General features: G+C 41.2%; 2 protein-coding genes across 2 annotated transcripts in view; both read left to right on the top strand.

The window, feature by feature from the left end:
- Positions 1 to 459, top strand: part of TYRP1 (tyrosinase related protein 1) — a 13,098-nt gene extending 12,639 nt beyond the window's left edge. The window contains exon 7 of the mRNA XM_065406498.1: positions 254 to 459. Coding sequence (XP_065262570.1) covers positions 254 to 459 — 206 coding nt within the window. The remainder of the gene's footprint in view (positions 1 to 253) is intronic.
- Positions 460 to 33,217: 32,758 nt separating this feature from the next.
- On the top strand, positions 33,218 to 60,449 carry LURAP1L (leucine rich adaptor protein 1 like). The gene is made up of 2 exons (XM_065405956.1): positions 33,218 to 33,451; positions 60,072 to 60,449. The coding sequence occupies exons 1-2, from the start codon at positions 33,218 to 33,220 to the stop codon at positions 60,447 to 60,449; spliced, it is 612 nt and encodes a 203-aa protein (XP_065262028.1).
- Positions 60,450 to 72,089: the final 11,640 nt, after the last annotated feature.

Raw genomic sequence — 72,089 nt, 5'->3', positions numbered from 1 at the left:
GTGTGGAATTCCAGTAAGGTCAGTTGGTTCTGCATGGGCTCATGGGTCTGCCTATATAAATCAGATTGCAAAAAAAATGTCTTTGTAGCTCGGGCCCATCTTAAGTCTGAAATGAAAGACACTGAAGTGGACCTAACCTTAAGCATTTTGTTAAATAATGATGGAGATTGAGATTTGATCTAATTTTCAGCTGTATCTCGTGAGGCTTAACTTTTTTTTCTCTCTCTTTGTCTTCCTGCTTCCTTTCCACTAGGCCGGGCTCTGCAGGTCACAGAGATCATAACTATTGCAATAGTGACTGCATTGATTCTGGTTGCAATTATTTTTGCTGGTGCTACATGTATTGTGCACGCTAGGAAAAACAAGGATGAATTGCATCAGCCTCTTCTCACTGACCAGTATGAGCGGTATTCAGATGATTATGATAGCATACCAACCCCAAGCCAGTCTGTGGTTTGAAGAGATGGGTTTTTTTTACCTGCATCTAACAGAATCTGTTTCTTCTGCTGTATTTTATAAATGCCAATAACGGATCTGCCCTAAAATAAAGCACAAAAAGTGTCAATTGTATTGATATATTTGCTTCAACTCCAATCTCCTCTTTCATCACACTGCAGGACCAGTATATCACCTCTGAAATACCAAGTGCTTATCTTGATAGACCCTCACTAATTTCCCAACCCTCACCTTATAGCCTCCCTTATCCATATTCCTGAATAAGTGCAGTGATTTTCTAAATTGTCCAGTACCAGTAACTGGGAGTAACAACTTGCCTTTCCTGTATTCTGTGTAGAAGCCTTTTCATAGGTGTACCTGAATGAATGTAGGACCTGATTCTGCCATTCTTAGTCATATTGAATACTAACTTACTCCACAAGTCAACCCCCCTTAGCTGACTGGAGTAAGGCAGTGTGGTCCAATGGATATGGCCCTGAACTAGGACTTAGGAGACCTGAGATCTCTTTCCAGCTCTACCACTGACATGTTGAGTAACCTTAGGCATGATATTTCGCTTCTTTGTGGTTCATTTTCTCCACTATAAAATGGAGATAACGATTCTTCCTGTGTAAAGTGCTTTGAGTTCTATGAATAAAAAGAAATCATAGCTTGGTATTACACTGGTCTACAATTTTTGAGAAGTCGTCTGCTTCAGAGATAAAATGTGCTATTTATTATGTATTTTGATGTGCTGAATTCAAATATGACAATTAAAACAACTGATTGGCTACTGTTTCTAAGATATTTAAGTTTTTGCATTTTATGTCTATGTATATTGTGTAGATAGTAGAGTTTTAATCATAAATTGTAAACCTAGGTCTTTTCATGTGTTTATGGTTGCTTTACATGATAATATTTCACCTGTCCTGTTTATGTAACACTTTAAAAAGCAGCCAAAGGGTTATATAAATAAAATTTATTATGAAACAAAAGGCAAAAAACTATTCTGCACATAGTTTAGTCCTATTCAGTGTCTACTCGGCGCTTCTTGGCTTGTCTCTTGTATTCATTAAATGGAGCATCTCTTGTCACTGTCCAGCAATAGTCTGCAAGCATTGATGGGCTCCATTTGCCCTGATAGCGTTTCTCCATTGTTGCAATGTCCTGGTGAAATCGCTCGCCGTGCTCATCGCTCACTGCTCCGCAGTTCGGTGGAAAAAAATCTAGATGAGAGTGCAAAAAATGTATCTTTAGTGACATGTTGCAACCAAGGCTTTTGTATGCCTTGAGGAGGTTTTCCACCAACAACCTGTAGTTGTCTGCCTTGTTGTTTCCGAGAAAATTTATTGCCACTAACTGGAAGGCTTTCCATGCCGCCTTTTCCTTGCCACGCAGTGCATGGTCAAATGCATCATCTCGAAGAAGTTCACGAATCTGAGGACCAACAAAGACACCTTCCTTTATCTTAGCTTCACTTAACCTTGGAAATTTTCCACGGAGGTACTTGAAAGCTGCTTGTGTTTTGTCAATGGCCTTGACAAAGTTCTTCATCAGACCCAGCTTGATGTGTAAGGGTGGTAACAAAATTTTCCTTGATTCAACAAGTGGTGGATGCTGAACACTTTTCCTCCCAGGCTCCAATGACTGTCGGAGTGGCCAATCTTTCTTGATGTAGTGGGAATCCCTTGCACGACTCTCCCATTCGCAGAGAAAACAGCAGTACTTTGTGTATCCAGTCTGCAGACCAAGCAAGAGAGCAACAACCTTCAAATCGCCACAAAGCTGCCACTGATGTTGGTCATAGTTTATGCACCTCAAAAGTTGTTTCATGTTGTCATAGGTTTCCTTCATATGGACTGCATGACCAACTGGAATTGATGGCAAAACATTGCCATTATGCAGTAAAACAGCTTTAAGGCTCGTCTTCGATGAATCAATGAACAGTCTCCACTCATCTGGATCGTGAACGATGTTGAGGGCTGCCATCACACCATCGATGTTGTTGCAGGCTACAAGATCACCTTCCATGAAGAAGAATGGGACAAGATCCTTTTGACGGTCACGGAACATGGAAACCCTAACATCACCTGCCAGGAGATTCCACGGCTGTAGTCTGGAGCCCAACAGCTCTGCCTTACTCTTGGGTAGTTCCAAATCCCTGACAGGGTCATTCAGTTCACCTTGTGTTATGAGGTGTGGTTCAGAGGAGGAGGATGGGAGAAAATAGGGGTCCTGTGACATTGATGGTTCAGGACCAGTAGTTTCATCCTCTTCCTCTTCCTCGTCTGACTCAAGTGAGAATGATTCTGGTGCATCAGGAACCGGCAGACCTTCTCCGTGGGGTACTGGGCGTATAGCTGATGGAATGTTTGGATAATGCACAGTCCACTTTTTCTTCTTTGACACACCTTTCCCAACTGGAGGCACCATGCAGAAGTAACAATTGCTGGTATGATCTGTTGGCTCTCTCCAAATCATTGGCACTGCAAAAGGCATAGATTTCCTTTTCCTGTTCAACCACTGGCGAAGATTTGTTGCACAAGTCTTGCAGCATATGTGTGGGGCCCACCTCTTGTCCTGATCTCCAATTTTGCAGCCAAAATAAAGGTGATAGGCTTTCTTAACCATAGTGGTTATACTGCGCTTTTGTAATGCAAAAGTCACTTCACCACAAACATAGCAGAAGTTATCTGCACTGTTCACACAAGTACGAGGCATCTCTGCTCACTTTGGCTAAACAGAAATGTGTCCCTTTGCAAAATCAAACACTGACAAATAAGAGAGCACGACACTGTATGATTTCTAGAGCTGATATAGGGCAATTTGTTCAGCAGAGTGATGTAAGCTTCGTTATGATTGCATCATCCATGACTTCTAGGAATAACATGATGCAATTCATATCAGGTATGACGCAATACCAGCTTCAGATTGCATCATTCATTGTTTTGCCTAAAAAGCAAGTACTGTCCAAACCCAGTCATAGATTTATTCATAGATCCAGTCAAAGATGTATTTTAGTCATTTCTGGTTTAAATTGAGATCCCTTCCCATTATAACTCACTTATCCTCCGCCATTCCCAAGTCAAGGGTCGTATATACTGACCCAATAGCATATCATGAAAACTAGAGCCAATCAACAATTTTAAGCATCATTTTCGTTCTCAGTGAGCCAGAATTAGTAAAGTTTGACTACATTTATTTCAGAAGCATTTTGGCTGTAGAGCAGTGGTATTAGGAGGAGGAGTAAGGGTAGCAGAATCAGGTCTTAAAAATAGAATTGCTTTAGTCATTAAGGGAGAGATTTTCAAACGCAGGAGAGCTTAGGTGCCTAACTCCCATTTGTGCCTTTGAAACTCTCCCTTTAACTTTAGGCATTAAAATCATATCTGTTATCTTAATGGCTAATTCTTACATATGCTAATGGATTTTAACATTTGAATTCTCGCCTGCTAAATTTATGGAAGGGATGAAAATCAATTTTGGTGAACAGTGGTTTGAGTTAACTTACATCTCTGGAGTGCCTAGATAATTACATCATTCTCTGAGCTTTAATTAGAGCTGGTCAAAAAATTTCCAACAATTTTTTTTCATTTGAAATGTACTTTTATTAAAATCAGTGGGAAAATGGCTATTTTTTTTTTTACTACTTTTATGATTGTTCCAAAGTGACACTTTGAAAGAAAATATTTTCATTCGAACTCAAATGTTTAGCTTCAGGCTGCCAATTTGAAACTAAATGTTTCTTTTCAAGCTGACACTTTGACTTAAAATCATATTAAAATGTCAATTCAAAACAAAAATTTGGGACTCATATGTACAGTTCATTTTGACATTTCTTTTTGAAAATGTTGGAAGGAATCAGTGGGAAAATGGCCAGAAAATCCCCTCTACTGTGCAGGATGGAGGAGAGTAAAGTAGCAGAACTCCACCTAACATGAATCTCAGCCTGTGAAGACTTCCCTGCAGAGCTTGAGATATCCAGCCTGTTGTGGGTCATGCTGGGTGCCCCCTCCATAGGCTGCAAACCACTGGCCTCATGGGACGAGGCCTCTGACCTACCTAAGTGACAGATCAAAGAGTAATTTTTTACCTTCTGTGGGTTTGTCCAAGGAAGGTTGGGAGATTCCCTAGCTCCTAATTCATTACATTATATTATGATGTATATAATCTTAGGAAGAAAAAATTAAAAAAGGATGTGAGAAAGGTTTTGACTTTGAGCCCTGCATGTTTATTACAGCTAGTTAAAGATCACATAGGAACAGAACCTGGGGTCCTGATCCTTTGGGACCTTTGAAAATCAGGAGAGTTTCCATTGACTTCGGTGGTTATTCCTGTTGAGCTAGGGAACTGCACATATACATAGCTGCAATATGGTGAATGAGATGCCCCTAATATAAGGGACAGAACTGGTTATAGGATTCCCAACTATAGTTTTTATTCCTTGGTGCCATTTTCTAGCTATTATCATTAATGAAACATTCACTGGTCCTTGATTCTGAATGGTTAATAATCAATAGGCATCATATGGTTATGTTGTGTTATAGAAACTTTACTTAGTAAAGAATTATTCTTTCTTCATCTGAATTAGTTCATTCCTCTTTACTGTATACATAATAATGGAAATATCAATCTTATTTTCTGTGGAGTAAACAAGCAGCATCTGAATGAAACACATCATCCTCCAGTCTTACTGCTCCATGTACCAATCATACTATTGCTGTAACTCCTGTTATAACATTGATTTTTGTAAGTCTTGATTTTTTCGTTGCATTTAATTGATGAAGCTTATCCTTATTTTAAAACAATTTAAAAGCAGAATGAAGTTCTAGGGATGAAATATATCACTCTCTGTTCTGATCGTAGTATCAGGCATTGCATGGGAAAACGTCATAGAATAAAAAGCTTTAATGTCAACTGTTTAGTTTGAGTTGAACCAACAAAAATAGAAATTACATTTTATTTTCTAAAGGCATATGCAGGGAGAAAATGTTTGTTTATATTACAATAGCACCCAAGGCTTCCAGAGAGAATGCTGACTCCATTATTCAAGGGGCTGTACAAGCATATAAGCAGATATGATTGCCACAGAGAGTTTGCAGTATAATTAAAGACAAGGCACAGAAGAGAGTGCAACAAATTGAAAAGAAAGGAAGATAACAATAAGATCATATGATTAATGACTAGTGGGCTTTATGAGCCTATAGTCGAGATGCTTATTTCAAATGGAGCACAAAACTCTAACAGCCTTCACTAAATATTTTTCTTTATTATACAAAAATCCCCTCCTCTGCCAAAACACACACGGAGCAGTCATATTTTTTGTTCAGAAAAGAAATCAATTGTATAATTTGAGTGAACAGAAAGCAGAGAAGTATCATCTTTCAAATAATTTAATCCCCATTTCATTTTGCTCCTGAACTGACCTCTTTGACAATCAGGTCGATACACATATCAACAGTTAGGTATTGGGTATCTCAGATAACTGTTCTTTCAATCATTTTCAGATTTAAGCTGCCATTACATAATTAAGGTCCTTAAATATATATATTTAACTTATTACCACAAGATGGCATTTTTGAGCACATTTCAGCTTGTTTTCTTCTAACACAATGAATCATTGAAGATGTTCAAGTGGTGTGCAGTTTATTTCCTCTTTAATTATCTACTGAAGTTTTTTCAACTTTCAAATAGAGGGAATATAATTTTTCATTCTGAGACGAGGAAAAGGGCTTTCTAATTTGCATTGCTGGATTTCCAAGTCCTGTTGTTCAGTGATTCTTTTTTCTTTCTGGGGGCACTGTTTGTATGATAAATTGTTTGTTCTGGTTCATCTGTTCTTTCTTTATTAAAAACTAGAATTCCTTAAACCAGTAATAAATATTTTAAAAATGTGTAGTAAATATTCCTTTTAGTCCCTGTTTCATCTGTAATCACCAGTCCACCAATGTAAAGACAATTAATTTAATAGGGATAGCAAAAATAAAATCTTAAACTTGGTTTTAAATAAAGTAAATAGTAAGAGGCAGTAAATTAGTGTAATGCTTTATTTTTATCCCAGCATCTAAGAGTCAGAAGGAGATGTTCTGATATTAGAGATTTATGATCTGAAGTTTTCTTATTAATGTTATAGCTTCTAATACTTCCACTTAGCAGCATCAGAAGATAAATCAGCAGCTATAGTAGCAACTGCAGCATCTTCTGGGTAAAATATTGCTCCTTCTATATATTAAGAATTAAGATGCTCGACATTACAGACAATAGGATGAAGTGGCTGGATATCCAAGACATTCTATTTAATTCTATCAGAAACTGGGGAACCAGGTCTTGAATTTGGGCTCTTGCTGAGGTTTGATATGGTGGTTTGGTTTGAGCTTCCAAATGCCTGAAGACAGCCAGGTGTACAGCAACCCCAGGGACTGTTCTAAATTAAACAGCCTGGGAGGCTCCCTGGAGAGCCACCCAGCCACACACAATAGTTGGAACACTGTATGTTCTGGACATACCTCTTTCTGCTCCCAGCCTACCCTGTTCTGCCCTTTACATTGGGATGTCTGAGGGATATATCTATACCATTGAGGAATCATTCTTGTGCCAAAAGTAAGAATAAAACCAAGGAAAGGAATAAAGAAAGCCCAAAACATTATACAAACCATAACTGTACAGTGGATATTTGTTAACTGAAACATCAGGAGATGTTGCTGCAGGCTAAAATTACAAAAAGAAATTCAGAAAACAGACTTAACCATGTTTGATTCATTCATATTTTCTGAATAAAGATTTTTATTCACATATCCTATCATCAATCCAATGAGTGTTACAGAGCTATCGCTTTAATTCGTTCTACAAATATTTCCTTTCATCGGGATTATTTGCTTTCTTAGCTTTATTCATTTACATTTTCATGGACATTAAGATGTCCTTCTGGAAGAAAATGTTAATGACTGAGAACCACTATGGAAAAATAGAGGAAATCAGTAGGCATAAATGTTCACTGTGGCTTTTACTCTCTAGATGTCAGTGCAATAGTAGAAGGTATAAAGCCCATGTCATATCAGTTATGAAAGTTGAGGTTGAATTAAAATGAATGTAAAGGAGTGAAGTCACTTATGAATATATGTAAAGATAGGTCCAAAATTTGTTCTCAGTTACACCACTGGCTATATGGAATGACTACAAGGAAGTCCGGTTTCTATGGGCTGAGCTGTGCTTTCCTGGCTACATTCTGCATCCCAGAGCATCTGTGGAGCACAGATACTACTTAAGAAGGCACAGCATGTGGTCCTTTCTGAGGCTAGTAAGCTCTGCTAGCCAGTGATGAGAGGAGATAGGACCATGGTACAACTTCTTCCTAGACCCTTTTGGACAGGCTAGCAGGTGTGAGGGCATAACCACAAGCTGTCTTTGGAGGAGTGCAATGGCTTTTATGGAGTCTTGGTGGCTACAGCCCTCTATAGGGGATAAGAAGAGAAGACACCTTTAAATATGCATGTACCAGCTGGCCACAATCTTGTCTGATAAGGGAACACAAACAATGCCATGTAACTGATCTGACCACCAAAAGCAAGCAACACTGCTTGGTTTTAAAATACATGTGACCAGTCTATACACTGAAAACTCTGAGAAAGATATTAGCCAAATAAATTTGAATAATAAATAAATTCTGAGAAATAAGGATATGCTTACAGACCCTCTACTATCAGGAAAAGGAGATAAAATCATTAAGTTAATTATTGCTAGTTCTTCAATCAGGCAAAATTCATCCCTATGCAGAAGGAAAGCACAAAGTCTTATCTCCACTTGAGTACTCAAAAGATAATTTGAAAAGGCCTTACATTATTGATTGTATGGGCTTCATGCATGCCTTCTGCACAGGTGTGAATTTCACCTACACTTTGTGGAAAGTTTTTATAAAACCTTTTTTCTGACAAAAATGGTTTTTCATCATAACAAAGGTTTTTCCATGAAAATTTTCATTTGACAGAATGTTTCTAGTTTGCATTAAAAAAAATTAAAACTTTTGCTAGTGGAAGTTAGAAAAGGAAAAGGGGGAAGGAAAGCAAAAATGAGAAAGATGGAAACCCCCAAATTGATTTTTTTTCTTTTGCAGAAAATTTGTCAAATACCAGATGTGACCCAGCTCTTACATGGCCCTTACCCTCTCCCATGTTTTGCTGGCTCTCTGATTCAAACTACCCATTCCTCAATATCTCTACATTATTTGTCTTGTTTCTTTTAGGAGGTAGTCTCTCATAAAAGATCTTCTCTCCAAAATATTCATACCATGGCAATCCCGCTTTAATTGTCTGAGCCCTACACATTCAATGTCTTGACAGCATCCCCACCTGCAGATAAAGAATGTTGCTGTTTTTCTGAAAGGTTTTCAAACATATACTAAATGTTCACACACAGAGGGAAGATTTAATGACCTCTTCCCTCCCTTTTCTAAAATCTCAGGGAAAAGCTATGAAAACGAGAGGGCAAGGTGATGTGGGTACTCTTTGATCCATAACTGTTGAAGAAAGTCCAGAGAACTCAAGATGACACTCACATCATTCTAAGTCTGCATCTGCTTTTGGGTCTTCATTCTGTAAGGGACTGAGCTCTCATGAGAGGGTCTGAGTGCCCTTAACTCCTAATGATATCAATGGGGTTTGAGGGCACTCAACACCATGAAGACTCAAATCCTTTATTTATTCTGATGCCTGTTCAGATAGGTGTCATAACCCCAACTGCCACAGGATGGCAGTATTTCAAAGCATTACTCCTATATCTGAACAAGCACCCAATACACAAGGATTCTACTATTTTACAACACTTTTTGTGTGTATTTATTTTATGTACTTATTGCATTTTGTAAATGACAGTGTTTGAAACCCCCTTTTAGGCTTACAATTTTTGTTTTCTGCAGCCATATTTTCCTGACTGTCAGGGGATTTAATCACGGGAACAGATTTGGCAAACAATGACGTTTTGTCCCTCCCCACCCCTTTCAATTACTTGTGCACCAACACTAAGAGGTTTGTTTTCTCAGCTAACTTGTGTTGCCTCCACAGAAGCAGAGCACAAATACTTCAGGTCCTACATAAAGATATGTTATTGCTTTGTTGCTGTTTTAATTTCCCAGGTACAGATAGCATGGCCAAGAAAACAAGAGAGAGGATATTATCAATCACCAAATAACAGGAGTTTTTAAGGAGGTATAATCTGAACCTAAACTTTTTGACCGCATCCCCTTTCTTGAGAACCCCAGAGAAGTCCCTCTATGGGTTCATTGTAGGGATACATTTTGGGAGAGTGGGACTAGGGATGGGAGAGGGAGGAGCTACTGTACAGAGAATCTTTCCCTCCACAGATGCAGATATTTGAATGAGTCTCTATGCTTAAATTAATACATTTTCAATCCACATTCAATCTGCTTCTGAACCTGCACCTCTTTTAGAGAGGAAGATTTTGTACTTCTAAGATGACCATATTTTCCAATACAGTGTCACTTTCTTAAGAGCCACAAAATAGTCATAGAACAGACAAGGGTGCATGTTTTTTAAAAAAGTCACTACTGCCAGCTTCTGACTCAACAGAGTCACTCTGAGTGGAGGATTTTTCCAATAATTTAGTGTTCTGAATGTACGTATCATGAAACACTACATATAGTTATGTTCATCTTGAGCAAAAGAACAGCTTTGATCGAGTCTACACTCATTCCATGCTTCTCTTCACTCCAAACATGGTTCATCACACTGAATATATTCATTCCACTGCAGCCACAGCACTATTTGTTCTTGGTGAATACAGAGCAAATTCTATTCAGTGTAGCAATACATTTCAAACAAACTGTGATAAGATGTATACCCCCTCCTGGCTCTAACAGGGTAAATGTGGGCTTCTCCCTGAGAATCCAATAACCGTTGCACCTGGAGGGTGATCCAGGCCTAATTAAAGATTAAGCTCAGGTGGAGATGAATTAGATGGTGCTATAAAGGCAGGAAGTGTGGCACAGAGAGTGCTTTAGGGAGACTTTAGTAGTTACTCTCTTAGTAGTAGGGCGTGAAGGAACTGGTAGGAGTTAATCTAGAGAGAGTTATGATGACTGAACATCCTAAAGCAGGCACCAGGGAGAAGCTCTGAGTAGTGTTGCTTATTACAGGAATCTGGAAAAATGTGGGGGGAGGTCTGAAAAAAGGCTGTAGTTGGAAGAAGTCTAGGGAGTCGGCAGCCAGGAGTCTGAGGGAGCAGACCAGGCTGCTGGTTACTGTATCCCTGGACTGGAGTGGAACCTGGTACAATGAGAGGGCTGGAGTTCCACTACTAGCTGTTGAGGAAGGTGGTGTGAGGCTTCTCAGAAGTGGACAAGGATAACTGAAAGCCCTGAGTAAAGGAGTGCAAGGACCGTAGAACCCAGAGTTGATGGCCAAAGGCTGAATGTAAGAATAGGGATTTTTGGTTGCAATTCTTACCCCGGAAGAGGTAAAATAAAATATGACCTGGCTGGAGGGCTGACAAGCATGAGGAGGCAATGCACCACAGGACAAGAGTAACTGTGAGCTGGGGGTGCTAGAGCAAAAGAGCCTGCTATGCCATACTCAGCTATAAGGGTGTGTGCTAGTCCAACCTTCCACAGAACCATTTGTAGTTACTACAAAAAAAAAGTTTTGAATAATGACATGAAAAACAGATTTTTTTTTTCTGGGTGTTTTGAAGGAAATTCACAGGACACTAAGACATCTGAAAACAGGATTGTACTGGTCAAAAGGGGTATATACTGGATAATGGATTACACATGTGCCTGAAGTATGTAACACATTATCATAGAAGTGTAGGACTGGAAGGGACCTTAAGAGGTCATTAGTCCAGTCTCCTGCACTCAAAGCAGGACTTAAGTAATGACTAGACCATTCCTGACAGGTGTTTGTCTAACCAGTTCTTAAAAACCACCAGTGACTGAGATTCCACAACTTCCCTAGGCAATCTGTTCCCATGCTTAACTCCCCTGACAGCTAGGAAGCTTTTCCTAATATCCAACCTAAACCTCCCTTGCTGCAATTTAAGCCCATTGCTTCTTGTCCTATCCTCAGAGGTTCAGGAAAACAATTTACAAATGCAGAAGTAATATCTCTATTCCTACTTGATATTCCCCTATATGTATCCAGTGATAGCATTAGCCCTTTTGGCCACAGCATTACACTGGGGAATTCATGTTCAGCTGTTTATCCACCATGACCACCAGTCTTCTTGAGAATCTGTCCCCCAGGATAAAGTCTCCCGTCCTGTAACTATGGTCTACATTTTCCCCCCAAGGTATATATAAATTTACATTTAGCAGTATTAAAACCAAGTATTTTTTGCTTGAATCCATCTTACTGAATGATCCAGATCACTCTGTATCAGTGACCTGTCCTCTTCATTATTTACCACTACCCCAATCTTTGTCATCTGTGAACTTTATCAGTAGTGATTTTGTTTTATTTCAGCTCATTGATAAAAATGTTCAATAACAGAGCCAGAATCAAACCCTGCAGGACCCCACTAGAGTTATGTTTCAGTGACTATTCCCAATCTATAATTACATTTTGAGACCTGTCAGTTAGCCAGCTAATTTTTAATCCATTTAAAGTGTGCCATGTTAATTTTGTATACTTTTAATTAAACTGTTGAGTGGAACCAAGTCAAAGGCCTTCCCGAAGTCAAAATGTATTAATCAACACTATTGCCTTTATCAATCAAATTTGTAATCTCAACAAAAAGATCCTTTGACAGGCTCTAGTTTCCATAAACACATGTTGATAGGTATCAATTACATTATTCTCCTTTAATTCTTTATTAATCAAGTCACGTATCAGCCGTTCCATTATTTTTGCTCAGGATCAATGTCAGGCTGACAGGCCTAACATTAGCTGGGTCATGTGCCCTTTTTTCAATATAGGTATAACATTAGCTTTTTTACCTGGGGTCAGGGTTTGCATCGGCAGAAGGCCCCAGGCTACAATTTGTGATGACATTTGCAGAGGGCCTTGGGCAAAGATTAGGCTTGAGGTTAGGGTTGGGACCACCCAGGGAGGCCTGAGGCTAGGGTTTGGTCCTAATCCTAACACTATCCCTCACAAGCTACAGCCCTAAATGTAGCCTGTGACCGATAGACATTAGTTTCATGGGAGGTGTCATAACAGTGACAGTGTTTTCATTATTTGTGTTTACAGAGTAATAATCTTCAGAATTAGATCCACATTTAGGATCAAATGAACATCCTTTATTAATGAGCATATTTCTATTGACTTCTATGGGCTCTGGATTGTGCCCTTATTTTATTTATCCATACTAACCTAACTTACTGCTTTGTAAAATGTTGTGCAACTAGGCTAAAAACACACATTACCTCAGCCAAATTCAAATGCTGTACTTGCCTTAATTAGTCAGAAAACCTATCGGAATGCCTACTGATTCTCCTGCACCCTGGCTTATACATTTGTTAGTGAGCATACATTTGTTTTTGGTGGTGTAGTTTGGTTTTTTTTAAAGGATGATCCATTGTCTTGTTCCATCTGTAATATTTTCCAATTAAAATCCATTTTAATGGTCTGAAGGATGTAGAGATATTTAGAATGTGAAGGTATTTCCGCTCTTCTCAGCACTAAAAATAATTATGCTGGGGAGGGAAGGCATTTCTGGCAATAATTAAACATTTTCTTTTTGTATTCCTTTCAAAAATCTCAAAGCTGTCTGTAATAAATGAGCCTTCCACACCTGGCAGTTCTGATAACACAGTTCACCTTCCATAATGAATAGGAACAGCCTTCAACACCACTCTCACAGTACCACAAGATAGATGTCAACACTTTACATCAGTAAAGAGGTATACACACATCCCACCTCAATTGTGACATGGTTAGGCCGGTCTGTGCAATTCTGCTACTGTAGTGAGTAAACATTCTACTTTGTACCCTTTGTTTAATGAACAAAAGCTATTGAAGATTTAGTTGGTGGGCAAGGGGAAAGGGGTGAGAGGTTGCAAGGCACCACTTTCTGTAAGAGCTAGTCAAACCTTTCAACAGCAGGACAAAAAGCAGAGCAAAGTCATGACCTCTACACATACAGACACTTCCCTTTCCTCCCCCAGGCAGCAGAAATGGAGGTCCCTAGAAAGATGCACTATATCCTCTCAAGAGTTGTAGCAGTGAATGTGCGCTCCCTGTTCAGGAGAGCCCAGAAGTCTTGTGCTTTGAATTTTGGAGATCCTGCTGGAGTCGTTAGTCTGTCCTACACTCAGTGCAGGCCAGTGCAATGATGCCCACCTGCAGCTTTGTCTTTCATACAAATTTATTCACAGCACTCTCTTCAGGGCTGGTTTAAGAGCTAGTAGCCTATGCTAGGTGTGAGCATTGCTTTCCCATTTTTGAAGAAAAAAAAACTCTTTTCCTGCTAGCAAATTGAAAATCCTTGGCTGTGCTGTACATATAACATGCTGTCCTTAATGTAAGGGAAACCTGTAACACAAATCTTTGAATGAAATCCTGCTTCTCAAAAGACTATTGCAATGTACTGGTCATTGCTCATATGTGTATTTCTGCCCTTGACTGGACAGAGCACCAGACCTGCTCTAGTGTATGTAGTTATGTTGCTCTCTGGTGGCTGAATTCAGTGGAGTTAACCAAGGATGAACCTGACCCACTGTTATAAAGAAAAAATATATAGCAGCTCCCTTCATTCATTTGCATTTATAATGCAAGTGAATAAAATACGGAGGTTATTTTTAGATTTAGGAAGACATTTGAAAGAGGATGTACAACAACCTTCTGAAGTGTCATAAGCTCTGCTGTTAGTTAATATGAAAGGATTCTTTAAGCTTTGCCCTGTGGAATTATGGTGTGTAAGGAGATAAATGCTACTCTTTTTCAGGTCAGATCTTCTAGCTGTTTCTTGCCTGTGCAGTTGTGTTCAAGTTCCTGAAATTAAATCTAAAAGGAACAAAAATAACGGTATAAATTATTTCCCCATTAAAACCTATAACAAGAATATGATTGGCTCAGCACACAAACATGCAGCTTTTGGAAAGTCTAAACACCTCTGCATTATTAAGGGACCAAGTAACAGTGCATTTTGCAACATGGGTGCTTTGTCATGGATGGTAGGGGCCAAAGCCCCCCCACCAGGCTGCAGCACGGCAGAGGAGATACTGTAGTTTGTCTTTTGTGGTCTCTGTGTCCCACCCATCACTACCCCCACATCTCTCTATCGCCACCAGGTGGTTCCATGAAATCATTGATCCCATTTGCCATGCCATTCCCCTCTGCTAGCTCATACCTCCCACCCCACTGCCAAAGCTTGGCCTGTGGCACCTGGTCCAGAGACCCCGTGTACAACTTCTCTGAACCCTGACCTTCCATGCAAAGAGGAGTCATGATGGTTCCGCTATACTCAGAACTTTCCATGGGCCTTGCATAGGCCAGAGGACTTGGCCCTCAATACCTACTACATGTAAAGGGAACCAACAACTAACTCTGGGATATCTTTTTGAGATAACTACAAATGACATGCCTTGATGATAACTACAAATAGCAACGTACCCAAACTGGGTTTTATTTTGAAATCTAAAACAGATTGATCCTAATATTCTTCAGTGTTGATGACTACAAGCACTTTGATGTATTGTGGAGCCAGGGCTATCTTTCAGCAGAATGTGTCCTCTTCCTTTGCATTTTTTTGAATGTGATACTATCATGAAATAAATACCACACCCACACTGCTGGGATAGCAAAAAACTGAGAATGTGCAGTTTGATCCCTGTGCTGTAACTGTAACTAAACGTATACCCTTTCACGTTACTCACTTTCATGTGATGCAAAAGTTTCAGGAATGCTGAATACCTTTTATGGTGCCAGTGAGTAGTGAATCATCACAACTGGTTTACAAAGCCAGAAAGTCTCCTCTGTCCAGCCAAGCTTAACCAGAAGAAACTTGAATGACTTTAAAAGTAAGTCATGTGTTCATTATGAATCAGTGCAATAAATGGAATCATACACTACTCTGGATTGGCATCGCTGTATGTGCTATTATTGTGGCCATTCTATGCATTAATTATCTCACTTCCCATGCCTTCTCTCTTCATCTCTTACTCCAGAGTGAATTTAACTAGTTTGCTACCCACTCCTAAGTACACATACTGCATTCCCAGAGAAAGCCCTAGCAAAGCATTTCTATCCAGCCCTTAAACGAAGGCTAAAGGCATAAAGCACTAGATTCACAAAGGAACTTAGACATGGCAATACTCAGTGTCACCATGACAATATTTTAGGTGCCTAGAAAATCACTGGGATTCACAAAACCTGATTTCAGCACCTGGGCTCCCTACCCATTGAATGAGGAGAGGTAGGCACCTAAGAGATGGATTCACAAAAGACAGCACATTAGGTGCTCCTCACCTAAAATGGCCAATGGCAGATGCCAAGCCAAGGGATGTGTGCTAAGCCTCACTCCTCCCATGGAGATAGGACTCCCTGTCTTGTGTGTATGGCATCTTCAGAGCAACATTCTAGAGATGCAGTTGTAGGTCCATAAGCCATTTCCAGGCCTCCTCTGTGATGTTGTGGATATCATCCAGTTTACCTTTGAATTCATACTTGGGGCACTGAGTTATGATGTTTGATGGTTTGGATGTTCTCACCACAGTTGCACAAAGGGGATTCTTTGATTTTCCACTTGTGCGTCAAGTAGCTACATCTTCCATGGTTTTTTCGGATGCGGTTCAATGCGGTCCAAGGTCTGTGTGGAAGGTTGAAACCGGGAGAGTGGCTTGTTGGATCAGAAAGAATGTGCTTGTTTGGAACAGTAGATGAGATCCAGACACTTTGCCATTCCCTGGCCAGATCCAGAGACATGGGGTGGTCATGTGTGGTCCATAGTGGGTTTTCTCAATTTCAGGCATTGTTGGGGTATGTTATCCATGCCATGGGGTATGTTACCTGCCAGATGGGAAGTTCTGGTTAATTCTTGGCACACTTAAGTTCTCATACTGTGGCTATATCTTAATGGATAGCTGAAGGTTCGATATTTACTAATACAGAAAGACACTTTAGAGGTATTAATTTTAAAGTTCCCATGATGATTCGCATGGTCTGATTCAGCTGCCTACCCACGAGCTGGATATGGGAGCTTCTTGTCCACATCGGGGCACAGTACTCTGCAACTGAGTACAGCAGGGCCAAGGCGGATGGTCATAGCACCAGGGCAGTTGATCCCCAACTTCTTCCCACTAACTCTTGAACAATGTTGATGTGAGTCTTCACTGTAGAGGCTTGAGGTGGTCATGAAAGGTCAATGTGAGGTCAAGAATGACACCCAGGTATGTTGGCCTTGGGTCATCAAGCACAGTTTCACCACAAAACTCGACAATGCTTTGCGCAATTCTATTGTCAAGGTGGAAAATAGAGACAACCAATTTGCTTCTCAGGCCCAGTTCACTCATTGCTAAGAATTTAATCCTCTCTTCCCTTACTTAATTCAAAGGCTATACCATAATTCTGTCTTGCCTTAAAGCAGTTTCCATCTCTAACTGGATGAGTGTCTAAGTCTGGGATGAAGGGAGGTGCTTCCCTCTGTGTGGGATTCTCAGCTGAAATCCCTGTCTTGGGATTAGGTGCCTATGCTGTTTTAGCAAGAAGCTGGGGGGGGGGGGGGGGAGGCAGGGTGATCCTCAAAATTTTAGCCTTGTAGTTAAGCTACTCACCTGGAATGTGAAAGACCATGGTTCAGGTCCCCAGTCCAGATCACGGGGGAGAAGGGATTCAAACTAGGATTTGCCACTTCCAGGTGTGTGCCCTAAGCATGAAGCTACAGTCATTCTCATTCTCTCTCTCTGGCCCAATGATTCTTTTCATTATTCATGCACAGTAGAATACACTCAACAGGAGAGATTGAGGGAGCCCCATAGCCCAGTTAGAGCACCCTCCAGAGCCACCCTCCAGGTGGCAGATCACTGTTCAAATCCCTCCTCCCTGTCAGATGGAGATGGGACTTGATCCAGGGATCTCCCACAGCCCAGGTGCATACCCTAACTACTAATGCTATAATTTGTGAGGGAAGCTGTCCTCCTCCCCCCAACCACCCACCCCAGCTCTTTTGTAGAAACTTGCCTATAGGGGCTTGATCTGGTAGGTGTCTGGATGACTGGTATATGGCTGTAGTGCACATGCACGGAGGCAGAAAAATAGGAGCCTAAAGAACTTTTACTGCATAATTTAGGGCACCGAATGACCTTAGGCAACTATAGAGTTTGACAGTGGTTGAGTGGGGATTTTGTGAATCCCAGTGGGGTCTGAGTCTGGGATTTAGGTGCCTACAGTAACAGTTAGGTGAATAAATTCTCTTATGAATCTAGCCCACTGTGCATATCCTTGAACTTCTGTAACCCAATAGGCCAGATTGTTTCTGGCCACTACATGTGGTTCCTATGGTCTCAGTCTCCTCCACTCTAGCCAGAGAAGCTGGCTAGCCATTGGTGGGAGCACACTCTCTAGCCTCCAAAAGTGTAGTGCCGTGGACATAGTCCCAGGACTCTGCACGCTGAGAAGCTCTGGAAGTTTTGTCCACAATGTGAGCTGGTGCCTAACTGGCACAATTTGGCCACAGAAATACATAAGCTTATTAACGATAAAACACCACAGGGGGTTTTATTTGCATAAATATATATATTGCGTATATAAACTGCTTCCAAACATGAGGAACGAGTCAACCAGATGGCCTGGAAATTTCTAAGAGCAGGCCTGGGATCTGGACTAATATTGGGTCATACAAGAGTAATCCATGCTCCAAAGGTGTAATATAATTGGGCTCACAAGAAAGCCAGGAGGAGTATCAGTCATAGCATTAAAACACCCTTTTGGCCCACTTAGCACATTCCGATGACAGCATCCTCAGCCAAAACTGTGCAGCTCATCATCCAGTTACAGACGGAAACTGCTTCATGGCAAGATAGAATGATGGAGCAGCCACTAAATTAAGTAAGAGAAGAAAGCATTAAATTCCTAGGGATGGGTGAACTGGGCTTGATGAAATAAGAACCAACCCAAGTCTTCCCCACAAACTTGTGGGAAAAAATCTTTCATTGGAGTTTGGAAAACGTATGTTAGCTTTTTCTGTTCCTTGTTGTTTTTCATTTTTTCATACTGCTGCACTTTTATATTTCAGCCACTTTTGGAAGCAGATATAACAGAACAACATCAGTATTTGCAGCCTAATCAAAAGTAGGAAGTCTTACATGGCAATTTGTTCTCATGCGATCTAATTTTGCAGAACCTATGGAACAAATTCATTCCTGGCATAACTATACTGCAATTGATGGCATTGAGACTGGAGGTGAATTTGACTCAGTAGATTTGGAGAGCTTGAATATGCATGTGAAGTTTTGGGTGCTTATCCAGACTAGGAAGGAGCAAACAGAGGTAGTGTTTGGGATATGTTAGACTTATGAGTTATAGTATATCAGCTGCCATGTACAATACATACACTTAGCATGCAATTCTGTTGCTTAACATCAACATTATGGACCTATATATAATGCACATTTTACTAGCTACAATTCATTGACGCTTAATCAATCAGGGATTGGTCCTGCTTTGAGCAGGAAGTTGGACTAGATGACCTCCTGAGGTCCCTTCCAACCCTAATATTCTATGATTCTATGATTTTTTTAGTGTAGTTATGATTTTGCTTCTCTATTTAATACCTATATTTTTGCACAGGTTAAAGTAAGCAGGTTCTTTGTTCAAATGCTGGTGACTAGAAGGCAGTTCCCTTTTTGTTATGGTACACTATAGTCTGTAGTATATCAACAAGTTATTCCCGACTTACAAAAACAACCTTACAAGAAGACTATAGCCTAATAGTTACGAAACTCAGATGTGCAGCACTTTGGAATTTTTTAATTAAGCTCATCAGTCGATCTTAGTTCTCATTAATTTATACCAGAAGTACGGCCAAGCCATGAAATTTAGATATAGATCTGGGCTCCCTTAGACTTCAAAGACTTTGAAGCCAATGTTGTGGTTCAGATCCATTATCTAAAGATGGGCTTGAACTGTGGAGTCTGGGGTCCGGATCAGAACTTGCCCATTGTTAAGGAGTTTGAATGTAGTGTTCTGTTGTTGGCATTTTTGTTATTTAGCCTTAAGCTCAGGTTGTGGCTTTTCAGCTTCCTTCTGTTCTGTGGCTTTATTATTGTTGGAGCTGGAATCAACGCCTATTATTAAAGTTGCCTGACACTTCCCATTATAAAATACTGTTTTCAGTTGCTTATAACTTTGTGATACTTTAATCCTTTGGACTGATATTTTCAAGATCAGGTGTCTGCCTCAGGTTGAACTTTTCTGGAAAATTTCAGCTAAAATGGTTCAGCCATTTCCAGGAGAGGCTAGAAGAAAATACATTGTTTTGCGCATGTTAAAAAAAAAAAAAGTTGGAGACCTTTTCTTTGAAATTTTCTAGTGCTCCTATGCTTTGGAGGAGGGACTCAAAATTTGGCAAGGGGTGGCTTTTGTGCTAGGGATGTGCCTTTTGCTGTCCCCATGAAAATCTGCCCAAGTTTGGCCAAGTTCTAAGCCTTTGAAAAAGTGTAGCTCATATTTTTAATAGAACTTCTTTGATTTTTAGTAACTAAAATCTCCAAAGATTCTGTCTTCACTGAGCATGCTCAAGCCTCTCCCACTGGAGACTAGACAGCGCATGCACCATTCCATAGGGCAACTGAGCATACTCCATCCTCTCACAGCTCCAACCAGTGATTGGACTGTACATGTGCCATCCCTACAGAACAACTGAGCATGCTCCAGCCGAGAGCTACTGGGACAAAGCCAGACTTTTTCCTTAATGGCTCCTCCCAGTTGCTCTGTGCCAGGGCTGGGCACTGGAACTGAGAACAGGGAGTCTGCATTTCCTGTGCTCTTAATGATCTCCTGCTGGCACTGAGATAGCATGGAGGATTTGGGGGTTGGGGAGGGGAGGAAGAGAGGAAATTGGGACTGGCTCAGTAAGGAGACAGAGACAAGGAGCTACTGGGCAGGGAAGGATTTAACTAGTTGGAAAATAAGACTGGGAGCTGGTGAGCGAAATGCGGGAAGGATTAGTAACCAGGCAGCTGGGGGAGAAAAAAAAACATTGAGATCAGATCAGGAGCTGGGGAAAGGGAGGAGAATGTGAACTGGCTGGGCAAAGAGACTGGGACAAGAAGCCAGGGAGGGAGTTGGTGGAGACTGAAATTGGATGAGGAACCTGGAGAGGAAGATTAGGACTGGGAGCCAGTGGAAGAGAGAGACAGTTTGGATGAGGAGACCTGGGATGAGAAGCGTGAGGAGTGGAGACTGGAATGAGGTACACAACGAAAAAGGGACTGGGATAAGGAGCCAAGGTTGGGGAAAAGGCAGGACTGGGATGTGGATAGGTTGAAAGAGATGGGGCAGATGGGATCAAACTTGGGTGGAAACAAATAATATCTGATCATGAAATTAGACTGTATCATAATATATGTGCACAGGACGGTCAAATTAAGGTTATACAAAGTATGTTAATTTTGGAGTTTCCTAATTTTGAGTGCTTGACTTTACAACCTTAATAATGTTCTTTTAAGAGGTTTTTGTGTGTGTAATATGATCAGAACATATGTCTCCTACAAAAATAAACCATATGCAGTAGTAAGACTTACAGGACTAAATTCTGCACTTATACTTCATGCAAACCCAGTGACTACAATTAAAGAGTAATAGGCAAAAGGAGAAAAGATATGTTTTGAGTTAAGATTTGAAATGAGATGGAGAGTCAGTGATACAGTATAGGGTTTTTATTGTTCTTGTTATACAGTGTTACCATTTGTTAGTTAACTGTACAGCTCGAAAGATTCATTCTCTTGCAACCTGTGTTCTGGGCTATCACAAACATGGTCAGCCCAGATCCTTCTTAGCCAAATACATATACTGTAAATATTTCTGCCATGTGAATGACAGGGCACCACTCCCACACAGCATCACACAACAAAGATGCTGCCTAGTGATAATGCATTGTTTTGCAGGCCACAAGCCACCGGTGCAATGTTTTTGAAATCTGATTTAGGGCCTGTTTATATATGGAAGTTACTCCAGAATAAGGCAGGGTATGAATTTAAAGTGTAATAGCTATTGCAGAATAACTTTGTGTGGACCCTTTTATTCTGGAATAAAAATGCCTTTTTCTGGTTTAGTGTAATCCACTTCCATAGAATAAAGCTCTCTTAATACTGTATAAGAGTGTCCCTCCATGGAGGTATTCTGGAATAGCTATTCCTGAATAACTTCGTGCATCGAGAACCCTTACACTATGTTGCATGTGGCTTCACAGAGACTAAACTACAGCATCACTACAAGAGAAAGGGGAAATAAGCATGCACCACCTCAAGAGGCGATAACAATAAAGAATTCAGGGCAAGTCCACACAATTGTTACTTTATTGTTGCTTTCTTTGTTCTCTTTCCCCTACCTCATAAAAGTGTGATGTGGTTCACAGAGGAAACTGGACAATGGAGATACAGAACAGAGATCTTTGCTATGCTGCCAATATGCAGGCTTTCATCTGCCATTACAGTAATAGATCTCTCCTCTGATCTAGGGACATGCCATCATTTAATTACTTTCCAACTGATTCTTTCTCAGTAGTCTCTTCCCCCCCGCATGTTTGTGACTGGGATAGTCAGTCCCTTTATGGGTAGTACAGCCTAGGGGTCAGCCCACCCCTGTCCCATAGTGTGGCCCTTTAAGATTTTGTGTATAGGTTGGATAATGAAAGTACCCAGGGAAATAGGAGATACTGGTAGAGAGGAAGTGGTCCTAGGAATAAGTAGTGTTGGAAGGGTTGAGGGGGGTTACTCTTTCTTTAAGGATCTGGAACCAGAAGCCTTTCAGAATGGTGGGGCAGTGCTCCCTACTCTCCCAGCTAATTGGGATAAGGTTTGGGAAGCAGACCAGCATCTATACTTCCTCTGTCCTCATAGTAAGGGATATACTAGCAGGAGAAGATCTGCCTGCTGAACTTTCCACACCTAAAAGTGAGAGGGCTGGTTTTGGGGAAAGGCCCAGCTGGAAGAGAGGCTGGCTGAGGGCCTGTAGTTGGCCTGAATTAGAACCCAGTTCTAAGAGGACTGGGTGAGAGGAAGCTCCTCAGTAGCCATCTGAGAAGAAGCCACACTAGGAAACCAAACTACAGAGTAGGAGTGGTGGGTCTGCAGCCCTGTGAGAGATGGTGAGTGTGCCCTGTTTCAATGTTGTTAAGAGACGTCTCGGCATGTTCATTGATGATCACTGCAATAAAAAACTTCTTATAGAGAATAAGCAGTGGTGCTTCCATTTCCTGCTTTGCATACCATACTACCTGACTTGCCATACAATTTTATATTGAAAGCAATAGTTGTACTGTACATGCTGGAGAAGAAGCGGTCTTGGCACCTGAGTAGGGTGCATTTGGGGCTTTTGATACCAAGGAAAGTGTGGGTTTTGGCTCTTAGAAGGTGGTTGAGCCTTCTGGCAATGTGAAGGGGAAATATCTCCTACAACTATCTCCATTATGGGAAGGGATGAGGTGACTTAATATCTTTTAGGGGTATGCTCTTCTCTTCCCCTAGTAAATTTTGACAGCAATCAGCTGCTTCACTGCCTCCACCCCATATCCGCCATATTATGCTGCCCCTATCGATAAGAACTTTAGATGGATGTCTTTACTAATGTGATAATTAGAGAAACAGTTAATGTTAAAATGTATTCAAATAAGTTTGAATAAACATCCAATTAAGATAAAGATGTATTTAACCCTCTTTAGAGCTATTGTTTCTAGATGATTACACTTTGTTAGGTTACACTTTGACAATAACTTTCCATGTATGGCCTATCATGAGGGCTGCAATATTAAATGAAAGCTTACATTTTGATCCATACTTGAACCTATGGCAGGGCTTCTTGCAGCTGCTTCAAGGGAAGGTGCTACTGGCCACTGTCAGATGGGATACGAGACTACATTGATCACTGTCCCAATCCGATATGTCAATTCCTATGTTCTTAATTCCACAGCAAGGGGTGTTTTTTGTTTTTTGTTTTTTCTAAGAAGCTCCTTAGCCATGGAACCGAGGAATCCACTGGCCTAGAGTACTACTACCCCCACTTCTGCAGGGAGAAAAGCTGTCAGGAAGGTATTACTGTGACTCACTTTGTCATTAGGCAATCAGTGTAAGAAGTGGGATTACAAACCAGGGTTTCCTAGCTCCTAGGGCTGTGCTCAGACCTCGCTGAAATATGCTGACAACAGCCTTTTTAAACCTCCATAGCTTTATTTCAAAAGCAAGTTTATTCACAGAAGGCAAAGGTACAAGTCCTCAATAAAGTGCAGCTAGATTGCTAGCTGAAAAACAGTTTAAAACAGTTGAGTTTACAAGGGGATGACCCATAGGATCCCAAACTGTGTAGCTCTCCCTCCCTTCCCCCCGCCCACTCACGCTTTAATAAAAAAAGTCATTTTGGCTTCATCCTCTACTCCTACTCCTTAGTGTCAGGCTCAGATTTTGGGGCACTACCATGCCTCACCATTATTTTTATTGTTATGGTGAGGCCCCAGCCAAGATTAGGGCACCAGTGCGTTAGACGCTATACAAGCAGTGAAAGACAGTTCCCACTCTCAAGCGCTTGCAATCTAAATAGACAAAAGAATTGATATTCTTCCCATTTTACAGATGAGGAACTGAGGCACAGGGGGTTAAGTAATTTGCCCGAGGCCATGCAAAGAGTCTGTGGCAGAGCCAGAAATTGAACCTAGGTTTTCTGAAGCCCCATTCAATACCTTAACCACAAGACCATTGTTGCTCCCTTACTTTCCCATTATACTTTTTAGACTAGTTCATCTTATTTCTTCCCTTCCTGTTCCACTTCAGGAGGAATGTCCGCAGGCATCTCTCCAGTTTCAGCCTGACATTTGTGTGGTGCCCAGTGCAAATTGCCTTTGTATGGATTTTCTTCTAGTGATGTAGAAAAACTAGCACACTAGAAATGTTGCATGCGGTGGCGCCATTGGGAGAACAATGCTGAGTAAAATTCAGATCGGTGGGGTGCGTATGGACACTAAAAACAGTGATGATGCTTGACTCTTCATCCCACAGCCAGTCCTCATGAGGAGTGAATAATATGGGGTCTCCTTGGGAGCCAAAGCATGAGTGGCATGACAAAATTATGTATTTTAAATAGGAAGGGAGAGGGGAGGAATGTGAGAGAAGCAGTGGCCTCACAGGGAGGGGGAATCAGGATGAAAGCCTCCTTGTGGGAGGGGAGGAGGACTGAAGAAGTTGAACTTCCCCAGGTAAATCTCACCCTTCCTCTGAGAACCCGTTAGACCAGCAATGGATGAACACGATTAATAGTTATCCTGTTAGCAGCTGCTGCTCCCTTATCACCTAACCTCCCCCAGGACTCCCTGGATTTTTATACTGAAAGTGCTAGATCCCAGCCTCAGGCCTGCTCTACACTTAAAAACTGTTGCTGGCACAGCTATGTCAGTGAGCAGTGTGAAAAAAAGCATAGCCTAACTGACATTAGGGTGACCAGATGTCCGAATTTTATAGAGACAGTCCCGATTTTGGGGTCTTTTTCTTATATAGGCTCCTATTACACCCCACCCCCCCCATCCCCTGTCCCAATTTTTCACACTTGCTGTCCGGTCACCCTAACTGACATAGTTGTGCTGCAAACGCTTTGACTGTATAAATGTGTGTACAGTAAAGTCCTTTTGCCAATATAGCCTTGTTATGGGGGAACTGGTATAAGTAATACCAGCAAAAGAACTCTTGTCAATATAAGCTGTACCTCCACTGAGAAGGTTTGCTAATATAGCTGCACTGGCAACCCCTTGTGAGTCTAGGCCAGGCCTCAGTCTATACAGCATCATTGACTGATGCACGGTGTCCTAGGAGACTCGTACACACTTCTTCATAATCTTCCAGGTGTTTATATTAAAGTTCATCCGCAGGTTCTTTTATTCAGTGTATTTCCATTGCAAATACTGGTTGTGTCCTTTTATTACAGAGGTAGGACCAAAGCCCAGTTTACATGAGCAGTGTCCCTGATTTTTGGGTTAGGCTATAAGTACTGAATAAACCAGAAGAGCAGGCAGCAGCAACAGGGGCAGCTGCATAGCAGCAGTGGTTGGGTATCTGGAAAAAAAGACTAACATATAAGGCAGAGTACTGCAGTCCTTACTTACAGTGAGTAATATTTATTCATATGTGTAATCTCCCTGAAGTCAGAGGGACTACTGGTGTGAGTTAGTATTATTCACTGGGAGTACTTTGCACCACTGGGCCTCTTCTATATAAGTGTAGATTTTGATTGTTGTAAAATATTGCCAGCACCTACTGTCTGCCATTCCCACCTTCTCCCTTCACAAACTAACCTAACAAAACAAAACTCTGTTTGAATATGTTCCTCTTTTGTTCTCTCCATCTAGCCTGTGGCAGTGAGCTAGGGAAATGATGCGATCAAGCACTTTCAGAAAGCACTTCTGATGCCATGTGTCAGAAGTGACAGAAATACGATACTCTCTCTGCCGACGCATGCTTCACAGTGTACAGGGCTGTGGGCATGGAAAAATACAGTGGACCAGTATTTCAACTGCTATGATGACAGCAGTTATGCTTGAGTGCATTTCATGACTGAGTTGTGCAAAACTTCGCAGTTCTCTTTACTGTATGGATGAAAGAGAGCCTACTGTCTGGTGAATTGTCTCTTTCTGTCCCTAATATGAGTGTCTCTGACCCAAAATAGAGAACAACAGAGAACAGAATAACAAAAACCCCTTGGGCAAGCAGGAATCTTGTCATATCAAAGAGCTTGAGAGAGTAATATGATTGTCTCGATCATGTGATTGCTAATGGCTTGATTCTACCCAACCCACCTTACTCAGGTTCAGTAGTCTCTTATTCCTAGAGTATCTTCATTCATTTAATGGGGCTGTGCAAGTTAGACACTATGAAACATGAGTAAGGGTGATAATCTGGCCCCAAGAATTAGCTGCCCAAGTAGCCTCCATAATTTAAGCTGCCTCTCCCGTCTCTGGTCATTACTGGTAGCTGGTTTGGGTAAACAGCTAATGTTGCCATCCTCTGCCAGAAGCTTTAATGGGAGTATTTATCAGTGAGGTGTCTACCTGAATATAGGGCTCTTTTCTGCTCCACCCTGTTTTACTGTACCTGAAACTTCTTAAATATTCCCACAATGTTTAAAGAGAAGATTAAAGGCCCAGTCCTGCTGCCTTTACTGTCATTGGCAGACCCTTTTACTTTAAAGATATTACTTGTGTTAGGATTATTGCCTTAAATAGGAATTGCAGGATCTGTCAGGACCTAGGTTACTGAAACTTCAGATGTTTCAAGTTATTCATCACTCAGTCTCCATGTGTCTATCCCTACTCACTGAGTACAAACAATGTGAGTATATTTCTCCTCATTCAGTGTCTCTAACTTGTATTTCAAGAAGAGTACACTTATGTAATCAGGAATAGCTTCGTCATAAAAAAAAACAAAAACCAAAGCTATTCTGTTACATCATGAAACTTAATCCTTACAAAACACAGAGTGCCTTCCCGAAAGTCAACAAACCTTTTTTTAAATCCCTACTCATACACAATTCAGGATGATGTAATGCCGGGTTAAATAGCAACTAAAATCTTTCTTTTAAGGAATCTTTGACCCCAATGCCATAGGAATCCATCTGGAACTGAAAACCAGATTAAGGCAATAGAAAGACTTCTGAGGACTTGTATACCTGCTGGCACTATATCAGGATATTCTTCCAGCCCCATTAGTACAGACAAGAACCAATGAAGATTTAATTTAAATAGGAACACTTGGCTCAATATGATTAAGCATTCAAAATGCACACTGAAGGCCAAATCTTGCAGTCTTTAGGGCCTGATCCAAAGCTCAATGAAGTCAGACAGTCTTTATATTGACTTCAGTTGGCTTTGGACCAGTCCCTTAGTCATCATTATACGGAGAAAACTCCCATTGACCTCAATAGGAGTATTGCCTCACTGGACTAAGGCAGGGCCTGATCTTACAAACCCTCTTTGCATGGAACTCTACCTGACTTCAACAAGAGAGCACAAATCCTCCTGTGTAGCAATCAAGTCCTACATGTGTAAGGGTCCAATCTTGCAAACATTCCCACTTGGAGTAACATATTGAGTAGTAAATGAGATTACTCACTAGGTCCTACCTGTCGCCAGTAGGAAGTGTTTGCAAGTTCAGCCTCCAAGATTGTTTTAGATTTTTTTTTAATTATTGGATTTCACTGGTGATAGCAACTTAGAATAACTGGAATTCTCTTACTGCTATTAACATTTCGATAGTATGGTATGTTATTTATTATACAAATTAAAGTCATTTGCAGAAAATTTCATTTCATTGCTATTGTGCTATATTGGGGGTGGGGTGGGGTTCTTTTTGCCATTCATTTGCTGTAATCCTATTTCAATCCCCTCTTACTTAACAACCCTCTTCTGTGCAAAGTCTGCTGGGAGTGTGTGAATAATCAGAACAAAACTTATCTGTGCTCCACTGTCAGTAATTGTCCTCCTCTTAGTCTAATGACTTGTACCCATACATCTCCTGCAAGATTAGCTTGAGCAATCATTTAAGAGCCAAAGTTGAAGATAACCCCCTTAATTTGTTGCTAGTTCTCTTAAGGGATGAAGACTTGTGAGTTTGCTAAATTATGTGCCTTGAAACATTTTAAATCACTTTGACAATGTGATCTGTGAAAATCCAGGTCTCAATTATATAAAGGGACTAGCAGCCTCATGATGTCTTTGTTTACAACTATGCTATCCTCTGTGACAAAGCCAATATCATGTTCCAGATCTGGGTAGGTTGCTAGGGCACCAAGGAAAACCATGGAGTAGAACAGCTTATTATAATAACTCCAGTACACTTAAAATAATTAGAGAAGGGATCATATGTTAGAGTGGTTGGTTCTGTTCATGGTGGCCTAGTGGTACCGCTTTGTATGGTAATGCAGGGAAACTTCCTGCTCCCAGCCACTCACTCCTCAGACCCAGTACAGACAGAAGCCCAGAAATGATGCTCATGCAGTGCTCAGCCCTGCAAGGTGTTGAGCATTCCTGTGAGGTACTGAGTGCCCTCAAATCCCACTTTCTTCAATAGGAGTTGAAATGACTCTGCACTTTGCAGGATTGTTGTCTGAGACTTTGGGGTGGGGACAGTGCTATGTGTCATTCAACAACAATCCCTTTGCCAAACAAGGAGTGGCACTGACAGGCTCTGAAAAAAGTCTTGTTAGTTCTACCTGTAGCAAGAAAAATGGTGACTGCAAAGTGAGGCCCCAGGGGCCTGATCCTAAGCCCATTGAAGCTAATGGGAGTCTCTTCAGTTAGTTCACTGGGTTTGGGATTAGGCCTCAAGTGTGGATGGTTCAAAGCCAGGGGAGCAGAAGAGGGTGGACAAAATGGACCAATCCAGTAGTCTCTGAAAATAGCATAGAGGAACCTCTCATGGGAAAAATATAACACAGATACTTTTTTAAATGTAGTAAAAATGCATCCCTAGCCTGCATGTATTATTGTTCCTTATTTAAGGAATAATCTATTTTCTTGTGAGGCTTTTTTCTTTTACCAGATCAGATTGTCATACAGATTTGGGAGAACATCCATTTTACAATAATGGGCCTAATTCTGTTATTACTTGCATCAGAGTAGTTGAGGAGTAACTCCATTGACTTCTGTGAAGTTATTCTGATCTCCCACAGGTTTTACATCAGTGTAAGGGCATTATAATTTGAAAAAGTCCCCCACATTTCCTTAATCGTGTTAATGTATATATGAATGACACTTTAGATTATTAAAACTGAAAATCTTTAATAACTAATTTACTTTTATTTATGTGCTTTGTTTACTTTCTGCATTTCACTCAGTTTGGACAATGAAAAGAGATGGTTTCACTTTTATCAATTGGCAGCAGTGTTTGAAAGGCAAACTTGTACAGGAATGTTTATTTGTTTCTGTCTTTCCTAAACTGCTTAATTTGGAATTGACAAAAGTTTGTGAATATTTATATTGATCCTAGGTTTGTTTAAAAACTTACTACTTTGGAACCTAAATATGGAGGCAAATTTAAAGCAAACCAACTGTCAATTTTTAAGATTTGATTTTTCTTGTATTATCTGAGAACAGGTTGAATGTGATGCTGAAGCATGATATCCTTTGCAGTGTCATGTGTGAAGACATCATAACGAAACTACTTTCTGTGGGCCAAATTCAAATCTCAAATACAAAGATATTATACCAGCAATGCTAAACTTAAAGTCGTGTCACACTCTTATTAAAGACTACTTGCTGAAATGGATAATTTCCAGAAAATATCCTCCAGGCTGACACTTACTATAGAGCAGATCAGTTATCCAAAATTGTGGAGGATAATTAATATAGACTGGTCAGTAACTTTAAATTTATTTTTATAGTCCCATAAAACTAAAACTGATTTTTTTTGTTCTTGTTGATAACTCGCAGGCTACTAACCTTGGTAACTTGTTTAAATTTAGAAATGTCTTCTCTGCATACCCAAAGACTTCTGCATGGGAGCTATCTACACATTTGTGGCAGACATGAGAGATACTGCCATTAAAAATCATTTCCAAACCCAAAGGATTTCAAGGCTAAACAATTATTAGATACATAATATGGAGTCTACATTCAAATTAATGTACACAACTCCTATTAGTGTCCAGGAGATTTATGCATTGTTAGACACCAAACGGAGAATAAACCACTTAAAAACAAAATGGAATATTATTTAAAGTCCTTTACATTTTATTGCATACATATTTGTATGGTAAAATATCCAAATAGTTTTCCATTATGAATGATAATGGCTTTGAATTTTCAGATCAATAGTGTGTGCACCCACCTTATATTAAGTATCAGGGGGTAGCCGTGTTAGTCTGTATCTACAAAAACAACAAGGAGTCTGGTGGCACCTTAAAGACTAACAGATTTATTTGGGCATAAGCTTTCGTGGGTAAAAACCTCACTTCTTCAGATGCATAGAGTGAAAGTTACAGATGCAGGCATTATATACTGACACATGGAGAGCAGGGAGTTACTTGGCAAGTGGAGAACCAGTGTTGACAGGGCCAATTCAATCAGGGTGGATGTAGTCCACTCCTAAGAATAGATGAGGAGGTGTCAATTCCAGGAGAGGAAAAGCTGCTTCTGTAATGAGCCAGCCACTCCCAGTCCCTATTCAAGACCAGATTAATGGTGTTAAATTTGCAAATGAATTTTAGTTCTGCTGTTTCTCTTTGAAGTCTGTTTCTGAAGTTTTTTTGTTCAATGATAGTGACTTTGAAATCTGTAATAGAATGACCAGGGAGACTGAAGTGTTCACTTACTGGCTTATGTATGTTACCATTCCTGATGTCTGATTTGTGTCCATTTATTCTTTTGCAGAGGGACTGTCCGGTTTGGCCAATGTACATGGCAGAGGGGCATTGCTGGCACATGATGGCATATATAACATTAGTGGATGTGCAGGTGAATGAGCCCTTGATGGTGTGGCTGATGTGGTTGGGTCCTCTGATGGTGTCGCCAGAGTAGATATGGGGACAGAGTAGGCAACGAGGTTTGCTACAGGGATTGGTTCCTGGGTTGGTGTTTCTGTGGTGTGGTGTGTAGTTGCTGGTGAGTATTTGCTTCAGGTTGGGGGGTTGTCTGTAAGCGAGGACTGGCCTGCCTCCCAAGGTCTGTGAGAGTGAGGGATCATTTTCCAGGATAGGTTGTAGATCATGGATAATGCGCTGGAGAGGTTTTAGCTGGGGGCTGAATGTGATGGCCAGTGGTGTTCTGTAATTGTCCTTGTTGGGCCTGTCCTGTAGTAGGTGATTTCTGGGTACCTGTCTTGCTCTGTCAATCTGTTTCCTCACTTCCCCAGGTGGCTATTGTAGTTTTATGAATGCTTGATAAAGATCTTGTAGGTGTTTGTCTCTGTCTGAGGGGTTGGAGCAAATTCGGTTGTATCTTAGTAACATACATAAGCCAGTAAGTGAACACTTCAATCTCCCTGGTCATGAATAGGGACTGGGAGTGGCTGGCTCATTACAGAAGCAGCTTTTCCTCTCCTGGAATTGACACCTCCTCATCTATTCTTGGGAGTGGACTACATCCACCCTGATTGAATTGGCCCTGTCAACACTGGTTCTCCACTTGCGAAGTAACTCCCTGCTCTCCATGTGTCAGTATATAATGCCTGCATCTGTAACTTTCACTCTATGCATCTGAAGAAGTGAGGTTTTTACCCACGAAAGCTTATGCCCAAATAAATCTGTTAGTCTTTAAGGTGCCACCAGTCACCTTATATTAATTTCATCTAGATTGCATTTCCCTAGCTTGTTTGTTGGAGTGTTGTGGATCTGTGTCCAAAAGCCTTTCTAAATCAAGGTACATGTGTGCTGCTATACCTAGCAGCAAAGAGCAAAGTGGCATTGCCACTCTTGCTGAGGCCCAAATTTGACTGACCTTTTTCTTTTGTTCAAAGTTCATGTGATTGTCAACTTTTGAATGCTTCTGTTTTTTTTCTTTAAAAGCAATTCAGTTCCTGTAATCCTGCAAATATGAGCAGCTGTATGATTTAAAAAATCCTAGTGTATATAAACATGAATAACTATATATCACGTTTATATACACATACACCTGCACACATCAATAACAGATTTCAGTTTCCAGTGAATTTTTATGAACAATGGAGAGTTCTTTAATGTCCCTTTACTTTGAACTTCCTTGCTTTCATTAGCTCCTGTCAGAACCTTAAGGACTTTGTCCTCTGAATATAATATGTGCTAAGTATTTCAACAGCGGAGACATGAAATGAATGCACAAAAATCTAGTTTGTGCCCCCTTCACTATTTTAGTCTAAAAGCGACAGCATGAATGCATCATTAAGTGACTGGGCTGGGCAATCAGAGTGAGTCTCTTCTCTGTGCATTACGGTACAAGGGTTGGCCCTCATCTGGTCCACCTGCCACTGGGGTTTAAAGTTTCAGCCCATCGGGAAATACAATGACTTGGATCAAACTGCCTGGAGGGAAAGCCTGATTATATCAGGGAAGTGGATAAACAGTAGCTATATTGGGAGACCACGGAGAGACATCTCCGTAGGCGCGCCCATGACAGGCTGTAAGCTGCTCAGCGTGTCTCCTAGAAGCCCAGGACACTAAGGAAGCAGCAGACACATGACTACATGGGGGGAGAAAAAACAGGCAGCCTAGGAGTCTGCTGCATCTGGTCTTGACTCCTTCCAGAAGGACAGATCCTATGCAGTGAACAGCCCGGCGCAATTCACCAGCTAACGCCACAAAAGCAGCAAGCATAAGGAGGAAGGGAGCAGCCTCTCTGCTGGGCAAATCGTTTTGTTTTTTTTTTTTTTTGCTTCCGAAACAATTTCTTGCTTTGCGGCTGGTGACAGCGTGCGCGTCCGGGGAAAAGGGGAGGGAGAGAGACAGAAGTGGTTCGCAAATCAAACAATGCTGCAGGCGACCAGCTACTCCTCATGTCTCCTGCGGGTCACCTGTCTGGCTTGTCCGCCCCTCGCGGTGCTGCTGCGGTGGATCACAGAGACGCTGCTGGCATGGAGAGGTTGGTGAGCCCGGGCCACTGCGGCTAGTGCTGGCTCGTCCGCTGCGCCTTGCACCACCCTCAGTCCGGAAAGCCTCGCTGCGGACCAGCCATGGAAGAGGGTCCCCTGCCAGACCTGCGAGACATCGAGCTGAAGCTGGGGCGCAAAGTGCCCGAGAGCCTGGCGCGCTCCCTGCGCGGGGAGGAGCCCGCTGCCCGGGACCGGAGCGGCGGAGGGGGCAGCGGCTTCTGCCCTGCTTCAGCCCCTGGGGCCTCCCGGCTCAGCAGCAGCGCCAGTGCCCTGGCGAGACTGGAGACCAAACTTCACCTCCTCAAGCAGGAGATGGTGAGTCTGGCACCGCGCCCGGGGGTGCGCGCCGCACACAGCGGGAGGGGGAGCGGACGGCTGGAGCCCTCTTCACCCTGCTGCTGCAGCTCAGCGCTCCGCGTCTCTCTGCCCCGTGCGAGCGGCTGGCAAACTAACCCGCGCTGCCCACCCTGGACTTTGCTCGGCCACCATTCCCTTTTCGGCAGCCCTCTGCCAGTGCCTGCGAGAGTGCGCAGTGTGCGAGGGGGCCACTCAATGTCTCCTTCCTCACCCACACACCTCTGCTGCCAAGCGGGGAGAGAGATCCGTGTGGAATCGCTGTATTGCACACGGATGGGTGGCGCTGTGAGTGGATTATGGACGGCGCTAAATAATGCGTGTTCCCTTGGTGGCCCCTGACATACTTTACAGTTAAGACTTAACTAACTGACAACTCATATCCCTGTCCTGTTGCCCCTTCAATTCTCGTAAACAAATACAATCTGGTATGATTTACTCCACATACTTTGCTGAACCTCCCCACCCCCCAACAGTATTTCCTGGTAGGGAGAAGTGCTGCTGATCTCTAGGCCCCTGTGCAATTAATTTCCATCACTGCCCACCCACACAAAACCAATTCTGGAAACAACCCTGTTCTGGCTAGGGCAAAGGAGAGCACTAAATACATTCCCCACTTCCTTTCTAGAAAGGGAGCCTCTAATATCTTTCCATTGGAATCTTTAGCAAGGTCTAGCCACTCCCTTTACACACTTCATTGCTGGTTTCCTAATTCTATGTGAATATGGCCCCTTATGGAACCATAGTGATAGACTCAAGGTGCTCAGTCTATTTAGCTTAACAAAAAAAGGTTAAGGGTTGACTTGATTACAGTCTATAAGTACCTATATGCAGAACAGATATTTAATAATGGGTTCTTCAGTCTAGCACAGACCAGTATAACCCAATCCAATGGCTGGAAGTTGAAACTAGTGGCAATAAGGCATACATTTTTAAAGGTGGGAGTTAATCATTGGAACAATGCAGCAAGTGATGTGGGTTCTCCATCACTGATGATTCTTGACTCAAGATAAGATTTTTTTCTCCTCAAAGATCTGCTCTAGGAATTATTTTGGGAAAGTTCTATGGCCTGTGCTGTACAGATCAGACTAGATGATCACAGTGGTCCCATCTGGCTTTAGAATCTAGGAAAAGATCATATATAACAAAAGTTGCTATAATCCATGCACAGTCAAAGCAACTCCTACCTCCATGCTGTGATCACAATTGCATAATGTCACCAAAGTGGCAGTGAGCAGGTTGCTCACCTGCTAAAGAGGCTTTCCAACTGCATGACTTTCAGGATATATGTACCTCATATTGTTAGCTGGCAGAATGAAGAAAACTGACAGCCAGTGGTATTTAGGTAGATTTTACTCCTCCGAGTGATAACTTCTGATGTCTAGGATATGATAGCATATTGTTAAACATTTAAGATAATGCCCTGGATTCTATGTATTGTAAATCTATACAAATACTCCATTTTAATATGACGTATACTTTTCTAAAAGGATGTGAAGTCTTTAATCCTAAAAATTGTCCTGCCATCAGTCATTCAGTTTATAAGACTAAACTTCCGAGATCTGTTTATTTCTAAATTGAGTATACTGGAATCTCTGTATGCTTCCATAAAAAACACCATTTATAATTTGGCAGAGTGGCTGTTTGTCTGTGGTCTGCCATTGGACCATGCAATATTCATATTTTAACTCAACTCTTATTCAAATGGTCCAGCTATATTATGCTAGGTGTTGTGTACTGGGTTAAGTCTGTTTTTCATTAGAAGACCAACTCTGTTAAGCGAGTGATTTTTTTTTTTTTAAGTAAAAATGCAGGTTTCACTTAAAATAGGCTGTCCCACCATGACATTCACCTAGTGAGCAGCATGCATTATCGCTAGTAGCCAGATTCTGATCTCTGTTACATCAATGTAAGTGCAGAGTAACTCAGAAGTTTGTAGACAGCCAGTATTAAGGGAACGTGGCTTTACCGGCATATGAAAATACAGGTCTGTCGCATCTTACGCGCATTTAACATGCGCGATTTCAGCTTTACGCAGTTGGCAAAAACAACTCAATGTAATTTTGACTATATGCGGTTTTCGCTTTACGTGCTAACCGCAGAACGGAACCCCCACGTAAGATGAGACTCGCCTGTAGTACCAATAAATTTTGTAGTAACTCTCTATAGCACTTCTCATAGAGTTTTTAATGTAAACTCTGTAGTAGCCGATAGTGTGGTGTGATATGAAGGCTTTGCAGGCTCTCATTTGGGATGAGCTGCATAAATAACTTGGGGCTCTGCTACTCATGAGCAAGACTACGTTTCAGTCATGCATATTTTTAGTCATGGGCAGTAAACAAAAATTCATGGTCCTGTGACCAGTCCATGACTTGTACTATACACCCCTGACTAAATCTTGGGGGGGGGGGCGTGGGTGCCGCATGTGCTCGGGGGGGGGGTGCTATGGCCGGGGGGTGCTGTGGATGAAGCAGCCCGTGACCCCTGCTGGTGCTGGGGGGACAGGGAGAGGGTCAGTGGTGAGCAGCCCAGGACCCCTCCTGGTGCTGGGGGGGCGTGGCGGGGCTGGCAGGCTCCCTACCTGGCTCCTCGCGGCTCCCCCCAGGCAGAGGCGTGGCCAGATGGCTCTGCGCGCTGTCTCCGCCCCAAATGCTAGCTCTGCAGCTTCCGTTGACCATGAACCATGGCCAATGGGAGCTGCGGGGGCAGTGCCTATGGGTGGAGGCAGTACGTGGAGCTAGGAGTTGAGGGATGTTGCTGCTTCTGGGGAACCCCCTGAGGCAAGCACCGCCCAGAGCCCTCACCCCCTACTGGACCCCAACTCCCAGCCCTGAGCATCCTCCCACACCAAAACTTCTGCTGCTGCTGAGGGAGAGGGGCATGGTGGCCCAAGACTGTCCCAGCAGTGGGCAGTGCAGCTGGCCCAAGGGATGCCCAAGATGCTCAGGCGGCCCCTGGGCCAGCCACACTGGCCACTACAGAAATCACGAAGGTGATGGAAAGTCACGGAATCCATGACTTCCGTGACCTCCATGACAAACTTGCAGCCTTACACTTACTCATGGGTAACATCACAGTCTCAAACTTACGCTGATACTACTTTTATAATACACCACATTGTATGCTTTTTGTATGTAGTACACACGGATGGGGGTGGGATGGAAGGAAGAATCTGGTTTGGGGAGGAAAAAACAAGGCTGAATTTTCAACTAAGATGTCTATTTTGTAGCCTGACAACCTACATTTTAAGAATGGCCATTTCATATCTAGAGCTATCACTCTTGTTTTCATACCGGATTGAATATAGTTTATACAAAGTATTTGCCTAAACCAGTCTTGATACTTACTGTAATGATACTCTATGAAGGTAATGGTGTCAGATTTGTTATGTGGCACTTAAAGATGCAAACCAAAGTTTCAGTCTAGCACAGCACAGTTATGGAGTGATGCATGTGCTGTGTTAGAGCAAGATAAAGTGATGAGTAGGTTACAGAGAACAGAGGAAACTAATTTGGCATTAGTGAGTGCTGGTGCATGGCTATGAAAATACTCCTGCCTAGTAGCATGAATAGGGCCAGATGGGGGGGTGAGATACAATGTGACCATCCCCTTCCCCTCCTCCCCTGTCATACAGGGATGCTGGAACAGTTTGTATAGTGGGGGTGCTGAGAGCCATTGAACCAAACTGTAAATCCTGTAAATAATGGAAACCACTTCAAACCGGGGGGTGCAGCAGGAACCCCTAGTTCCAGCACCTATTCTGTCACAAACACACACAGGGTTCTCCTTCTCTAACCCCTCTGCTTGTCCACTGACCCCCATCCAATCCCCTCCCCTGCTCTCTCTCTTGTGCCTGCTCTTATTCCCTCTAATTCTTCTGCTTCACCTCTCACTCTCCTGACTCTTTCCCCTCACAATACAAACATGCTTTAATCTCTCCCTTTAAAAAAAAAAAAAAAAAAAAGATTGACCCCTCTGGCCTCTTCTGTTACTGCCCATCACCCCTCCATCTCTACATTCATTGAATATGCTGTCTGCAATCATTGTCAGGAGTTCCTCTCCTCCAGTTCCATCCTGGACTCTCTCCAATCCAGGGCCATAGCATCCACTGAAGCCACTCTCACCAAAGTCTGTAATGACTGTTTCCTAGCCAAAGTCAGAACCATGTCAGCTGCCTTTGACACAATTGACCATGCTCCTCTTCTTGAAATTTTGGCCTCCCTTGCCTTCCATGACTGTCCTCTCTTTGTTCTTCTCCAACCTCTCTAATCATGCTTTCAGTGTTGTGGCATACTGGCATGTAATGGCCCATTTACGTCCCTGTATAATGTCTCCTTGGAGGCTCTCTGTAGTTTTGTATAAAGCATATTGAACACTAAGATTATTCTTATAAGGTAACATAAAAAGAGAACTTTCCTTGTTACGTTGCTGGTTCAAAACCATCCCAAGTCAGTACTAAACAAAGTTATTACAATCGCTGATCAGTGGCTTCTGGTGATCTCAGTCCCCTTCTTAGTGAACCAGTGTAATCTTTGCAAATTGACTATTGTTGACACTCTAGGAAAAGTGGCCAAGGATTGGTTAAGGCCATGGGCAAAGAGTTGTTTTCTCACACACTAGAGGTAGCCTGTGCTGATCAGAGTTGAGGCACATTGGTGAGAGTGTGAGGAAGCTTGCATTACTGATGTCCATGAGTCACCTGCTCTGTTAATTGGAGGGCTTTGATCTCCAGGACTGTGAAGACTTTTCCCTCTACATCATTTACTAAAAGAAAATATTGTTTAGGGAACATCCATCACCACAGTAGTAATCCATGTACTCTATACACAAATGATCTAGGGGGTAAATGAAAGGATCTGTGTTCAGGAGATCAAAATGAAGGGCAGAGCCAGGCACTAAATACTAACTTGGCACCTTTTAACTCTTGATTATTCAGCCGCCTTTCCCTTCAAATATAGCCTCAATAGCAGTATACTGCAGGAAATCATAGCCTGGATTCATTCCCAGGCCCTAACTGCTATTGTAAACAATTATAAAATATTGTTATCCTCAAAAGCCTTGTTTCTCTTCTCACAGTAATCACACCTAATTAACCAGGGAAAACATTCTCTTAAAACACGTGAGAGGAGTAAAAATAAGCAAAGAGATTCTTAGTGGAAGCAAGAATCAACTTTCTTGTATCTTAGAAGCAAAACAGAAAAAAAAAAAAATTAGGCCAGACAGGATGAGGAGTATTTTGCCTTGGCTGTGTCTGCAGCATTTATCAGTAAAAGAATGGCATCCTTTTTAATTTTTCAAGGGAACACTACAGAGGCAGTAAGCCCAGCCTTTTTTGGATAAGACAAGGCAGACTAGTAGTGTTGGGAGTGTATATTGCACTTAACAGTGGTCTCTTGTGTCTTATTTAAGGATGACATTTATAATCTTAGCCCAGCCAACCCTGGATGTCCAAGATGCAGTGCGTTTTGGAAGGAAGGGATAAAGAAGTGGAGAGAATTTTGTGGTTGCCCAGTAAACTATTTGAGTTGTAGACAGTACAGACAGGGGGAGGGGGCACATTCAGAAGTGGTGTGTAAGACCTTACAGGAGTTAGATGCATAACCTATGTACACGCGTGCCCAGCTACTTAGTGGGTTCCAGACCACTGGTAGTGTATACAGACCACAGTTTGAGATTCTCTCTTCTAGTTTATTCTTTTTTAAATTATGAGGTTAATTGCAATGGTGGAAGACCTAGATAAAGTTTCAAAGTCAAAATGAAGCAGAGCTGTTAGTCTTGCCACCTGCTGGAATTCAGTAGGCGAATATATTCATTTTCATAACCTAGCCCTTCCTGCTCCTGGAGTTCCATCTCCTTTCCTTCTCCTGTTTTCTCTCAGGTTGAGAAGCTAAGATAAGATAAAGAAGGTTGGGGGCGGGGCTGCTTTAACTTTCCTGTTACCTCTTTGTATTAGTTGCTTAACTTTTCCCATCTAGTATATTAATTACACCAACTTTAGTGTCCCTTATTGTCATACTAAGTGGGACAAAATTAGGGTCTGTCTAATGAGTAAAAAAGTGGTACTTTTTAAAATTGAGCTAACATGAGTTGAAACACCCCAATCACCTAATTATAGACACAGTCTAGCCCCTTTACAATGGTGTTTGCTAATTAGAACTTTCATTGTCTTCAGTGGAGATATGGCCCAGCATGTGTACACAGCATCACTAAGCTAAGAGCTGATTTTCTATTAAATTGGTTATTAGAATTTTTTGGTTAAAATTTGACTGTAGGTAAAATAGCCAACTGAAGCAGTCTCAGGTCTGGGTCGAGCAACCTCAATGAGTTGTTGTTAATTATTTGTATGCAGTGTTATTGTAGCCATGTTGGTCCCAGGATATTAGAGAGACAAGATGAGGTAATATGTTTTTTATTGGACCAACTTTTGTTGCTGAGAGAGAGAAGCTTTTGAGCTTACACAGAACTTTTCTTCAGGTCTACAGTGTTGTAGCTGTGCTGGTCGGAAAATATTAGTCTTGAGACAAGGGGGGGTGAGGCAGTATCTTTTATTAGACCAACTTCTGTAGGTGAGAGAGACAAGCTTCCGGTTCTGAAGAATAGCTCTATATAAGCTCAAAAGCTTGTCTGTCACCAACTGAAGTCGGTCCAATAAAAAAATACTACCTCACTCACCTTGTCTTAGTAATTATTTGTATTACAGGGAGATGGAACAGAGGTGAAGTAACTTGCCCGAGGTCACCCAGTAGGTCACTGACAGAGCCAGGAATGGAATCATAGGCCTCTTGATTCCCAGACCAGCACCTTATTGCTAGCCCATACTGTCTCCATTGTGTCTGGGTCTTCTTTGCCAGCAGGAATGTAGCTGTGATGAGGAGCTTGTAGTCTTGAGGTGGAAAGTATGTAGGTTCAGGGAACAAGTATAGAGATCCTCACATCTGACAAGGATGCACAGAACACTCCACAGGGAAAACATTATTTCATATATACCAGGGTTTCTCAAACAGGGGTCGCTGCTTGTGTAGGGAAAGTCCCTGGCAGGCCGGGCCGGTTTGTTTACCTGCCCCGTCCGCAGGTCCGGCCAATCGCGGCTCCCACTGGCCGCAGTTCGCTGCTCCGGCCAATGGGGGCTGCTGGAAGCGGTGCGGGCTGAGGGACTTACTGGCTGCCGCTTCCAGCAGCTCCCATTGGCCTGGAGCAGCGATCCGTGGCCAGTGGGAGCCGCGATCGGCCAGACCTGCGGACGGGGCAGGTAAACAAACTGGCCCGGCCTGCCAGGGGCTTTCCCTTCACAAGCGGCGACCCCTGTTTGAGAAACCCTGATATATACATACCCTATTTGTTGTACCACATAGTCAAGTTCCTCACCCCTACCCCTTATAAGACTACTGCTGCCTCCAAAACTCTGTTAAAGAACAATAAGAACAAGCATTCCTGAAATCCACTTGCATACCCAAACCTCTCTTCCTGCTTCCAGCCCTTAGACCAGCTGTTCTCAGAACCACTGCCTTAGCCAATAGCATCACTGTGAAAAATTTGAGGTAGATATGCTTCTAGATACTGATATTGAAATGAGTACATCAAGCACTTCACCATGCTTTGAATTCTGGTTGTACTCCCAAAGAAAGTAGCTTCAGAACTGGATTGGAGGTTCCCACAGCGTTTAATGTTTCAAACAATTTACATAGATCAAGACATGTGACTTTCTTCCATGATAATTATTGTCTGTTATATGTAATTATACTGTGTGGAGGAAGTATTTTGGCATCAGAGCTGTTTTAATCCCTCATTGCTATCAGTCCCATGGTCATTCAAAGGAATGTTATACTGTGCACAAAATGTATTATCCTCCGATCTCTAAAGCTTGTGCATGAATCCCAAAGGCTTTTATCAAATCCCAAATGAGGTCACAAAATAAATAGACTTTCAATTTATTGAGGAAATTTGCCTACAGCATAGATGCAGAATTTGGTCAGGATGGATATGACTGACACAGCTGGGCTAAAAATGCAACTATCCTGAAACTCAAAATATATAATAAATGTGATGGGTTAAAGGAATGAACTATGTCACTAAGTTGTTTTTAAATATAGTAACTCAGATGGATAGGAAATGAGGAAGTCTTCGTCTAACCCTCACAAAATGTGTTTTAGGTCCTAGACTCTTCAGCCTTTAGCTGGTTTCCAGGTGACAATCCTGCACACTCTTAATCATCATGGGAATGCTCATTAGTCACATAAGTAGCTCCTTACCACCTAAAGGAGAGAGAGGGGGGAATCTTCATCTGTTCTGTGGCAAGTGGGATAATAGAAGAAGGAATGTGGTCCTGCGAGAGTAAGGAAGACAGAGGGGCTGAGGCAGAGATGGTAAAATGTATTTAGGTACCTAATTTCCAGCTCCATGCCAACTCAGCTGCATATTGGTGGGTGGAGCCAAAACTCCACCTATTCTTCACCAACTCCCCACATACCTGTGGACTTAAACATGTGAATCATGCTGTGAATCATGCCTCAGTTTGGATTAATACTAGTTTTATATTTAGTTTCCCAGGCTTTTTAATTAAGACCTCCAAAGCCATTTGGTTACTACAGTGTAAGTGTACTAAAGACACCCCAGCCCAGCAGCTCTCTGTCCAGCAGAGTTTATAAGCTTTAGTTTTGTTGTTGTTTGTTTAATGTTTAAGTCTTGAATGAAATTTTAAAAACTGGCTGTATTGGAATCTTCTAGCCTGAGCTATTTTTGAGTTTTAGGAGGTATAAAATTTCTGATTGGAACATATAGGAAAATAGTTGGGGCTTTTGTTTTTTGCCTCAAGCTCAAATGATATAGAAGTGGCTTGATTAATCTCACTGTAAGGTCAGGTGAACCACTTAACAAACTTTTGTCAGCATAGCTATGTTAATCAGTTGGGTGTGAGAAAGTGTGTTTTGTGACTGACGTAGACAGCAAAAGCCTCTAGTGTAGATGCAGTTATACAAGCAAAACTGTGCTTTTCCTTGTATAGATTATTTCTCTGGGTGGGGCTTTAACAGTAAAGTACAGTTTTGCTGATAGGAGCTGTCTCTGCAGTAGGAGCACTTTGCTGGTGTACTATACCAGTATAGCTAAAGCACTCCTAGTATAGACCTGGCCTAGCAGCATTTCCATCACCATGGGTTATTAATTATTAGTTTTGGTAAAGGTGTGAGCAAATAAAAAAGGAATGCAAATGGAAGATAAAAATCGACTCTACATATAGTGGAACAATACAGGGCACCTGCCTTGTGAATGGGAAGACTGCACTAGTAACTTAAAATATAAAGATCTTGGTGGTCTTTCAACAAGCGAAAAGCAGTGGCAAACAGAGCTGGAACCATCAGAGTGTAAGAAGGAGCTAGAAGAATGTATGGAAAAAGTCAGGATCAGGTATGCAGGAGACTGGATTTCTAGGGACCAACTGGTGTGGAGCATTACTTACAGACACTAGCATGTCGGTGTGGACACTGCCTATGCCATGAGGGTATACTGTGAACACTGTATCAAATTAATTTATAGTTCCATTAACAGAGCTATTAAATACCAACTGAAAACCAATTGTCTCTCTCACTAACAGAAGTTGGTCCAATAAAAGATACACCTCTACCCCGATATAACGCGACCCGATATAACACAAATTCGGATATAACACAGTAAAGCAGCACTCCGGGGGGCGGGGCCGCGCACTCCGGCGAATCAAAGCAAGTTTGATATAACGCGGTTTCACCTATAACGCAGTAAGATTTTTTGGCTCCCGAGGACAGCGTTATATCGGGGTAGAGGTGTATTACCTCACCACCTTGTCTGACTGAATTCATGACTAAATTGAGTCCTGAGGGTTGTCATTTTTAACTTCATCCTGCATAGTTACTAGTACCAATCTACATCAGCATATATATATATATATATACTCACACAAAAATTTCAGAATACTGAATAGTTAATGAAGGTCTAGGCTCTAGAGTCTTCTTTATTATTAGAATTGGCCAGAAATTTTCAAAAAGTATTAAATTTTGACCCCAAAGACAGGGGGAGGGAATCACAAATGGAAAGAGAAATTATGAACACTTTTCAACTAAATCCAAATACCGTTATCAGTGGGCCAAATCTCAAAGTCTTTACTCAGTCCTTACTCCAGCAAAACTCCTGTTGCCATAAGGAAGTATTTTGCCTGAATAAGGGCAAAGGAATTATCTGTCATTATTGTATTACATATGCATTTTTAAGGTACACAAGCACGGAAACAATTTTTTATTAGCAATAGCTTGCTAAAAAGTTTTTGTGGGTTTTTTGTTTGCTTTTTTATTTTAAACACAGTTGTACGAAAAAAGCATTCCTGCATTTTGATTCCTGGACAGAGACTGCATCAATAGTGTCAAGTGACTAGAAAAACCAGTAATATAAGAAGGGGGGGGGGGGGCGGGGAGTCAAGCATTTTTATGTAAACAGCATTAGGATCTGCGTCAGTTTGCTAGCTACTCAGAAAACAAACAAAAAGTGGTAGTTAAAGTGCACTCTGGGAAGAGAATAGCGCAGACTAACAAATACATTTGGAAGATAGCCTGGCGGAGGCCTATTCACAACCTTCCTCTCTTCCCCCATCTGACTTTCTGTATCTAGTGTGATTATTTCTCTGTTTTAATTACTGTTCTAATGCAGTCCACCATCTCCATAAGATGAAGCCAACTGATGTGTGTGCTGAGAGCAAGGCGTGGGTGATGACAAAATGATAACGTGTGTTCTTTTATAGTTTGGGATTATGGAAGGAGCAAATCCAGCAACTCCCTCCATGGTCAGAGAGGTCTTCCTAATAACTGGATCTGTATTGTTCAGCTACACAGGAAGAGGGTGCACAGCCCAAGGGGTCTCCTTGGATAGCAGCACAAAATGGGCAGGTGGAATTGGGGCTGGAGTGAGACCAGAAGAACTGCTGCAAGAATCCTCCAGTCCTCCTAATTCATGGCAGGGGGTGCATTGCACATGCAGAGGGCTACTTCAGCCACCAGAGTGAAGCAGCCTCCCTACAGTGACTATGTAGCTTGCTCCTTGGCCTAGTGGGGAGAATCCCAGCTTCCAGTGGAAATATTTAGCACACAACAGACTATTCGGTGTGGGTCCCTGGAATTGGTACTATGTGCATAGTAAATATTTCAGGTACAAGAGAAATTGTAGGAATGCAGGAGTGAAAAAGGAAGCCTTTTTTGTGTACTGGCAAGAGAAGAGTAGAATCAGTGCATGTAAATAACGCAAAACTTCACACTCCATTTTCCATCAAATCTAGAAGGTGTTGTCCGTGCTTTCATAGGCTTTGTCTACACTACACAGCTTTTAGTGACACGGCCATGTTGACACGGCTGTGTCGCTAAAAGTCAGGCAGTATAAACACTGTTTTTCGGCACTTTTGCCGACAAAATACTTCCATCCCCTACGAGCAGGGTTCGCGATGTAGACAGGAGGGCGCTCCTGCCGACAACAAGCCGTTTACACTGCCACTTGCCACAGCAAAACTTTTGTCATCCACAGGTGTTTAAAGAACCCCTCCCCCCAAAAAAAGACAAAAGTTTTGTTGTTCAATTGGCAGTGTAGACAAAGCCTTAGTGTTTAGCTATAAAAGCAGTTCACTAGTCCCTGGAATGGAGACACGGCTGCTGCCTCAGTATCCCTCCCACTCCCTCCCTCCCCCGAGTCAACAATGGCCTTCCCTGACTGGTACAGTGTTTTGGGATTCAGCCCTACAGCTGAATGCAACAAGAGTCTTAGAGCAAAACAAAAAATCCAAACAGAAGTCAGCCCTTCCCCCTACCTTTTTTAGCCTAGCCTGTGATTTCCAAACATCCTTCACAGGATTATATCTCCAATTATGTTGCTGTTCCATGCTGAACCAGGACCAGGCCATGCTTTCCTTGTACCCTGTTTTATAAAAGGCTACTGCTTGGGGGTAAGATTGTCCAATAAAGGGACAGTACACCTTGTGACATTTGCTAAGATAGGGGCATAGTTAGGGCAAGCTGGCTGTTGCATATTCCAGGTAAGAAGGTGTCATGCTGATGGATTAGCAGAAGCAACCAGAGAATATAGAAAGGTTGATATCTATATCCTATGTGCTCATCTTGTGCCCTAAAAGTTAGCAAACTAATTACGTCAGGATCTTTGACTGATGCTAGTCTCCCAGGAGATGTCATTGGCCAGTAGTGTGTGTGTATTTGGGTTTCTTTTCTTTTTTTTTTAATCTGTGTTTGGCACAATGATTGTGACAGTGTTTCACTGATGTAGAGTTTGTCTAGAAAGTCATGCTTCTGTGTCCTCCAGAATGGATTACTTTAATGAGCTCTGGGATACCTGTGAAGAGCACTCAAAAGCTACAACTAGTGTAGAATTCAGCAGCTCTCTTGGTTCGTGGTGTTGGTCTAAGGCAGAATTTTGCATCAGCCTGTCAAAACTAAACTAGCTTCACACTTGATTTTGGGTGCAATTAAAAGTGAAGACACTGACCAAAGGACCCATATGTCCTTTGGCTGCTGGCTGTTTGAGAGTGAAAGAGGTGATCTGTGCTCAACCACATCAGCTGAGATCAACTAAGGTGCTTGAGAAATGCCTTCAGATCAGGAAATTCATTTCCCCTTTGTGTCTGGAAGAGCCAAAGTTTACTAATACTCATGGCATGGAGCAAAGCCCATGAAACACACGTGACATGGACAATAAGCTGGTAGAGTGATGAGTAGCACTGGATTGGGGAAATTTTGTCCCATGGAAAAATGTAAAGAAAAATGGGGAAAAAAAATGTTTCTCCTGAAAAAAGTAAAACTTGAAAGCCAAAAGCTTTTGGCTTTCAACTGAAAAGTTTGTGGTTACTTAAAAAAAAAAAAAAACTTTGAATTTGAAAAGTTGCCTGACTTCTCTCTCTTTATGAAACACAAATACCTTAATCAAAAACTAGCACAGTCTAATGCAATATATTAATATTTCAAATGGATGCCAAACACCCAATAGGAACTTTCTGGAACGTCAGACCCTGATTTGAATTTTGCATCTCACATGCATCTTTTTAATTAGTTTTACTGTAAAATCAAATATACCTCTATCCCGATATAATGCGACCTGATATAACACTAATTTGGATATAACGCGGTAAAGCAGTGCTCCGGGGTGGGAGAGTGGGACTGCGCACTCTGGGAGATCAAAGTCAGTTCGATATAACGCGGTTTCACCTATAACGGGTAAGATTTTTTTGGCTCCTGAGGACAGCGTTATATCGGGCTAGAGGTGTATGAACAGACTAGTACTTCAGAAAGTTGAGATTTGGATCCAATTCCAGATCCTAAATTTTGGACTCTGAAGTGGATATTATATTATACTCTTTAATATATATATTTTTTTAAAATTGCCTTAGTTTGAGTTACTTTTGACCAAATGGAACACTGCGGCGTTTCATGGTGACATTCAAGCAACAGCTTCAGATTTGTATAAAATCATACTGCATACTAAAGATGCTCTTTCAATTTTTGTTCTTTTGCACTCTTAAGTTTTTGACTGTACACAGTGTTTGGATCTAAACCCATTAGATTAAGAGGGATCAGCAGAACAGGAATCATCGCTTACTTAGCAAACTCAGAAGTGAGCAAATGTTTTCCCATTCAGGCACCCAGTACTACACTATAGTACATACTGTCTACTCAGAGTCATAATTAAACAGGGTTATGTCAAGACAGGCATGGCTAATGCAGAGACTTAACTGTGCTCTATTTGAAATTCAGTGAAGAAAACGACTTATGTTATTGAGCCAGGATGCCATCTGATGGAGAGGGAGGGGGAGAGGTGAAGCTGTGTGTTGCTGCTGAGCCAGATGTCCAGAGCATATGATAATAACTCTATCCTGTACCATCTGCTCTAACACTTGCTGACACCAGCAGCCATTTCTTGCCACTGGCTGTTGACCTAAATGTTTGCACTTGTATTATCATGTCTGCCAACATATTTGGGCTCACATCATCAACTTTCTGAACATTTTGTTTAACCTCCATGTGATGTGAGACATATTTGTAACCTCAAAAGTTGTTTTTATAAACAGCAGCATCTGCATACTTAAAGAGGTTTAGAAAAATCTGGGCTACCATAAGTCAGGACAGCTCTGAGGCTTTCCATTCCACTCACCTCCATACACTATTGTTTCCCTAGAACATAAAAAAGAAGCATTTAAGTCTCTTCTAGGTGCAGTGGTCCTTCTGGTGCCATATGCTAGACATCTGTCTTTATCAGGCTTAATTCTGGGTCTTGCAGTATTTGAAGTGATGAATTAGCCCTTAGTTTATGGTAATATCCATGTGTGTTCAACTTTTTACACAGGACTTAATTTCCACTATTGTAGAATGCATGGAAAAAATAGCCAAGATTACCTGACTCTCTCCTAGTGGTTTGCATTGCTCACTGTTAGGCTATTGAACAGAAGATGAATATACCAGTCTGATACAGTATAACTGTCATAGGCGTAGTGAGGGTTTTTTCCTGTTCTTATTTCTTCCTCTCGCACAATAGAGAATTGTCAGAATCTTTGAGTCATGTGTGTTTTAGTTGTCATATCTAACTTCAAGATAGAGAACACTGTTTGAGGAGGTATAGCACAGAATTATTTTTCTGTGGACTACAATGGTTCATTTTGTGAGTAGCACAAATATTGCTAAATAATTGGCAAAGAGAACAGCAGATTGTAGTAAAATAACCCAAATAAATAAAGTGTAAGTTAAGAGGGAGAAGAGACCTTGAGAAACTAACATGATGGCAGCACAACTTGACTGTGAGTGTTTCTTTTCTGTCGAATCGGAAGTGGGTCACTTAATGAACAAAGTTTTACATTGTTTGTGTTTCTGTAGCATATTAAGACAACTATAAATCATTAGTAGTCTCATCTACTGTACCAAAACCAGGAGTAATTATGCTAATAAAATATTCATGCTTAAAACTATTTTGCAGACACCCACAAAAATGTTTTGGGACCCGTCTGTGGGATGATTTGAGCACTTAAGAACACTTAATTGAGCAAGTTGCTTTGCCTGCTTAGTGTAAAAGTAGTCAGTCTGACCTGCCATGCACACTTCCTCATTAAAAATGACAGGTTTTGGTTCTGTGCCATTTTCAAGAGCTCTGTTTTCTTATTCTGCCTCCAAGTGGGTTTCTGCTTGCAGTTTTAAAAAGAAATCTCTCAATAAACTGAAGCCAACGCATTTGCTGTCTCTCTCTCCTGTTTAAAGGCCACTCTTAGGAAAGTTTCATTATGTTGCTACAATGTGTTACAAAAGTCCCAAAGAAACATTTGTTGTGAGCTTTGAATGCATAGTTTCTCTTGAACTGCAGCAGACTGAAAGGAGATCATCGCAAGGCTGTGGTCTCCCTCTAAACCAGCAAGGTCAAGGGCTCAGACAGCAACTGTGAAACTTTAATGACTGCTCATTTTAAAAGAGCTGTGACTTAGAACTGATTGTGATATATGCTGGGTAACAGCAACTAACATTGTTTTGGGTACTTTGGAGGCTTGAAAGAAAAGAGGTATTAAAAGGCAAGAAATGGAAGCTGCTAACTCCCTTTTTTTCTCCCAATATTTTCTTAAGTTATTTTTTCACCATAATCATTCTTGCTACTTGAAAAGAAGGTAATAAAAAATGCAAGGATTATGTGCTTCTCCGATTTGCCAAAAATTTTAAATATGAGTAATTATAAATGTTGTTTAAAAGTACAGTTGATAATGGATAATGTACAATGCCCAAGAGATTAGCAGCTCCAACTCCCACCCATCTTTCACTAAAAATGTAATTTGTATGAACTACAGCCCTCAAAAATGAGATAAGGTCCATTGTCAATCTAAAAAACTCAAGGCGATAAGGAAATAAAAAATACTGTTAGCCATGCAACATAATATAGATCAGATCAGAAGCCAAGAAGAAAGAAATGCAAAATGTATCTAAATCACCACCAATTTAAGTTTTAGTGGGGAAGGTTGGTTTTCACAGGAAGAGGAGCCAGGAAACATTCTGTTCGCACCTCTGGCAGAGAATTCTTGTGTGATCTTGGGAAGATCACAAAGGGGAGCATTTTCAAGCTTAAGGGTACGAGGTTAGGCACCTACATTTGTATATTGGCACCTAAATAATGGGCTGATATTTTTAAAAAGGAACTGTGCTCCTGAAAATCTAGATCTCTGATTTTGGTGCATCAGTATGAATTTAGACACCTAAATAAACACTAAGACCTCGATTCAGCAAGGTCCCATTAAAGTCAATGAGACTACTGATGTGCTCAAGTGGCCTGGAGTTCCAGGAGCTCCTCTGAAAATCGGGTTGCTCATGTACCTGGTACCCTAACTTAAGGGACTAACTTTCATGCTTAAACATCTCCATGCCTCCTTTTTCATAAGTAATAAAAGTAATAATATTTCTCTACCTCACATGAGCATTATGAGGCTAAATTAATTAAAGATAGTTTCAGATCCTCAGATGTAATGGACTATACAAATGCAAGATAATATTAATAGCAGCACTCAGCATTCTGTGGGGGAAGGGGAGAGACTCAGCTGACTATATTACGAAGTGAGATATTAGTAATAGAATCACAGTTGGATCATAATAGTGAAAGGTATGTAAGACCTCCTACACTATAAGCTGTACAGGATGTGGTGGTTGTGTTTGTACAGCACCTAGCACAATGGGGAACCTCTCCTGACAGGCACCTCTGGACACTATTGTAGTATAAATATTAAACAATTGCTCACAGAGTCCATTCACCTACAAGTACAGGATTTAGTGCCATGCTTGTGGTTGTCACTTTGTAAATGAAGAATGCTGGTTTCATGATTTATTGGCCAAATTCATCCTTGTTCTAAACAAATGTAACTCCAGTGACTTCAACAGAATTGTACTCACATACACTGGGTCTGAATTTGAGTCTATTAATTTCTGTAGATTTCAATTTGTGATATACATAGTCTGCCAAGGACTGGCTTATGTGTTGCTGTTGGTGGGTTCGATATGCTGTCTGTGGTTGGTCTTTTAGCTGGTCAGATCACATACTTTCAAACAGCGTATATTGCTTAGGTGTAGATGATTTCTTCCATTACCCAGAAGAGAGGACAAATTAATGAACTAAACTACACTAAATTGCTACCACGTGAGAATTTTTATAGTGGGAAAATTAATATCAGGAAAAACAGAGTATGCTTAATTGTTTTTGCTAGGAAATGGAGAGGACTCATAAAGCTCAGAGTAAGGTAACTTTTTCAATGTTGATTTATTGTTAAAATATTTTTTTAAAAGGCTTGGCAAACTTGAAATATATTGAGATTCAATTCCAAGGAAAGCAGGGCTAACCCAGTAGAAAAAATAAAGAGGGAGATATCCATAGATGGTGCCAGCAAATTGTTCAATATGGATAACAAAGGAACTAGAACAATTAGGGTAAGAAAGTTGAGACTCACATATTTTACACCCACCACGAAAGAAAAAATATGAAAGGAAAACTACCATAACTAATTCTAATACTTTAGCTGAGAGGGGGAGGGATAGCTCAGTGCTAAACCCAGGGGTGTGAGTTCAATCCTTGAAGGGGCCACTTAGGGATCTGGGGCAAAATCAGTACTTGGTCCTGCTAGTGAAGGCAGGGGGCTAGACTCAATGACCTTTCAAGGTCCCTTCCAGTTCTAGGAGATAAGATATCTCCATTAATTTACATTTTTAACTACAGTGGTTGCATTTAAAATGTTGCTTCTATTTTGAAAGATTCTGCTGGTTTGAGATTCTCTGTACATAAAATGGGAAATGTAATTGGAACTGGGACTATTTCTCAAAATGGAAGAAAATTGCATCTTTGTCCAGTTTACCTACCCTCTGCCCACTAATCCTTCTCCCCAGAACTACTTCTCACACTCCAACCCTTTGAACTGCTTTTAACCAGCCACCATGTTTTGCTAATCTTTCCCTTCCCCCTCCACAAAATGTGGGACGTCTCTCCAAAATTATAAGGGACAGGACTGGTACTGTTCAGCTCTAGGCCAGCGATGGGTTTCCTCCCCCTATATCCCCACAAAGTTTCCAACACTCACCTGATTTACTTGGGATGCACTCCGGGCAGAGGATTTGGCTTTAGGGCAACATGGTGTCACACTTCCTTGCCCATCTCCTGTTTTATATACTTGCCATCCACACTATAGGGCACACACAATAAAGCCAAGTGTTGTGAAATTTAAAGTTAAACACATTATTTGTAATTAAAGTACACTTATAGCTACCATTAATACTGCTGTAACTCTGCTCTTGGCAAAGATGGTCACATCGCTTCATCAACTAAAACAAAGGAGTGGTAGAATATTGAAAAAGGTCAAAAATATTTCTAAGGATTTAGTAATACCATGTATAGAAGGGAATTTGTAGTGTGCCGTATTCAGAAAACCATAGGCTAAGCATTGATTGCCAATGGCCTTTTCTAGCAGCTGTAGACATTATGAGCTTGATTTTAAAACTGATATAAATCAGAATCAATCCCTAACTCACTGTAGCTCACTTTCCAGCAGAAATAGTTTTCTTCTATAAACCCTTTAAAAATATATATTCTCATTGTTCTGCAAAGAAAGGTTTTCTTCAATCTTATATGTGAGTGGCTTAAACTGAAAATGGAAGGGAGTCACCAGATTGTTTGTTTGTTTCATAATTTTGTTTCACTCCCTCCAACTCATGTATCTGTTTTGATGTTGGCTGATTGTTTACAGTTAGCTAGGAGAGCATTTGAAGAGCCTTCCTTGGGGATGACGTCAAATTAAGTGACAGGTCATAAGGGCCAGCCTATAGCCCTTGTTGCACGCTATAGAGGAGGACAAGACAACAACTATTTGCCAGAAAACTGGTACCCACTCATCTGAATTTTTCCCAGCCCGTGCTATGCACTGCTGTTAACTCATCAGAGCAGCTGTAGAAGCTTTTCTAAAGTAGTTTTAGATATGAATCCAATCTGTTCAGTTTGTCTCTGTGAAATGCATCTGTTACAGCGTTGTAATAAATGGAGCTGTCAAACATGATGGGATTATATTTCCTTTAGTCGCATTAATTGAATCTTCTTTCATTTTATTTGTTTACCACTATAGTTACATTGGCTAAAACCACATGACTGCATACAAACTAATGTGATTGTCTGGACTAAAGTAGATATAAGTGGCAAGAATGCCACAGGTAGCACTTTGTTATCTGATGAAATAAACCCCATTGAGGAAAGAAAGTATTGTGTGGGCCACCTTTTGTGTTTGCTTTGGGAAAAGTACAACCTTGGTATGAGCCACTTGGGAGTAAGTGATGGTTTGTAGGGAGAGTGTGCAAGTCAGCAAGAATGCAAAGAATTGCTACTAAGTAGGCTGTTCTGCACAAATGCTGAAGCTATGGATGTAATTATGGCAACAACGGGCTTCCTGTTAACTAGTTTTGAAATACATAAATCTTCTAATTTATCAAGAAGAAACCATTACATCAGTAACTTTATTGATGTTCATGGTGTTTGGCACTGTATTTAACTAGCCTTCAGGGAAATTCCTGTTTCCTAAATTTGCTCAGTTTCAACAAGCTTGCATTACATATGGGGGGGTGATTTGCTATTGTCACAATAGCAGCCCAGTAGTCCAGGCAGATGTCTTGCAGTGATTTATTGGTGGGAGCGGAGGAGACTGCTTAGGCAGGAGGGCTGGGAAATCATGCATCTCTGATTTCAAAACATCACATAAAAATAATGATGGGTGGAAAATATGATTAAAGTTGTGATTGGCAATATTGCCTTGCAGAGTCCCAGATCCATTAACTTAATAATGCTTGTGATACTGCCATGAGGATAATTCTAAAGTCATTCTAAGATGGGAGAGGGCGGGGAGGAGTGCATAAGAGTTAAACAGGCTCTGAAATTCAGGGATATAAGATCTAGAGAAGCTTTTGAAATGTCTGTTGTACTAACAGAACAAGGATTTATTGAAAGAGGGGGGTTTTGAGGTAATATAACTTAGTATATTTTGAAGGATTTGCAATTAAAAATATGTACGGAAAAATCAAGTCCAGAAAGTAGCCTTGCAAAAATAAGATAAAGCATTCAGTTCCTCAGAGTATGGATTCCTTTCCAGGCCGTTGTAGATTAACAATGGTGATGCGATATTCCTGTACTGAAATTATGAATTTGGAGAACAAGGTAAAATGCCTGTTGCCTGGCATGACAGATTTTATTCATTTTCTTTTTTATTTCTTAGTTGAATGAAACTCTATTTTAAATATGGACATTTACAGACAGTAGTGTATATATCATTTCAGAATTAACCTTCACAAAAATTGACATGTTAACTCATATGGAGGAAACACATTTACAGTTATAAAAAATGTACATTTTCACTAAATTTCTTAATATTTTAAATATATACATTTATAGACCTATTTGGTAAACTATACTAAACTCAATGGGACAAACATAATTTATATAGAGAGACAATATTATCAATGTACTAATATTTTATACATTTTCCTTTATTTGATTTTAGTAGATTTTATCAGTTGCATGGGATTCTTATGCCTATTATATTTTATGAACTATGGCCCTGGTGCCCACATGAATAGTTCACTTGAAATCAGTGGGACTACTCACATGTGAGTGTAATATTAAACACATGCATATGTTTCCAGAATCAAGGACCTATATGACTGTAAATATACAAATCTTCTATCTGCAGTATGCAATGGTTGGGATTCTCAGAAGCATTCACCTCAGCTTAACTCTGTTCCCACTGAAGCTGATGGGAATGATCAGCTTCAATGGTCCCAGAGTAAGGCCAATGCTGAGTGCTTCTGAAAACCCCACTTTACATTTATGTACCAAACAATATATATTTTAGTATGGCAAAATGTAATATGGCATCTAGGAACAAAGAATGTAGGCCTCGCTTACACAATGTGGGGGACTATTCTGGGAAACAGTGACTCTGAAATAGATTTGGGGAATCCTGGTGGATAATCAGCTGAACATGAGTTCCTAGTGCAATGCTGTGGCCAAAAGGGCTAATGCAATCCTTGGATGCATAAGAAACAGGGGAGTCTCATGTAGGAGTAGACAGGTTATTTTACCTGTGTTCTTGGCACTAGTATAACTGCTGCTGGAATACTATCTCCAGTTCTGGTGCCCACAGTTTAAGAAGGATGTTGATAAACTGGAGAGGGTTCAGAGAAGAGCTATGAGAAAAGTTTAGAAAACCAGGAGTCATAGACTCAAGGAGCTCAGTCTATTTAGCTTAACAAAGAGAAAATGAAGGGGTAACTTGATTATAGTCTGCAAGTACTTCCCTGGAGAACAAATATTTAATAATGGCTTCTTCAGTCTAACACTGAAAGTTATAACATGATCCAATGGCAGGAGTGAAGCTAGACAAATTCAGAGTGGAAACAAGATGTAAAATTTTAACAGTAAGAGTAACTAACTATTTGAACAATTTACCAAGAGTTGTGGTGAATTCTCCATGGGCAATTTTTAAATCAAGATTGGATGTTTTTCTAAAAGTTATGCTCTGGGAATTATTTTGGCGAAGTTCTATGGCCTGTAGGACTTATACAAGAGGTTGGACTAGATGATCACAATGGTTCCTTCTGGCCTTGGAATCTAGGAATAAATTTTAATTTATCTATTTACTTATATGGCCCTATTCACTGTAGAATCTGAGCACTGCCCAGGTATTAAGGAATATATCTTCCCAGCATGTAAGGAAATTCTCTATTTTCTGCATTTTACAGAAAGCCAAGTTACCTAAATTCTAAGGTCACAAGGAAGTTTGTGGCACAATCAAGGACTGAAACCAGATCCTCAGAGTCTATCTGTGCTTTAACCGCAAGAGTCCTCTGACAAAGGCCCATGGGTTCCAGCTAGAAAAGGGTTCACTGTTCTGTAACAGCAAAGCCTTACCAGCCTGGCAAATTCATTACACCTATGACACCATGCCCATGGTATTTATCCATAAATGATGACATGTGAGGTCTCTAAATAAAAACTTAGGTCATATTGATCCCCATAACTGTTGTGAGGTGTATGTACAGAAGATATTTAAGGAGTTGCATAAATAAATCTGTGTCCAAGGCAGAGCTGACAAACAGATTTCAGGTCAAAGGATGTTCATTCACCTGTCTCTATGTCAGCCATACAGATAAGCATTGTAAGCAACACAATGGAAGCTCCATTTACGTATAGAGTCAACAGGAAAGGAGTGCGGGGGAGGGGTGGAGTGCTGGAAACAAGCCATAGGGGTTAGTCTGGCTATGTGCAAAGATAATGAACTTTGGGGATGTAAGTAGAAGGCAAGAAGACACCCCTTTATCCTGCACCAAAGAAGTAAACAGATGGTGAGTTTACATTCATGAAAACAGGATCCCAATCAGCCTTGGTTGGAAACTCTGCAAAAGACATTTGGGGTCAGATAAAACTTCCCTAGACAGAAGGTTAGCTTGTTAACTTAACACACTTTCTCGAGATTAAATTTGATTTTGGTTTATATGTAACCCTTCTGCTTCCATTATCCCTACTCACTTGAATCTTTGACTCTCTGTTCTTTGTTAATAAACTTACTGTTTTAACTTTAAACATATGTAAATGCTGTAATATTGAACAAGAAGCTGATCCTAAATTAAAGCATCCATGCTGTTGTGTACACTGTTCCTTTTGGGGACAGCTGACCTGGTAATTCTGTGAGTGTTCATGGATAAAGGGCTGAATACTACAGGGGCTTGAATACAAAGAGGCTTGGGCACTGAGGTACACCTGTTAACCTGCAAGGCAAAGAAAGAGATGGCATAGCCGAGAGAAGAGAGTTTGTGTGGCTGGGAAGGGATGGCAGTGTCAGGGGAATGCTCCCTCTTGCTGGAGGCAGGGTGGTAACAAGGTGACTCTCAGTCCTAGGCATCCTGAGAACCATCAAAGCCTCACAAAACTTTCACAGATTACATGAAATGAGGTGATTTTATATGTAGAATATTTTTACATTATATGAAGAGTATTTTAAAATATAGCTTAAGAATGTATGTTTCTTTACAAGGGAAAAACTGACTTTTTGCAAGGGAAGTACTATTCATTACATCGGAGTGGGCAAACTTTTTGCCCCAAGGGCCACATCTGGGTATGGAAATTATATGGCAGGCCATGAATGCTCACGAAATTGGGCAGTGGGGTGTGGGAGGGGGTGAGGGCTCCAGCTGGGGATGTGGGCTCTGTGGTGGGGCCAGAAATGAGGAGTTGAAGGTGCGGGAGGGGGCTGGGGCAGGGGGTTGAGGTGCGGGGTGAGGCTGGGGATGAGGGGCTTGGGGTGCAGGAGGGGGCTCAGGGCTGGGGTAGGGGGTTGGGGCACAGAAGGAGGTCAAGGAGCTCCTGGAAGCAACGGCATGTCTCTTCTCCGGCTCCTATACGGCGGCGCGGCCAGGCGGCTCTGTGCACTGCCCTGTCCACAGGCGCTGCCCCCGCACCTCCTGCAAGCAGCAGCATGTCCCCCCTTCAGCTCCTACGTGGAGGTGTGGCACTGGCCAGGCAGCTGTGTGCCAGGTGCTGCCCCTGCAGCTCCCATTGGCCGCAGTTCCTAGCCAATAGGAGCTGTGGGAGTGGCACTTGGGGCGGGGGCAGCTTGTACAGAACCCCCTGGCTGCCCCTACGCGTAGGAGCTGGAGGGGGGACATGTCACTGCTTCTAGGAGCCGCGCGGAGCTACAGCATATGCGGAGCAAGCTCCCGACCCCGCTCTCCGGCTGGAGCACCGGAACAGGGCAAGCCCTAGACCCTGCTCTCCAGCGGGAGCTTGAGGGCCAGATTAAAATGTCTGACAGACCAGATGCAGCCCATGGGCTGTAGTTTGCCCACCCTTGCATTACATTAATACAGGAATTGGGAGAAACTGAGGACTTCTGTACTTTGCACAAACCAATTATTTCAATCTTACCCAGACACTGAGGCCAAAAATCAGGATACAGATATTTTTACTTAACTCTACCTCCAGACATCTTTCTTATACTGGGCTGGAGACAGGGTCTCTATGATAGCTCTAACTCCAAGTACATACATTTTAGGGAAGCAGAGAATCACCTCACTGGTATATATAGATTGTGATTAGTAGCATTTTAAAACCACCGTCCTCTCATTTTGTACAGATGTAAATAACTACAAAGGGTGTAAGGCAATGGAAAATTTGGCCCACCCAAGGATTGCTTTGCACATAGGCATCCCTGAAATTGCCAGCCTACCCTCGTGGTGCAACCTGAACCCTTGCTGTCATATTTGATATTTCCAGGAACTGTTACTATCAGATACTGTTGCCCCTCCACCTGACCTGCCACGAATATCATTACTTATCAGTATAGGCCAACTTCATGGTATCATCTCGGAAATACCAGTTAGAGGAAGTTAGGAAAGACAGTTCTGATAATGTCAGGTGCCCATGAATTTAGACTTTAGAATTTAGACAAAAGTCTTGTTGGCCTCTCTGACCTTCATATTCAATGTATCTGTTTCATGTGACAACTGTGGTTTTATTATTTCCAAGTGAAGAAAAATCTTGCAGTTCTTGGCAACCCTGATTCTGGTTCTGATCAATCCTGGCAAAGAATATATTTTTGTTTTTAACAACCCCTTCCATGGTAAGGCAACAAACACCTGTGCTACATCATAATTCCCTGGATTGCTCAAATTCCCACATTCAAACAATAATTGTAACTTTTAATTGGGTTTTAAGGAAACAGAAACTAAATGTTGATATTCCCACTGAAATGTACCACTACAGCAGTCCATTGTGCTTGAGCCACGGACATTTCAATAGTTTGTGCCAACCAATACAGTTAAATTGTTGTCAGAGCATAGATAAGATGCCATGCAGGCTTTTTATTTACTTTGTTTAAATCCATCACTAGTGAGCTGCTGGATAAATAAGCTTCACCTGACTTGATTTTAAAAATAATCTGCAATGCCAGCAATTTAATTATTTTACTTTCAGTTAATTATTAGGCATTGTGTGTGTGTGTGTGTGTATGTGTTATAGTAGTGCCTAGAGGCCCCAACCATGGTTGGGGCACCATTGTGCTAGGCACTGTACATACATGTAGTAAGAGCCAAAAGGTGGGAGGGGAAACTGAAGGACAAAGAGGAAAAATGACTTCAAGCTCCAAAGTCACGAAGCAGTTCAGTGGCGGAGCCAGGAATTAGAACCTGAACTCCTGACCCACCGGCAGTGCCCTATCCAATGAGTGATACTGCCTCTTTTTCGGTGATAAGTTTCATAGACAGAGGAAACTTTGCTCAATTTTTGTTCCCCCTCCTGCTTTACTCGGCAAAGCTGTTTAGTTCCATTCTCTTGCAGCCACCAGAACTTACAACTCTATTTAAAACTTGTTTGGCTGCTTGTAAGTCACAGAACAGTACTGTCTTTGGCGTATATATGTGTTTCTGTGCATGTCTAGTGGCAGTAACTGAGATTACATAATTAATTTAGGATTCGCATCCCAGCTAAGCCAGCTTTTTAACTGAAATATTGATACTGAAACTTGCAACCTGAACTCAGATATGCTTTGAGTGTCAATGTACTGCAAGCCTTCCTCACAACTTATGCACAGTTGAGGACTTAGGGCTAGTCTACACTTACCGGGTAGTTCGACGGCTGCGGATCAAAGTTCCGAGTTCGATTTATCGCGTCTGGTGTGGACGCGATAAATCGAACCAGGAAGTGATCCCCGTCGACTGCGGTACTCCAGCTAGACGAGAGGAGTACCGCGAAGTCGACGGGGGAGCCTGCCTGCCGCGTGTGGACCGCGTCTGAACCGCAGTAAGTTCGAAGTAAGGTATGTCGAATTCAGCTACGTTATTCACGTAGCTGAATTTGCGTACCTTACTTCGACTTGGGGGGTAAGTGTAGACCAAGCCTTAGTCAACTCTCAGTTACAGTACAAATAAGAAAGGCTCTGGATAAACAGAGTGCAGGAGAATGCAAGTTTTGTACATATAATAAGTGGCCTACATTTAGTGTGTTTATAGGTAAAAGGTTGAATTTATGTCCTGTTTCTTTGAAACCCGAAGGAAATGAAGACACACTCAAAAATACCATTCCTTTAAATGTTAGCGACGCTTCCAATAACATTTCACCAGTATTCCGATGAGTCCTGTGGTGGACTAATTTAAAAATGAAGTAAGATTAGTTTCTATTAAATGTCTATAAGGGCTTAACTCCCCCTGAAGTAAATGGAAAGGATCTCATCGACTTCAGCTGGAGTTGGATTGGGCCCTATATTATTGTATAGCCCAGGACAATTAGAAAGTGCAAAGGTACTGATTGTAAGTATGTTATAGTGGAATATTGACATGGAATAATATCTCTCAAAAGTTAGTATTCACTACTGCTTTATTAAAAATATCAAATCCAGATTTCAAGCATGAAATCTGCTATCATTTACTTTTTAGCTCTCCTTTTGGTCACAGCCTGCTATTGTTTAAATTGATTTCACACCCATTTGTTTAAAAAATACAATAACATTGATTTTTGTTGTTGTTTTACCATGTAGGTTAATCTCCGAGCCACTGACGTCAGGCTCATGCGCCAGCTGCTCATCATCAACGAAAGCATTGAATCAATAAAGTGGGTGATTGAAGAGAAGGGAGCCATCATCAGCAGAGGTAGTAGTTTGAGTGGCAGCCTTTGCAGCTTGCTGGAAAGTCAGGAGACCTCCCTGCAAGGCAGCTATAACAGTTTACAAGACTGTAGTGATGGACTGGATGGAATATCAGTGGGGAGTTATCTGGACACTTTGGTGGATGATGTCCCAGGTCACCACACACCTTCAGATATGGAACAGTTCACTGATACTTCTATTCTAGAGGACTCACAGACCTTGCACAAGCATCCCAAAATTGAGTCTGATGAATACTACTGTTTTGGTTAATAAAAAGAAGTTCCAGAGGGACATGAGTGCACTTGTATTTATCTTCTTTCTTTGCTGCTGTTTTATTTTGTGTGCAAAAGAAAAACTCCCTTTTTAAAAGGAAAATTTACTTTGAATCCACTTTAGAATTTTGCTGTTGCTTCTAACTTTTCTCATTCTGGGTGGTTTGTTTGCTTTTTTTCCCTTTTCTTTATCTTAATTTATTGCTGTGGTTTTGGGTTGTTTTATAATGCCATATTTACAACTTTAAAAAAGATGAAGGAAATAAGCTTTTATCTTCAAAACAAGACATCAGGGATTGAAAGTACCAGGTTATATTTGTTTGACAATAAAACACCTACTGATACCTGTAGTTTGTAGTTAATCTTCTTTAGTAACTAATAGTCTTGATTTCCAAAAAGGCATTATTTTAACTGAAGGAGTTTGCGCTTTCTAGTTCTCCAGTCTTTGGCCTTGATCCTGCTAACACCTATGCAAGAGATTAACTTTACTCATGAGAGTAGCCACATTTCACTATATCACAGGGTGCATGTTCCTTCTGATAAGGACTGGGACTAATCCCCTGAAACAAGGTAGCTGCCGCTCAGTGGAGCCAGTGGAGCCTAGTTGAGTACACCTGGGACTAATTCTGCTGGCGCTATCAGTCCCAGCTGGGGTATGGCTCGGAGCATTTTGCATGAAGAGGCATTCAGGAGAGTAAAGGAGGCTCTTTGCAGGCTCTCCTTGGGGTCTGAGAGGCAGAACTGCCTGGAGTAGAAGTTTAGGCAGGGGTGGCTGGAAATTGTTGCCAGAATCTCCTGGAGAAGATAGAAGCCAAGGTGGGGTGGGTTATAATTGTTTGGCATGAGTTTAACCTTGGAATAAGAAGCTCCTCATTTCCCAGGGGACTTCAGGGGAGGTGGGAATCCAGTTGTCCAGCATAAGGAATAGGAGTGGCACGAGGCTTTTAAGAGTCCATATGAACAACCAGCAATAAGAAGTCATGTGAGATCATTTTAAGTTGTATCCTACAGAACTTTCTGTGAGCCTGTAAACTAATAAAGAAACCCCAACTGGGGGCTTTCCCCTCAAAAAAGTGGTTTCTCTAGGAATTTGTGAGACCTGAGTCCATACATGCTGTAGAGGGACATTAGGAGGCCCCGATCCTTTACCGAATACAGTAGGACTTCTTACATGAGTAAAGCTAAACATATGCATAAGGGTGTTTGTTTTAATTTACAGCAGAGATATATCAATAAGTGACCAGGATGAGAAACTTTCCTTTTTATCAGCCCATGACTGCATAATAAAATGGCAATGGATAATTCCTGTCATAAAGTTGAATGCTGCTAGTACATTGTAATTCACAAAAATCATGCTGGAAGTAGTGGGCATCTGAAGTTGCCCACAAATATCCATTTGCAGGAGACTCCCATGCTATAGATGCCACTGGTTTGTTTCCAGCAGGACTATCAATAACCCTTTGAGGAATATAGAGGACTAAATTAATTCTTCTGATACATGCTCAGACAGTAGACTTTTTATGTGTAGGGGGGTATGGCTGGAAAAACCCCTGAAGGAATCCTAATCTTCTTCAGGCCTTGTTCTGTGTTCTCCTACTTGTCATTTCATGGATGTGCCAAGCTGGTCAAAAATGCACCCTTAACACTAGCCAAGTGACCCGATTTAGGGAGTGAAAATCTTCAGAAAATACACTGGAATTTACATATATTTCCATAATGTAAATAGGTCATTCCACTGTGGCTTTTTGTAGAATCCCACAGTAAGCATGTTTGGTGTGCGTAAGTATTAGGATAAAAGACATCCAAAGAAAACGTAGATGTTTGAGGAAATGGTGTTGATGAGTCAGTATGTGGTTCTTTTCACTTTGAGACAACACTAAACTGGTACCACAGTTAAGAGATGCTGTGATGTTGGAGGTTTCCTTTTTTAGATGAAGTGTAAGCGTTAAATTCTCAGTTGGTGACGTCAATGGTGCTATACGAGTTTAAACCTGCTGAAAATTTCCCCCCTTATATGTAAAACCAGTAGCTGAAAGCCTATACTGTCTCACAGGTGTAAGTCATAAAACAAAACACACACACACACACAAAATTTTGTTTTGTTTAAAGGCCAAAAATGGTTGAGAACTTAAAAATTAGATAGTAACAGACCACAAATCCATGATGATTGAATCTGATACTCCAAAGAAAAAAAGCTCTCCATTATGCTTGTAGCTATTTCTATCCCTTCACTCAACAGATATTCTAGACTTCAACATAAGGTTTGGGTTTAGCCTTTGTTCAGACAAACTCACATTGCCTTCAGTAAAACACTATCTACTGGGGTATCTGGGCTGTTTTCCTTTCTTGCAGCTTTAGTCTATAGGGGCCTGGGTACTCAGAGCCCTGCTATCTAGCTTGCTTTTGGAGGGGGCTGTTCTTCTGTATTTTGTCTGTCTGTCTTCCTTGCTTTCTATGGAGTACATACACTCCAATACGATTTGCTGCAGAGTTCTAAATTAACTTTCTCAACTCAGCAAAAACATGTGGGCATCGTTGCCAGAGCAGTGAGAGAGTGTAGACACATATTTACACACTTAAATATGGATGCAGGAGCCTAACTTTAGGCATCCATTTTTTTTTAAACTCTTGGACTATATAATTCAATTGCTATGAAATATAGCAATTGCCCTGCTTGATGATACCAAAGGTCCATCTAATATACCTATTGCTCACAGTGGCCAATCCTAGCCAGACTAGGTAGTTAAAGGAACAAGAAGTAGGCAGTTAAGGGATAAGCAGCCCTCTCCTAACCCTGATTAGTTAGTTTGCTCTGAAGCTTGAGAACTTAGATCCTTTCCCAAACTCTTGTTTATTTTTTCAATATTTACTATTATAATTCTGCTTATTCTTGTTATCCTTGTCCAGTCCTTTTTTAATTGATGCTGAGGCCTTGGCCTCAGTGATATCTTACAGGTTCCACAGGCTAATTGTGTTGGATGGAGAAAAAATTTCCTTTTTAACAATTTGCATTTTCCACCTAAAATCAACCTTTTTTTAATGCCTAGAAAATTAGTTTCCCTGAACTCATAGGCATTTAGTGAATTCTGGAGACACATTTACAATCTGTGACTTGTTCTAAAAGAGTGATTCCATAAGAACATAAGAATGGGCATACTGGGTCAGACCAAAGGTCCATCTAGCCTATATCCTGTCTTCCATCAATGGCCAATGCCAGGTGTCCCAGAGGGAATGAACAGAACAGGTAATCATCAAGTGATCCATCCCCTGTCGCCCATTTCCAGCTTCTGGCAAACAGGCTAGGGATACAATCCCTGCCCATCCTGGCTAATAGTCATTGATGGACCTATCCTCCAAGAATTTATCTAGCCCTTTTTTTGAACGCTGTTATAGTCTTGGCCTTCACAATATCCTCTGGCAAAGAGTTCCACAGGTTGACTGTGTGTTGTATGAAGAAATACTGCCTTTTGTTTGTTTTAAACCTGCTGCCTATTAATTTCATTTGGTGACCCCTAGCTCTTGTGTTATGAGAAGGAGTAAATAACACTTCCTTATTTCCATTCTCCACACCAGTCATGATTTTATAGACCTCTATCATATCCCCCCCTTGGCATCTCTTTTCCAAGCTGAAAAGCCCCAGTCTTATTAATCTCTCCTCATACGGAAGCCTTTCTATACCCCTAATAATTTGTGTTGCCCTTTTCTGAACCTTTTCCAATTCCAATATATCTTTTTTGAGATGGGACAACCACATCTGCATGCAGTATTCAAGATGTGGGAGTACCATAGATTTATATAGAAGCAATATGATATTTTTTGTCTTATTATCTATCTCTTTCTTAATTATTCCCAACATTCTGTTGGCTTTTTTGATTCTCGCTGCACACTGAGAGGATGTTTTCACAGAACTATCCACAAATTTGTCATTACTGGTGAAAAAAAACATTTGCCACTCTTTCATTCACATTGCTGTTTGCAATAGGGAGATCCTTTTTGCCCTCACTTTTTGAGACAATCCAGAGCCACAGCTCTGCAGACATATAATGAGAATTTTAGAAGAAAAATGAAAACTAAATACAAACTGGAAGGTTCCCAGCTTTCCAAAGCTCTTTTATCCATCTGTGTGCAGAATGGACAGAAGGAGAGGAGAGATCCTTATTAAATTGCTTCAGAATCATTGAGAAAATGGATTTTATCCTTCTCAAATATAAAAAGAGTATTATTTAGCTGGATTTACTTGTAAGAAGCAGAGGATAAATAAAGTGCATTTCAGGGTCAGCATATGTAGTAAGAGAAATCTATGTCAATGATTGTTCACTAGTATTAAGCCTCACATTTTGCCTGTGCTCTTATTACCAATAAAGCCATTTAAAACTCTAAAGAAGGAAATTAATGTTTTTCCTGTTTAATGCTGGTTCCCCTATTAAAATACAAGCATTTACTTTGTAATGATCATTCTCAAGGGCTGAATTCAATACAGAGATTCAATCAGAAAGCATTGGGAGAAAACACGTTCATTCTCTTGATTAAACTGAGATACAGTATGGTGCAGCAGCCAAAAATCAAGATTCTGCTCTGCCATTTTAACCTATAGACTGGATGGGCAGAGATCCATGGCAACAAGAAACCAGGGGAAACCATGCAGCAGTGAAGAGAATTGAAAGGGGTAAAGAGATTATTTTTTCATAAAATGTTTTCCTTTTAGTATTGAGCTGGCATAACTATATATGTTGTTGTGCCTCACTGGATGGCTGTTTAATCACTTGGATCAAGATAATGGGGTGGAAGAATAGTTCAAACCAGACAAATTCAAGTTAGAAATTTTTAAGTGAGAGTGATTAGCCATTGGGAATAAACGACCAACAAAAGTGGTGTATTGTTTAAAGGCCAAAAATGGTTGAGAACTTAAAAATTAGATAGTAACAGACCACAAATCCATGATGATTGAATCTGATACACCAAAGAAAAAAAGCTCTCCGTTATGCTTGTAGCTATTTCTATCACTCAACAGATATTCTAGACTTCAACATAATGTTTGGGTTTAGCCTTTGTTCAGACAAACTCACATTGCCTTCAGTAAAACACTATCTACTGGGGTACCTGGGCTATTTGCCTTTCTTACAGCTTTAGTCTTTAGGGGCCTGGGTACTCAGTGCCCTGCTATCTAGCTTGCTTTTGGAGGGGGACTGTTCTTCTGTATTTTGTCTGTCTTCCTTGCTTTCTATGGAGTACATACACTCCAATAAGATTGTTTGTTTTTGTTTTAGTTTTAGTTTTAGTTTTGTGACTGTGTGTTCTCCGTCCTTGGAAAAACTCCTTTCATAAATTCTAAGTATTCAGAGAACGTCTACAAAAATAATAAAAGTCAAGAAGGCCTGAATTACGAGGAAAGATTCAAATAATTACATGATTGTCTAAACAAGGAATACATGGAGGCATAGTATTGTCCACAAGTAACTGCAAGGTATAAACACCAGGCACAGACGAGAAAATTAAACAGACTAAAGGAAACGTTAGACTAGATATCAGGAAAGTTTTTCCCAAATGTGAGATCTCTAGTCTAGGGAATTGTTTCCCAAAGAAAGTTAAGTCAGTACTTTATGACTAGACTGGATGAGGCACTTGAAATTATACTGCATAGTACAGAACAATCCTGCACTGGTAGGGAAATGATAGGATCCTCTAATAGGTCCTGTCTGTCTCTCATTTCTATGATTCCTTGTTATGGCAAACCTGTTTTACAAGGGCAAATATGCACGTGGTGTGCAGAAACTGATTTAGTTTTAGGCAATTTTATAAATGTTTCCAGCATTTTTCTATAAAAACTTTGCTGAAGAGGGAACCCTCAAATTACTTCTCATGAACACTAGAGCTTGGGAGGTAGGGGAAGGCACACTTCCACCAAACAGAGAGGAAAAGTCCCGTTTTTAATAGTTTTTGTCAAAAAAACAAAATGTTGTGGTTTCACTTAGAATTCCATCAGTTTTCCATTCAAACAAATGTATTTTTCACAAGAGAATATATCTTTTTAGTGAAAATACTCAATTTAGACTAGGGCACTTTCAATATTTTCCATCATTTTCAGCAGGGAAAAATTTGCTGTTGACCAAATTTGAGACTTAATCTCATTGAGTTTAAGGTCAGAAGGGACCATCATGATCATCTAGTCTGACCTCCTGCATGTTGCAGGACACAGAAACTCATCCACCCACTCCATTCATCCACCTTAAATAGATCCATTTAAAGACTTCAAGTTACAGAGAATCCACCATTTATACTAGTTTAAACCTGCAAGTGATCCATGCCCCATGCTGCAGAGAAAGGCAAACCCCCCCACGGTCTCTGCCATTCTGATGTGGGGGGAAATTCCTTCTGAACCCCAAATATGGTGATCCGTTAGACCCTGAGCATGTGGGCAAGACCCACCAGCCAGACACCTGGGAAAGAATCCTCTGTAGTAACTCAGAGCCCTCCCTGTCTAGTGTCCCATCAGCAGCCACTGGAGATATTTGCTGCTAGCAGTTGCAGATTGGCTACATGCCATTGTAGGCAGTCTCGTCATACCATCCCCTCCATAAACTTATGAAGCTCAATCTTGAAGCCAGTTATTTTTTTTGCCCCCACTGCTCCCCTTGGAAGGCTGTTCCAGAATTCACTCCTCTGATGGGTTAGAAACCTTTATCTAATTTCAAGCTGAAACTTGTTGATGGCCAGTTTATATCCATTTGTTCCTGTGTCCACATTGGCAGTTAACTTCTATTTATCTCGCTAATAGAGAGCAATCATATCTCCCTCAGCCTTCTTTTGGTTAGGCTAAACAAGCCAAGCTCTTTGAATCTCCTCTCAATAAGGTAGGTTTTCCATTCCTCGGATCATCCTAGTAGCTTTTCTCTGCACCTGGTCCAGTCTGAATTCATCTTTCTTAAAAATGGGAGACCAGAACTGCACACACGTCTTATGAACACTTGTGAAGTCAATGGGAGTTTTGCTATTGACTTAAATAGGAATTGATAAGGATCTTAATGGAGGACACTTAAAGGCTGACTGATGTTCTTAGGGCTTGTCTACATGGTCAGCTAGTGCACAGCAAGCAATGGTATGAATATACAGTGCACTAACTTGCCATGCATTAACTTGCTTTGTGGACCCTGCAACTGTGCACCAAAAGTTCTGTAGTATGCTTTTATGCACTTCTCTTTGAAGTGTATCAAAACATACTGTGGAGCTTTTAGTTTATGGTAGCAGGATCTACGTGGCAAGTCAGTGTGCATGCAGCAAGCTAGTGAACTGTAGATTCACACCCTGGATTGCTGTGCTCTAATTTTCTATGTAGAGAAGCCCTCTGGTTCTTTTAATCCGCCACTTCCTTATGGTGGCAGATAAAGTCTTGAGGAAAAAGAATAAACAATGTATCTCCCATTATGGCATTAAAATAGTGTACCAGCTGTGAAATAAGCAGACTTGAAGGCATTTGTTTTTCCATTATCCTTTGGGTCTTGGTAATAGAGCTAATGAGCTAATAAAGGGCTGTGGATTTTTTTTGTTTTGTTTTGTTTTGTTTTTTTAAAATAAAGCCAAAGCTATGGTTTGGCATGGAAGTGGCATGCCTTGATGTTACAGTCCCTGCTAAATGTAATGAAGGTGCTAAGTTCAGACTTTGTCTTCTTGGATTTAGTTTTTGGCACTAGGCCAAGGTGAACATAGCATTCTTCAACTATGAAGGAAATCCTAAAATATTAACTTGCCTTCTTGAATGTCCCCTAGAGTTATGCTGAAATGACTTCAAGGAAAATAGAGAGCTGGCACTGTCATCCACCCCCTCATAGATGTAAATAATGGATAAAGAGTAATTACTGCCTGGATAGATTTATCGTATTACAATTAAAAAGTTCATTTCATAGTAGTAAAACAGGCCAGTGAAGGAGAGCTCTTAATAAAAGGGGTGAAATAAAGTTACATGTGACCAGACACATTCATTCCTACTATCCCTCCAAGAAGTAGAAAAAGGCTAGGTGGCCAAAAAAAAAGGGGGCCTGCAGGGGACACATGTACTACCTCCTAAAAGAAATAAGAAATTATAACGGTAGTGATTTCTAATTCAGGAACAGAACTTCCTCCGATTCTGATTTATGCGGGAGTAAAACCTCAAATGTACAGCAGAGTTTGGGGTGTGAGTTAAAATCCCCAATGACATTAATAGATTTTAAAGACAGAAGGGACCACTATAATTATCTACTCTGATCTCCTGGCCATAAAACTTCATCAACCAATTCCTGAAGTGCGCCCAATAACTTGTAGATGAACTACAGCATATCTCTGAGAAAGACTTCCTGTCTTAGTTTAAACTCTTCCAGTGATCAAGCATCTACCAAATTTCTTGGCAAGCTATTCTAATGGTTAATTGCCCTCACCATTAAAAATTTGCACTTTATTCCCAGCTTGAATGTTTCTAGCATCAACTTCTGGCATTTAGATTTTGTTATGCCTTGGTCTGTTACATCAAAGAGCCCTCTGAATGTCCTCATCTAGCAATGTCCTCTTTGCAATGTGCTGCTTCTCCTGGGATTCCCTACAGGTACATTTTGTCATTGCAGGAACAATTGCTCTGATTTGTCATCCATTATATAATAAAGAACAAGACTGCTTTTCACTGACTTCAAACCTTTCTGTCAAGTATCTCAAAGCACGTTTCAAAGGTGAGTAAATAGTATTTCCCCCATTTTACAGATCAGAAAACAAAAGAACAAAGAGCATCATTGATTTGTGCATGGTCATAAAGCAAGTCAGGGGAGGAATAGAGAATGGAAAACAGCTCTCCCTATTCCTAATCCTTTCCTCTAACTATGCTGCTTTTACTTTCCTCTTCTATAATATGTAATAGGGCATACAAGCCCCATACTGGACAAGAAGGGGTTAAGGTGCTGCTCTAGGCTCAGCCAGCCCAGCCTTGCCTTGCCCTGCCCTGCCCTGCCATACCTACAAGACATGCACAAGCTGGAGGAGTTAAAATAGATGCAAAAGAGCTCACTTGTGGGCTGACCAGGGAAGAGAACAGACCTTCAACCCCCAGCTCCTGAGGAAAGGGCTAAGGGAATGCAGGATCTTCCCTGACACCTGCCAGAAGGGAAGGGAATGGAGACCCTGATCCTGATAGGCCCTGAGAAGGAGGTATTCCCCTCTCTTGCTAACTCAGTTAGTTGGTGCTAATTTCACTTGCTTTTTCGTTTCTTGACTACCCTGGAAGGGGAGGCATATGGAAGTGACTGCTGCAGAGGCAGAGCAGCCAGCAGAAGCAGACTCAGTAGAGAGAAAGCTGCCTCATCATCCCTGACCATGAGGAGGTGCCAGTGGTGAGCTGACCTCATCACAGATGATTTCCAGAAATGGCAGATGGAAAACTTTGACTTTACTTCCAAGACTAGATCAATGTACTATACACTGTTTTCCAAGATACTGCAATTCTTTCTTTGAAAAACATCCCAGAATAGGGTTGTGTATATCAAAGACAAGGACTGACAGATACTATGAAAAATGCTGGGAACTAGCCAGCAACTGAATTATCTCTAGCGTAGAGGTTCACAAAAGAAGTTATTCAGGGAGAAAACCACTCACTAACCTCCACATCTGAAAAGTGGGTGCTTCAAAGACTCCACCAAGATGATCCAGGCAAGATAGTTTGTGGAACATTTAAACTGGTAAGGTTCAGAAAACCACAACATGTATCTCTGACCTAGGTGACAGGTCACGTATTCATCTGAGGCTGAGTCTTTATGGGCTACAAAAGCTATGAAAGGGTATACACTTGACTAGGACATCCGGGAAATATATATCCTCCAATTCTCTAGCACACTGTTTCTGGCCTGTTATAGAACAGGTACTTTGTCTTTGAAAGACTATCTTGTTACCTCACAAATGAAAAGCTTTTGGAGAAAAGGAACACAAAGAGATCGGAGTCCCATGCTTTCCTTAAAACTGAGGTGTCAGACAAAGTTTCTAAATGGCATCAGTTTTTCCAGCTTTTAAAAGATGGGGTGCGGCTATTTGTAGGCTTGAGGATTCATACCATTTCTCAGCGCTGCCTCTCAAAAAGGAGAACTGGTTAATGGAACGAGGTGAAGAGCATCTGAAATGTCAGTAGTTTAATAATTACTGTTTGCCTCACAAACTTGTATCCCATGTAACCCAGTTTAATCTGCAGGAGTACCATGGGTTGATTTTGTAATTTTAGGTTTCGTAGCTGGAAAAGGATCAGGCTAGTATTTTTATGTTACCAAAGTTTTTCTAAAACAAGTGTAAATGAAAAGTGTTCTTAACACACAAAACTAAATTTCCAGCAAACATGAGATCAGTAGGAAACATCCGTCACCTTTTTATAGAAAGAAACTTCTCTTTAAAAGAAATGTTCCGGGTTACTGCAAATATGTCTTTCTCAAAATACTTATGAGCTTACTATAGCAACAGAGAACATAAGGACATCCTCCCCCAAAACAAATAGGCACTTTTCACCAATGTAGATTAAAAAAAGAGAGATTAATGTTGACTGCACTTAACCTTTCCTTCAGACATGCATTAGGATTTGGCTGGCAATTATAAACATCTTCAAAATAAAAAACCCTCTCTTTTTCTGAATTTTCTACATGATGAGCTAATGTTAATATGCTAAAAGTCCCTTGTGGAACCAATGGGAGCAGGCTTTGCAAAAAATAGCATAAAAAGCAAAGAATTTACACTTTAATGTTGGCCTTTTAGTTGTATTTTTGTTTCATTTTATTGGCTATGTACTGGAAGGAAGTTTTCAAAAGGAAAATACCTTTTAGTTGCTGTAAAGGCACCACACAACATGAATAGCTGAGGAGAGAAAACTGGAGATAATCCATCATGAAAATAAAGTATTCCAAGATTGGCTGAAAGTTTCATTCTGATATTCCTAAGTGATTTTTAATTCCTTCTGTTTTTTTAGCGACATTAATGCTGACATGCAGCACCAGATTCCAGCTCTGGTAACTGAAGTCCTCTGTTTATCCACAGATTAGCTACAGCAGGGACAGAATTAGTGCAAGCTTCTCAACAATGTCCTGTTAATGTGGCTCAAACCCAGAACTTGTCCATAGAAAGATGAGTGTCATTTCATTTGCTTCCAACCCCATTCAGGATCTAATCAAATGCCCATCCAAGTAAATGGAAAAACGCCCGTTGACTTTAATGGGTTTCCGATAAGGCTCTTAATCCCCATCTTCAATGATATAGTTGCAAACTTGCTCCAGTTGGGGTCATGGTTTAGTGACTGTTAACACTGAGACTTCCAGCTGATTTCATACAGGTCACCAAATTATAGACTCATAGACTCATAGACTTTAAGGTCAGAAGGGACCAATATGGTCATCTAGTCTGACCTCCCGCATGATGCAGGCCACAAAAGCTGACCCACCCACAACAGAATCTTCCAGCCTGCGACCCCTGCCCTATGCTGCGGAGGAAGGCGAAAAACCTCCAGGGCCTCTGCCAATCTACCCTGGAGGAAAATTCCTTCCCGACCCCAAATATGGCGATCAGCAGTACCCCAAATTGCTATGGGTTGACTACTTTTTCTTACTACTTATGCTTACTACTGATCTAGTTCAGCCAGAGCTGAACTAGT

Source organism: Emys orbicularis, chromosome 6 (genome assembly GCF_028017835.1).
Source record: "Emys orbicularis isolate rEmyOrb1 chromosome 6, rEmyOrb1.hap1, whole genome shotgun sequence".
NCBI lineage: Eukaryota > Metazoa > Chordata > Testudines > Emydidae > Emys > Emys orbicularis.
This window is presented reverse-complemented; position numbering and strand designations above follow the sequence as displayed.

Bases quoted from the DNA above. Each gene is read 5' to 3' on its own strand.
- LURAP1L (XM_065405956.1), top strand. From the start codon at position 33,218: ATGGAAGAGGGTCCCCTGCCAGACCTGCGAGACATCGAGCTGAAGCTG. The intron at 33,452-60,071 runs GTGAGTCTGGCA...TTTACCATGTAG, and splicing joins ACCTCCTCAAGCAGGAGATG to GTTAATCTCCGAGCCACTGA.